We start from the raw sequence: 72,089 nt of genomic DNA, 5'->3' as shown, positions 1-72,089 counted from the left end.
AATGAGTCCATACAACTTGCCAAGAAATACTCCTACTTTATCCAGTATATCAACACACGGCAAACATGACTTTTAAACAATTAATAATCGATCAATTTCTTTAGAACAACAATTCACGACCCATTAATGACGTTCAAAAATCAAGTGAAGTCAGTGGTTTCACGAATCCAAAAGAAGATCGGAATTCTCAAAGTTTTTGCTAGATCTCCAATATCTTATATTCCTCATTTTGAGTTATTATACAAACAATATATACTGCCTACAATTGAACACGCATGTGCTTCGTGGATCAGGACACTGTCAATATCCGCACAAAACAAAGTGGAAGTCGTACAGAATCATTGCTTACGGATTTTACTGAAACGTGATAAAATGACGCCGACTTCGGAATTGAGAAATATACTCAACGATTTTCAAAGTACTAATCGACAAACATGATCCTAAGTCCAGAATAAAAAAGTTCTTTTAGTATGACACCATCATTTAAAAAATTTGGCATCTTCTTATTTTCCGTCACTTGAATATCCATTCGATAAAACCAGATCAATCTCTTTTTTTCTTATTTAAGATCTATCGACAGAAGCTCGTATTTGGATAGTCTTCCGTTCATTTTAGTGATGACATAACCTAATGTGTACCAAAAAATAAAAAAGAAATTGCAATAACAATTGCAATGGCGACAAAAAAATATCGCTGATATTTGCGAAAAAACTCCAATATGTCTGTGCCTATAACTCTCTTTAACAAAAAGTAGAAATCTACCAGAGCTCTTCCTTTCTCGCAAGTAGCGCAAAAATCTGTTATCTTCAGATTGTTAAAAAAACTCTATTTTGTTAAGGTTTTTAAAAAAAAATTTATGGAAGGAAAACCTTTATGTCTGTTGACATTTTCCCGTAACCATATCATTTTGATCATTCATCGCAAAAACCATTAACAACAACATTTAAATTTAAAGGGAGCTCTGCTCTTATAGATAAGAATGCCACAGATGGTTCTTCTTGAGAAGATTTCTCTAAACTCAAACATAGCATCAAACAAGCAGCCTCTGCTCGTCTTGGAGGTACAGCGTTTGGACTTCTTGCCCCTTCGAAATCTTTCGTCTTTGAGGTATAAGCGGTCATCAATAACAATAAATTTGGTAGATTTTTAGTTAATTTATATTTTATCTGCATTGAGGATGTCTTTACAGGTTCTCCGTTTAAGATACTCACTATAAATTGATATTCTGCGATATTTTTCACAAAACCTATCATTATATATAAAGAAAAACATTTTAGAAGGACATGTTGAAAATTTAGAAATAAGAAGAAAAAGGGGACATTTGGAGGCTCGGTTTGGTTCGAAGCTGCCCAATTCTCAATCTGTCTAGCGTCAATGGGACGAAATGTCTTGTAAGACAATTTTCAAAAGTCTCCTTCCTGTCTCCAATCAACACCATGTCGCTTGAATCTGTGCAGGTCGCTTTGAAGGCAGCGGTGTCTGGTTAAAGGCTCTCCCTCTCCCTTCCATCGGAAACCTGGTGGACAAGGAATGCCTGAGAATCGCAATCTCCCTCCATGTCGGGCTGAAAATTTGCCAATCGGAGTGCCGGTCGTGCTCCCCGTCACAGTGAACTTAACTCGATCATACAGAGAGCCCTCGCTTCAGCTGGCGTCCCGTCAATCCTCGAACCTGTTGGACTGGATAGAAAGGACGGCAAACGCCCAGACGGCATGTCCACCTTCTCATACGAGCAGGGGAAATCCCTTATTTGGGATTCTACAATTTTGTCGAACGGCATGCACGCTTTTTCGTATACGAAGAGTGCCGGCAGAATTCTTTGCCGCACTCAACTCAATGACGTTGTCAAGAGGGCTCTAGAGTCGGCTAGTTTCCCTTCTACTCTAGATCCTGTCGGCCATTTTCGGAACGACGATAAGCGTCCCGACAGGATGGCGACCTTTCTTTTCAAGGAAGGCAACTCCCTGGTTTGGGATCAAAAGTATCTTAGTCAATTTGATCAAACACATCGAAACTAACTTCAGACGCGAGGAACATAATAAATCACTTCTAAACTAATCTAAAAATGCGTCTTTATTTTCACCAAAAAACGCGAGATCCCCACTTATGTAGAAACAATCGAGCTAAATTTTTTAGGACAACAGCCCCCATGATGGCCGACTATATTAATTTGTTCGATCTCATTTACATCCTTTTTCCATCCCATACTAAGGAACCATGTAACGTGTACTTAAAATGTGAGATCTACTATGAAAATGAAAAAAATTAATTAATAATTAAAAAATGGTCAAATATCACATAGAAAAGCTGATGACATTCCTTCGGGTTGTCTGGATCAACTAATTAATTTATTTAATTAACTGTTTGTGATTTGCGGTTAAATAAAAAACGCCATTAAATAGAGTGTGTAATTAACAGATTTTGAAAAACACTTAAACACCTATAAGTAAATTAGAACAATTATTAACACAATTACAAACCAATTGGCAGCGCGTTTAAAAGAATACACAAAGAAATATTAACTATTCATTGAAGTTGTCTTCGTTCTTTCGGTGCTCCCTTAATGATGCTCTTGTGGTGTTTCTGACATCCCCATGAAGTTCGGTGAGGGAGTGACCCGTCTCTCTTAATGGAAAACAGCCAGGGTCTATAAGGTGTATAGTTTCAATCTAAAAAATTGCAAACCAATCCATGATTACATGTGTCGAGCAATCGAGCAGTTTAAATTTGGCCCTGGCTTGATTCCAGAGTGTTTATGTGATGGGGTTGGGCTATTTATTTTTCCCAGGCAGTATTGCGCTTGATGGGTTGTGTTGGAGTGAGTCTGGTTTACAATTAGTTGTCCTGAACGAGTATACGAAATGGTCAGTTTTCCTTGCAGTCTAAGTTCGCACCGACTTTTCTTATTGTGCTTATTCTACTGCAGGGGTGGCCAACCTTTTTCACCGGCGAGCTACTTTTCATTTTGCGATTTTTTGGAGATCGAATTATATATTTTAATATCAAAAATTTTATTTTACAATTAAAAATTAATGCGATTTTTGGCATTGTAATTCACTTGCGATTATTTCAAATTCTGGCTCGTTAAGCTTATTGCTATTCTCATGCAATCCCCAAGATGGTCATCCGTTAAACGTGTCCTGTATTGAGATTTTATCATTTTCATACTTGAAAATGATGTTTCGGATAAATATGTGCTTCCAAAGCATGAAAGAATTCGTTGATACGAATCAATCAAAATTGGATATTTTTCCTGAGACATAATTTCCACATGTTGACATTTGAATGTAATTTTAAAGTGATGTCATTTTTTAGATTTATAATTTCTATTTGACTTTTTCTTCGATCAACGTCAAAAATCTTGCTAAATTCTTCTGAAATATTTTCGATGTCTACATCCATGAACGGAGAAACAAAGAAACTGCATAATATAGTAATTTTCTTGAAATCGCTAAATCTGTTATTAAACTCGTTCATTATTTTTTCTAGTACCATAGCAAATTCATTGACATAATGATTTTTATTCACAAGTTGTTTTGTGAATTCATCTTCAATGTTAGGAAAATGGGTAAAATTTTCTTTTCTGATTTGAGATATCCATAATTCCAACTTCATTATGAAAGCATTTATTGAACTGATCATATCGATAATATCTATTCTTTCCCTGTAATTCTAAATTGAGTTCATTCAGTTTGCTGGTAATATCGGTTAAAAATGCCAAGTTTATTAGCCAATCAGGATTTTCAAGAAAATGCCAATTCTTGTTGTTTTCTTTAGAAAATTCTTTAATGTATGATAATAATTCTCTGAAACGACTGAGAATTAATCCCTTGCTTAACCATCTTATGTCACAATGTAAAGGTAGATCGCCATAGATTGCATCGACTTGTTCTAGAAAAAGTCGAAATAATCTTCTTTGTAGGGGCTTGGCTCGGATGGAATTAATATTTTAACTGTTGTCTCCATAACATAGTTGAAATTTAACATTTTCCCACATAATGCATGTTGGTGAATGATGCAATGATATGATAAAAATTTCGGAAAATGTTCATCTTTCCGACAAAATGCAATAAATCCATTTTGATTCCCAATCATTGCAGGGGCTCCATCTGTTGTTATGGATACAAGTTTCTTCATTAACGGTAATAATTCGAATGATAACAAAAACGTTTTGAAAGAATTATAAATATTTTCACCAGTTGTTCTTTCTTTCATAGGTATAATAGCAAATAACTCTTCCTTGACAGTTAGATCATGGAAGATTAAACGGGAAAATACACATAGTTGGGCGATATCAATAGCATCGTTTGATTCGTCAAACTGTAGAGAAAAACACGAACATGCGTAAAGATCCTTTTTTAACTGCGAAAGAAGATTTTCAGAAATGCTTTCAGCCCTTCTGACAATTGACTGTTTTGAGAGCTGAAGCTCTTTGATGCAATTTGAAATTTCCTGTTTATTTTTCATACCATCAAATAGTGAATCGGCAGCTTCCAAAAAACAAGATTTTAAAATTCCCCATCAGTGAAAGGTTTTTTGTGTTTTACGAGGAGACGAGTCACTCGCAATGATGCAATTGTTGCAGATCTGGACGAATTAATAAACTTTTTCAAAATTGTATGTTGTGAAAAAAAAAGATTTTTTTAATTGTTCAACTTTCTCTTCCCGTAATAAGGAATTTAAAGGAAAGTGTTTGTTGAACTCGGGATGTAAAGAATTAAAATGCCGACAAAGATTTCCCCTTTTTGGTAATGAAATGATTTTATTGCATAGCATACATGTGCATTTTTCCATGTGCATCGTAAAAATATAGTCTTTTTCCCATTTGGCATTAAATTTATATGATTTGGACTTTTTGTTACACCTCATAACAAGACACGTGAAAAATACTTTAATATTGATAAATATTTTTTTTATAATAATTTAATACAAAAAAAATAATTAGCAATTTATATATCGAGCGATCGACCACGAAACATGCCGCGATCGACCGGTTGGCCACCCCTGTTCTACTGGATTCGAACCGTAATTCCCAGTTGCCCATTGTAATCACGGTAAGCTATCCTCGCCGTCAAAAATTAAAATTTATTTAATTTTTATTTAATTATTTCAATATTTTATTATCTTAAATAGTTATTTTTTCATGCTTATATTTTTTTGTTAAAATTATTTGTTGTTTTTTTATTTACTGTTGATGCATATAGATCTCCTTCATTTTTTCAAATGAAGATCAAAAATGTGCTATATTATTGACAGCTATTGAGGCCATCAAGTTGATGGTTAGTACTGCTGTTACAATCGAATCTATCTCCATTCAAATGGATAATCTAAGGTCTATTTGGTGGATTTGCATAAATTCATTGATTACTCAGTTATAATTGTTTATTTGATTGCCCGATTGTTAAAAAATATGCATTTTTAGATGACTTTGATTCGAGTTAGGATTTATTTTATATCAGTAAGGTTATTTGTAGTAATTATGCCATACAGAATAGCATGCTTTTTAGTATTATGTCTGATACTCACAAATAAATTTAAAGAACTTAAAGTAAGTATTAATTTATTAATCTTCTTTTTCTGGTGGATATATCCTCTATTCGCACAGTGATTCAGGTAGGCAGCTCGCCTCTTTCCTCTCTAGGTCCTAGCAGGTACTGACGATCTACGCTTATTTGGTGATAAAGTTCTTTTATTCTTTTGTCTAGTTTAAGGGTTCTTTTCCACGGTTTAACTCTGTTTTTATAAGAGACACTTATCTTACGGGTTTTATTTATAGTAAGTGATTTAATTTATGTGTGCTTTCTCTCGATAAATCAAAAATTATTAAAATTAATTAAAGTATTAGAGTTATTTAAATTCAATTCGAATATAATTCAAAAAGTTTAGAATGTAAAAATGTTAAAATCTCATTTTCCGGCTAAGTTTTTTCGTTCTTTTCGATTTTGCTTTTTAAATCTACAAAAAATAATTATTTATAATTTATAAAAATGTTTTGTTTAAATATTTTACTTTTCATAAGTAAATTCATAGGATTCTCTTCATTAGTTTTTTTCGGTGTACTTTCTATTCGATTTTTAATATTTTTCCAAGGCTATTAAAGTCAACTAAAATAATAAACTACCTCCTTGATGCATCGATTAATATTTAATTCGTGTTTTGCTTTTGCTATCTAATGATTTATATATAAGTCGGAATAACCTTATACATTCTAATGAAATTGTCCAAATTCGAAAAAATGGAAATCAATTCCGTCTTATTAGGAGATTCTCCAAAATATGAAATTTGTTTCTTTGACATTTCCTAAATTGGATTCATTTAACAAATACAAACATTTAGCTCGGAAACCTTTTCTTTTAAAGATTTAATTTCGTTGTCGTATTTTTTTATGAATTTATTTAAGTTATCTGAAGCTGACTTTGCGTTTATAGAACTTTGATTTTTTATGATATTGTACGATTTTTCAAGTTCTCCGAATCTAAATGAAATATCTTCAGTTGACGCTAAAGTAAAATAGTAATCACTACAGCCAGTATTTATGATTTCTGTCAAGTCTGGAAAATCTTCATAGAAAGAATATGCGTGATTAAACGATTTGTGAACAATTTTCACTAAATAGTCCAAAAGAGAATCTTGCCGATCAAAAGATTTTATTGTGTACAGCTAAATTTAAAATATATAAATTAAAACCTTGTCCAAAGATTTCATACGAAATCCAGATTGAAATGACTTTTTTCCAAAATTCATGAAATTTCCGATACACAATATAATCTGAATTGAATTAAAAATTATTACTTTCATAATTTCTGCTAAATTATGTGATTTTCCAATTTGATTCATATTCTTTTTCATGCTGGAGATGCTCTGAAAAGATATAATTATGTTGCTTTACTTTCAATAAAGTTTTAGAACTATCTTCAAAACTAGACATAAAAAGTATAGATTTTATTTTTATCTCCAAATTGTTTACTTGAACAAACTAGAAAATATTTTATTACATAAATTAAAAAAACCTTAATAAAAAACTTTTCCTGATCAGAAAGTTTAGAAATAGTAGAAGGATTTTCGATATAGGATTCGAATAAAGATTTCTTAAAATAAAAACAGAATCTAACCTCTTCATCAGTTGGTATGAGTTGGGGTATGACCTCAAGGTGATCCATTTTGATGTAATTCCAATCAAAACTTTAATTAAAATAATCAGAGTACTTATTAATTGCTCTAAAGTCTTCCTCCAACTGATTCGAAAGTGACCTTTTGGCAATTTCTTTAAAAATAGACAAAATTTTACCAACCAATGTTTCGAAGTCTATCTTTCGGAAGTATGTTACTTTTTACGATATTTTGATCCTTCTTTGATTCTGTCTTGATTTCACCAGCCTCTTGGGCATAAAACAAATCGGTAAGGCAATTCAAATCTATTTTCTACAAAGATATAATTTACAATCCAAAATTACTTTATAAAATGAACTTTCATCGATTTTTCCAAATATTGTAACAACATTCTCTTCATTAGTAATATCATCCCAATGAAGTGGTTTCATTGATTTTGATGGTTTCGGTACTTTATCATTAATTATTATTTCTTTAGGAGTTTGAATTATTTTTAATGGATCTGGTGGCAAAGGGACTCCAGGGACACAACTCATTTTTGGAGGAGGTGGAGGAATAGGTGTTGTTCCATTTTCGTTAGAAGAATCTGGAAGTTTTGGTTGAAGTGGTGGGGGAGGAGGTGGAACAGGAGAATCTGAAGCCTTAGAAGAATCTGGCGCCTTTACAACAAACGGGGGTGGAGGAGGTGGAACAAAGGCGTCGTTCTTTGAGTCAAAAGAAATGATTGATTTCATCATTGATGAGCATGTTGATAAAGTATTCATATAATCACTAGCACGTGAACTTTTTTCTGAAGATGGGGCAGGGGGAGGTATTTTTTTACTGAAGATAATATTTGACATTTTTTCAGCGTTTGATGCTAAATTATTATATTTTAGGCGTTCAATACCAAAAGCAGGTCTGTGCTCTTGTTGACGTTGTTCTACTTGGTGTGATCTGCGGAGAGTTCCAGACTGAAAATGTTTTGATTTTATTGTTGTGTTTTGTAAACTTTGATTTGAAGGTAATATTTTTGGCTGTTTTGAATGTCTATTCAAAATTTGATCTACGCAAAGTTAAATATAAATCAATTATAACCTTTAAGTTCGTCAATTACTATTAAACACTAAAATAAAATTCATATGTATTTACTTTCAAATATTCTCTTTCAATGTTAGATATTTGTTCTTTTTGATTACTGACTTTCACTTGGTTTTTCGCAATGTATTCCCTTCTTTTATTATATTTAATGACATATGTCCTGAGACTACTTCCTGATGAAGCAGCCATACTCTAAATTATATTTAAAAACAGCTTTTATACGTTTATTTGTTTTTCAAATTCATTTATCCTTGTATAATATTGAATTTTGATTCTAGTAGAAAATAAAGCCTGCTCGTTCAGTATTAAATCTGCAAATTTGATTAATCCTTTCTAAATGAAGTTTATTTTTAACATCACATACAATATGATCAATTTCACCATGTTTTAAAACGTGACATATCACATCAAATCGAAATGAATCCAAATCAGCCTATATATTTAAATTAATTATTTTTAACTTCGTATAATTTAATGATTGTTGATGTTACAAAATGCGTTGCTTTCTGTTTTTTGCAAAGTGTTGTCAATATTTGTACCATAGATGCTGTTATCCTAGAACTTTAAAAAATAATCATATAAACCTTATGTTTCCTACCATCGTAAACTTAATGAAATTTTCAATTAAATTTGGCACATCTAAGATTTCCAACACATTTGACTAATAAAAATATCTATTTAAAAATTACAGTTTTATTAAATATCTCTTCTAGTGAATCTACGAGAATGCATATGCAATCAACGATTTTTTGATTTTTTGAATTTAAATTGGTGTTCAGAATATTAATATTTTTTTCCAGTAGATACTTTTGTGATTTGTTTGTTTGAGAAGCTTTTCTAATTTTAAGTAAATATTTATAGATACAATTGACTAATTAGAAAAACGAGAGTTTGTAATAATAATTCGAATCCGTTAGCCTCTGAAAATTCCTGGACCAATCTAAACATTTTAAGATCATTAGATTATATTATACGTTTCAATTTTGTTTCCAATAAGTTGTTTAAATGCCATTAAGTTGTTGTATAGTTTATCAAACGCAGATTTCTATTATTTAATTTTATCTGTGCCAATACTTTTTTAATCAAAATTGGTGAAATTTCGTCAATTATAAGGCCAAGTGGAATCTTAAATGAAAATTCCTTCTAATAAATAATAATTTAAAATCATTTACAAACCCGAATATTTGTATGTCTTTGCTCGATATAAGAAGAAACATTGCTTATTATTGTTGAGTCAAATGTCTAATAGAGTAAAATAAAGTCATATTTAAATTACTGATAGGTTTTTATTCAAGGAATTCGACAAATTTAATGAATTTAGAGAGATTCCACTCTTCAAAGAATTTCCTATAGAAGACATGTGTAAATCCGTTGTATCTGGTAATTTAAATCTTAAAGTTGCGCATTAAATTTTTCTATAAAAGACGACATTTTAAAATTTGAGTTTTTCGCTAATTTTAAACACTACTAGTCTTTTGACACACAATCTAGCATGATTAAGTATCTTCGTGCAGACATTGTTACAAATTCTCATCTAAAAAAATTGCATTTAGAATTAGACTAAAGTTGCTATTAGATATAGGAACTGTATTAAAAACTGAGGAAGTAGTTAACGGAAGTATTATAAGTCATAGTCGGATAAATGGACACCTGATTTAAAAATATAAACAAAATATATAAATAGTAATTTTATGTCACCGGTTTGTGAGAGGACCCGATTTTGAAAAGACCACCCAAAAAATTGCATAAATCATTTTATTTTATCTAGAAAATAGTTATAAAAGAAATTAGACCATGTTTAAATAATTTCTTCCTTATACAATGACAAATTTTTAAATAACTAATTTCATTTGATTTGTGGCTAAAATATTTAAAAAAACATTCGATTTTTTATTTAATGATTTTAAATCAAAATATGTTTAACGAAAAAAGAAAATAATTATATAGAGTCTCGCAGACTTGAAGGTCAGTCCGACGACGACGCGCTGCAAATCGAGAGGCAGTTCTTGCGGAGAATTGAAACCGAGACGCGCTGAAAAAGCAAGCTCGTCGCACTTCCGGTCATTAGTCTTCAATGCGATTTTTTCGCCCACCAGCCGTAAAAACTTCTCAGCCTCCTTACCGACCATGCCAGTGGTCTCGAAGGAGACGGGCACAAACTTATAAACCTCCGAAAGCTAAGCGTATTTAAACAGTTTCTTTTCCTCCGCAAGCGCGCAAGCATAGCCGGGCGAGCATGCCGTCCTGGACAAAAACGTCTCCGACAGAGAATCCACACAGGTCACGCCCCAAACGAGAGACCTATTTCACCTGAATAAGACGTTTTCCATCACCTCGTAAGAGACCAACCGGTTCCAGGATAGACAGGAATCCCGCGGAATCAAATGCCCTCTTAATCATCTCATTAAGTAGAGGACAAAGCGTGTAATCCGTTCGAAGGGATCATAAAACGACATCGGCAACGGTTCGGTTGGCATATATCAAGTCCAAGTCGAATACACACTCCGATGCGAACAGCCTCGTCTTCTAAAAGTAGACTGTTGGACGCCAACGGGAGAGCGTACTAGAATCTACATTTTTTTTCCTAGAATCGCCTTGATAAGTATCATAAATTGAATTGTGAAGATTATAATGTCTTTGACAGAGAAGGTTTTTGACGATTTTATCGTTGCATGACATATTAAGCAATGTACTTTTATATTCTTTTGAATCATAAAAAACTTTCCTCCCATTCCCACAAAAACTTTCTTTTTTATGTATTAATTCTATTTAAAACAGAAAGAAAATGAGTAAGCTATATAGCAGAGACAAAGACGCAGTGTGCGTTGCCGCAATCAACAACCCGATCTCATTAATGAACAAATGAGTGTCGTTTTCCGCGGCTCCAGGGCAATTGGCAAAACACGATAGCAGTCCGCTAAGGTTAAATGCTTTTCCAATTTTATCTTTTCGGCGTAGTTTGCAGCCGAACGAGGGTTCGCAGCGGAGGAGACGATCCTCAACTTTGAAAATGTAACGACAACAGTTACATCCCACACATGGGCTCTCGCGGACGAGTAATTAATTGGTTAAATCTAAAAATTATTAAATTACTAATTACCTCTCCACTTGGCGTGGTCTTCCACAGAAAATATTTTTAAAAAGACTAAATATTTCTTTTACAGGCTCCTAACAATGAAGCAGAGTCAATACATGCACAATGATCGGAGTCATAATTTCACTGAAAGCAGAGAAGGCGTTAATCCTCACGTGCAATTAAGAAATTTCAAAGAATGTGCTTACAAGTCTTAGTAGTGTTGTAGTCAAATGACTAGACAATGAGTATATAAGGCACGTTTGGAGTATTTCTTCACCCAGTTGAATGATCTAATGATTTCTTGATTCATCGGTTGAAGCACAGTAGTCGTGTTTTTTGGCAAATATAAAACTTCTATCATACTTAATTCGTTTGTTATTTTATGAGAAGGACAATGGTCTACAACCAAAAGTATCTTCCTTTGTTTTTGTTTGAGAGTTTTATTCTAATTATACAAGCATTCATTAAATATTTCTACGTTCATCCAACCCTTTGAAGAATTGTGGTATTGTAAATACTTATCAAGAGGACTGGCTGTACACACGTTTCCGGATCCAGATGGAACCTGGTTAAGCTTTTGAGGATTCTAACGCCCCTCTTCCTCTGTTTAGCTACGTGGTCGGCGTACGAACCACGGCAGTTGACTATTACTCCAAGGTAGTGTAGATTCAAACTCTTGGAGAGATCCATATCATAACCACTCATAGGATAGGAACATTTAGCTGCACAACGTGTTCCTCTTCGCATCCATGAAATGGTGCTCTTCTCGGGTACTATGGTCAAGCTTTTCTCAGCAGTCCACTTCTTTAAATCGACAATGTACGACTTCAGTCGTCTCCAAGACTGTGATATCCTTTTCGAGGTATCCATAATTAGGATATCATCAGCGTATTCACAATAATCTCAAAAGGCTTTGTATGAATCTATTTCATTTTCAACGACATGATAATGCAAGCCAGGATTCAGTTCTCTTTTTGCAAATAAAACTAAATACAGAAATCGCCTGAATCCTAGACATGACAAAATGAAAAAATTTGACAAAATCATTAAAAATAAACATGAACAAAGAAGGCATTAATTGTTTACTTTTGTTCTTGTGTTACTGTATACTTTTGTTAATTTAAAATTTGTTGAGTTTATTGTTAAATTTTTTATTTTCTCTAAAGGCTGCGGGCTTTCCGTCAACACTTGAGCCTGTCGGATTGGACCGTGGAGACGGCAAGTGTCTCGTCTACGTGAATCGATTCATTCTCTCCATCGACAATCATGTCATCTGCCACTTCCCCCGGGTCCGCTGCAGAAAAGGCTGATACGGCCAAAACAAAAAAATACCAAGAACTCGGACGCCGCTTTATATTTGCACCAATCGCACTGGAGACATCGAGGGTCATCGGGCATCTAACCTCGGCCTTTATCAGCGACATCGGGAGAAAATTGGCCCATAGGACGAAAGAGCCACGCGAGGTTTCGTGGCTATTGCAGAGGATATTCATCGCCATTCTCCGTGGCAACACACATGCGGTACTTACCGCAGGAGGGCGCGTGCTTTGGCCCCTTCGGTGATTTCCTTTTGTTCATTTCTAACTTAATTTGTTTCATTAACAACAGAAAAAAAACTTTCTGTTTGTTTCGATTAATAAACTTCTGGTACGCATTAAAAATGCATTCAATAGCCTGAGGAGAGATGTGATTTTCGAAGCCTGCTTAGAAAGAACCCCCAATATTATCATCTTGGTTCACTTGGCATATGGATCAAACAGCTCTCTTCTTTTTGGAGATGAAATCATTAAATTGTGCACAAGAGTTCAGCAGGGCGACCTTATCGGTCCACTGCTGTTCGCCTTTGGTATTGACTCTGCCGTTGCAAAGCCGATTTGACTTTTAACCTGTGGTATCTCGATGATGCAATCATCGGGGGATCCGCTGATACTGTGATTGAGGATATTTCCGACATAATTCCCACCCTTCGTGAAATCGGACTAAAAGTAAACGTCAGCATGTGTGAGCATATAAATATCTCTTGTTTGCCCGAAAATTCGGTTTCGCACTAAACAAACTGAAACTTTGCCTCTGGGGCGGACAACCACACCCATTGAAGATGTTCTATTCCTCCCCACGCCCATGGGCCAAATCCAACTCAAGAGGTCGCTATCTGAGAAATCCAATTAGGTCACTGATTTTACAAATAAACTCATGCTGCTTGATACTCACTACGGATTTTTCATGCTCAGAGTAAGCCTTATACTGGCAAGAATTCTATACTTTCTGCGAATATCAAACTGCTCAATACAATTTGAAATGCTTTAATCGCTCGATACTTCTTCGAAGTTTGCCGCTGAAAAAATTCTAAACATGTGCTTTGATGACGCTGGATGGACTTTTTGCAAGTTAGCTCTACGCCTTGGTGGAGTTGGACTACGTTCGCCACTGGACATAGCTCTCCCTGTCTTTCTCTCCTCACGCGTCAGTTCCCACGTTCTCATCACCCAAAACCTACGTTACTCTTGCGGATTGGAAGAGGACTGGGTTTTTTCTAGAGCTTGTGAACTTTGAAAGGGATCTGGATTGGCCATTCCATCTAAAATTTCAAGCCAATGTGAATTGGATGATATCTCCGGCAAAGCTAAAATGGAGGCAATCAGACCTACATTGGATCAGCACCGCCTCGCTTGTTTTGGTGCTGCTGCTAGACCTGAAAGTGGTGCGTGGGTTAATGCCCTTCCTACCTCCCAGTCTGGAACTTTTCTTGATAATGATTGTGTGAGGATTGGTGTAGCAATGCGCTTGAGACTTTAGAGACCGTTATAGTTGTCAGCTCAATCACTGGGTCATTATCAATTAGCGAGTAGGCTTGAGATGTACAGTTAGTTAAAAAGATTGATTTTCTGAAAAGGGTTAAAAGGCCGCCGCCATTTACAGAGTTTGGTCTGTCTCGCCGGATCTGGCAGACGATTTTTAGATAAGAGCTTTGTTTCTTGCACCAAGACAATGTCCACATCATACTTATCCATGAAGGAACAGAGTTCAGTAGTCTTGTGAGTGATTTAATTTAGGTTTTCTAGCAAGATGAGGTTTTTTACTCCAGAAGCATGATTTTATTCGATGTCGTAGGGAAGGAAAAAGGCGAGTTCGGTTTACGAAAGAAAAATTCATGGGAGCAAAGAAATCGGGACTGTTCTAATACCCCCGAAATCACGGAAGATATCCGATCTGACAGAGGGGATTGTGGGTCTTTTGGTAGTTAATCTGACGAAAATTTAACATTTACCATAATGAGAAGGTTACCAAAATCAATAAATTAATAAACATACGACAGTGTTTGTTCCCAGGGAGAGTTAATCCGACGAAAATCTAACATTTGCCACTATGAGGTGTCCAAAATCGATACAGCCTGTAATTGCTTAAATGTCGTGTTCGGATGTTTACGGTATTTACGACTTGTATGATCATACATTTTTCTCCTCATTCTTTTTATAAGAATTATTACATTGGTTATAGAAATAAACTATTATAATTTTAAATTTAAACTTAAAATATAGATTTAATATTTTTTTATATACATAAAAATCAGAAATTTAATGTTTTCTATTCAATTTTCTTAACATTTCCCCAAGTCGCAAGAATGTTAATGTCGCAGCAGTTTTATAGGTGATTGCATTAATTTTATTCTGATAATTTTTTCCTGCCTCAATTTTTAAACTGATTATGTCATTGAAATCAGCAATAAATTGTTTTTCCAGCTCTTAAATATAAATGAAAAATTTTTCTATAAATTGAACTAATTTTGTAATTTTTAAATGATCTATGCTGTAAAAAAACTAGGTGCACTTTTATACTTTTGGAAAAACTTAAATAAAAACAGCTATGTTACAGAAAATAAAATTTTATTACGAATAAACAAGTGTCCCAGGACTAATTTGACCCACTGTATATTTGTTTTATAGTTATTAATTTACTAATTAAATCTTTCAAATCAACATATATATTCAAAAATTTCGATTATATATGTTACATGTGTTTGATCCATTAATTGTTAAACAAGAATTTTCAGAATCATTTTGTGATCCGTTAGAAATTGAATCATAAAATTTAGATTTTGCGTCTTTTCTGTTTACGTTCGTTTTGTTTGTTTGGTACTCAATCATTTCGGTTTCTTCGTGCATTCGCAAATGTTTTCGGAGAGAACTTGGATGAGTATAACTTTTCTTGCATTCTTTATATTTGCAAAAATATGGTCTGTCGGTTGTGTGAACATGTGAATGTTTTTTCCTGTCTGAACTGTTTGCAAAACGTCGATTACACCCATCAAATGTACAAATAAAAGGTTTTTCTCCTAAATCAATATTGAAAAAAAATTCACCTGTATGAGTTCGCTGATGGATTTTTAAATTTTCAGACCGAGCGAAAAACTTTCCACAACTATTACAAACAAACGGTTTCTCGCCGGTGTGAACCCGAATATGGTTAACGAGCTTGTATTTGGCTTTAAATGGTTTGCATGTTCGAGTACAGTCAAGCCACATACAACAATGCTCTGTTCTATCTGAACCACCAACATGATCTGCGGTAATATGATGAACAAAATCATTAAGTGATATAAAAATTTTCCCGCAAATATTTTTGGAATAAATATTTTCATCATGTTCTGTTTGCCACTTACAAACATATTGATTTGAATTCATTACAAATTGATTTGAAAATGTAGGATTTGTGTAATTTTGATAGTTTATATTTCTATCATAATTTGTGTTTAAATATGTTGGGGTTAAATTAGTGCAACCCGCTGGTTCAATATACTGATATGGATGCTGTTGGAATGTATTTTCGATAAATGAGCACGAAGATACATAAGGTTGATATGAGTGCATATGCTCATAGTCATACTTAGCATGAAAGTCGGGAATAAGATAATGGTCTCTAGAGAGACCATATGGTTCAATAAAATGTTGTTTGTGTATATAAGGAACTATATTTTCGTTACCATTCACTTCGTAAAAATCATGTATTTTCGAGTTTGAAAAATCAGATTTTTCCATATTTCCTGAATTCTATAGTCATTAGCCAAATTAAAAAAATAAAAACTAAATCAAGATTGCCCTTTTCCGGTTATAGGAAACGCACTCAATAATCAGTATACTACTTTAGGTAATTTTAATGCGGCTAGTCTTTATCTTTTTAGGTGTTCTTCAAATTATTGGTACTTTAAAATCATAAAAAGTCTATATCAAACGACGCGACATTATAAACACACACTCTACTTAACTATGAAAATACTTATAAGTCTTAAAAGTCATATTTGCAGAGCAAAAAGATAATATCGCCTAATTTTTAATAAAATAGAATCTAGCTGTGCATAAACTAATGAATCGTTATATAAACATTGATGCAAACCCCTGCTGCTCTGCCAAATCATATTTACACTAACTTATTTCGAATGAGAACTTAAACGGGAAATCAGCAAGGTACATAAAAACAATTGAATCTTACTGTGCAATGATTAAATCTAGAAATAGTGCAGATTAACGTTAAAAATTATGTATTATATCTTTGCGGAGTTAGCGCGACGTCTGGGAAAAGTATAATTTTTTATCTTAAATCTAGAATATTTTAGATATTATAGTTTTTATCAAAAAAGTTTCTCATTAATACTAGCTATCATTGAGTTTGATGTTTTTTAAATATACTTTTGTACATCAAATCAATATAAAATAGATTTAATTTAAATACCTGCATATTTTTGTTCTCATGGGAGATATAATATAGTCTGGGAAGAATTTGAATCTTTAATTTTAATAAAAAATCAAGTTTAACCTAAAATATAACTATTGTGGTATTCTTTACAATGATATTCGTTCGATCTACATTTATCTAATGATATCAGCTCATTGTTTTTAACAAAATTATCTAAGAAAACAATGAACTCATCCGTAATTTAAACAAGTTGACATAATTATAAAATCAGTTCAATAAGAACAATAGAAATAATTTTTTCTTCATAATTTGAAATCCATTTCATTTTCTGGTGCTTTAATATAGCTTTTTAAATAGCAAATCGAATGACTTTCTTACTTATCTGGACTACTGTCAAATAGACATGACATTAAAATTATGATTAAAGGTTTCCGCTCAATTATTGAAAACAGGAAATCTACAAATTAAAAAAAGACATTACCGGATGTAGTTTTATTGAGAACAGCACGTGATTTATAAATCATTTTAAGATCTTGAAAAATATTATCATGAAAAAATTCTATTTTTTTCATAAGGAAAATTAATTAGAAATCTTATAGGAACAAACATGTATTTTGATAAATAGAAACAAGTTTTCATTAACCACAACTTTCTTTATAATTCTTATAAACTGTCGTAGTTGTATTCTTTAAATTTAATTTAATTTTATGATTAATTAAACACATTTTATTTTTTTGAGACATGTCAGGTTTATTATTGAAACAAATCTATTGTTTTTGACTAGAGATTTTATTGAATTAATTTATTCATTTTCGAAGTGGAAATTAAATAAGTGTCAAGAAGGTTGTTCCACTAAAATATTCATAATTTTTAATACATTTAAATTGTTTATTAAACATAATTGATACTTTTCAGGTGAATTTTGTTTTAATGTAAATACTTGAGATTGCTATCAAAATTGGAACCATGCTGAGCAAATTGCTATACTTGTATAATATATAATTATTTCTATGTACTTGTTCCATGTCAATCGAAAACATTTAATATACTTTTTAATTATTTATTTTTTCAAAATAACACGAAATGCCTATTTCACGATCCCCTATAATGGAAACACTCAAGAAACTTCCCATTAACTACCAAAAAGTCATTTACAATGAAATTAACTAAAGTAGTTCACAGCTATTACTTTCAACGAGTTTTTCATTATTTAATTCTACGTCTAGATGTGAAATACTAAAAATCGAAATATTTTCTTATTGTTAAAATATGAAACAAATAACAATATACAGTAAACTTTTTTGAAGGTTTTTGATTTAAATTTAAAACAGAAGAAGAAAAAAGGTCATACTGCTCCAGCGGATAGAATTGCTTAGCTGTTCTCTTAATGACCGACATTGAAAGAAGCTAAAACCAAGACTATCGGCTGGACAATAAAGTCTTTGTTAAGTTTTTGGTATTTAATTAGTTATGCCTTTTCGTATGCTTTTGCTGCTGACCCCGAATCAGAGACCGAGTTAACGAGATTAGACTGCGAAAAAGTGTCGGTATATGCACAGTCCCATGCTAGACATTTATCCTTCAAGAAAGGGAAAAAAGTTACTCCATCTGGGCGTTTTCCATCTTTGAAAAAGTCCAGTTGAGCTGGAATGCCCTTCGGTTACCAATTTTTTACGAAATTTTCTGATTTTATTAGAAATTTGCCAATTCCGAAATTTGCTATTATTTGTTAGTCTTTAAGAAAATTACTATAAATTAAAACAACAAAACTATTTTTTAGTACTATGCCTTCTTGCGATTCTAGTGGTCAATGCTGGACTCAGTATTTAACTAAAAGTGTAAATATTGCGTTATAAGGATGACAACAACTTATAATCAAAGAATTCCCAATAAAATTTTTTTGTTTAAATTGAACATTTGCAGTTATCGTCATTTTAAAGAGTTTTGAATCAATTCTGGAACAATTCAAAGAGCTAAAGTTTCAAAAACTTTTATAGGTTTTACTCAAATTTATGAAAAGGCGTGGATTTCGGGTGAGAAAATTATATGCACAAATCGAGGGATTCAAGACATACTTCATTTTTTAGTTTAAATAAATAAAATGAAGAGTAAAAACATAAACGTCATTTTTATTAACTACAGAAAATTTTAAAGCAACGAGGTTTCTGATACTTTCCAATAATAAAGGGTATTTGTTTGTCTGCTTCACTCATATTCTTGCAAAGAAACGCAGTAAATGCTAAAATGTGCACATTAATCCATTCTGAACAAGCTATCTTTTGATGAGCTGGGTCACTTGATATAGAAATAAATTTAATTAGACACTGAGACGTGGTTTGGAATCCTCATAATCATAAAAGATTTCACCAGCTATCTAAAATAAAATCATATTGATTTTTTTAAATATCTTTTTTGAAATCTAATGAGTGTAATAGAACCAAACTCAAAAAATCCGTAGATAACAAAAAAGAAAAAAGGTAACACGGCAGAGCCAAGTTTTTGCAGAAGCGGACAGACACGGACCAGATTGCCACCCATGAATTTGGTGTTTAAGATTAATCAGATCAAATCCATTATTGTATCATCGATGGCTAAAGGACGATCGCCGGTTCGATAGCACGGTTAATGACAAAATATATAAACTAGTCTGAAAATTGGTAACAAGTTATTCAGGAAAAAAAGCGTGGTTAGAAAAACCAAACATGCAAATTCGCCTGCAAATGTACTGATTTTTTCTGAAGAGTTTCCAGGATGATAATTTTTTGGAATGAGCTAATCGGATGCTCGAGCAAGTTATTTATCCCATTAACCACCTTAGGCGGGATCCAAATGCTTATGGCCTCATATTATTGAAACTTAATCGGGGTTCTTTTGAAAGCAGTAGTTTCAAGCGAAAGCAAATCCCGAAGTGCCCTAAAACCTTTGATAATGTTCGAAGCAAAAATCCAAAGCGCAGATGAAACGTCTGTCGATTAAATATAGATTATGGGCATATTTCCAGGAGTTTAGTTTGGACAGCCGGCTACATTTTTTTTTTTAGAAATTAACTACAATATTTAGAAATTGAAACTAACTACAATGATCCTTTATCTCTTGAACCATTGATTTATGCGAAGTATACTGATGCATCAGTTATCAGGTTTGAATTAGCTTTTGACAAACAAGTTTGAAATAAAATAAACATGCAGTACACGCACGGACTTTTTTATGCATTTTCGCATTAACAAACAAAAAAATGAGAGACACTGAAATTGAAAAAAACTGAGTTTATACGATTTTTTTAAAGGAAATTAATTTATTTATAAAGAAAGGACAAGAGAAAAATCGTCATTGGCAGATAGCCAGAGTATTGCCTCTGACTATGCTATAGATATTCGTTCGATTAAATACCGGTACTCACACGGGTCGCCGGTAACCCAAAAAGGTAACATTTGCCACCATATGAAAATAACCAACATAGACAAATAAAATTGTACGACACTGTTTGTTCCCAGGCGGTCACCCAGCCAAGTACTAGAACAGCCTGTAATCGCTTAACTGCCGTGTTCGGATGGGAACGGGTATTTACGACTAAGTATGATCGTACTCCAAAAAGTCTATATGAGTAGAATAAAAATTTATGAGAAACTGAGAGGGCGATATTATAACAGAAGAATGGACAAAAGAATAATTAAATTTAGATAAACTAATTAATTTTGTTATATAATATAGATTTTTTTTCATTCAAACAACAATGAACTATTGTAGCCCCTGGCTGATTTTGTCTACATTTCTTGAGAACTTACAACGAGGCCAGAATACTGGGCTTAAAACGATAACCGGATGTTTAAGATCTTCCCTATTGATCACTTCTATTTGGAAACAAAAATCCTGCCATTTGCTGACAATTTTGAAATGCGCGGGCTCAAATTTTTGGATGACTCATAGCCTGTTTACCACCCGGCACACAATCTTCGCAAATCCGCAAACAAAAGAAAAATACGTGCTACCTGTGTTGATCTGGAAAGAACTCTGGCGAAAATCATCTTGGAAAACAGAGAAAAAAATATCGCCATTAATACACGACTTTATTTCTATGAGGACCACCCGGAGACTCTTACTGAACAAAATACCTCAAGTACCACCCCGGAAATCGATGAATCATTATTGCCAAGAAAGAAACATGTGATTCTCCAAGACTTTGCGGAGATCAATCCTGCCTTTGACGGTATTACATGAGAAAAAACCAGAAAGAAGTCCCTGACAACGTGTGTAACTTTAATACGATCTCCGTCCATCACTTGTTCTGTCGAATTTCTTGAAGTAGTCTTAACTGTTTTCTGTGGAAAGAGTTGAGCTGTTTTGGTTCTTTAGCTGCTAGATCCCATGTCTCCGCGTTGTAGAATAGGATTGTTTTGACAAAGGAGTTTTACAGTCGAATTCGAAGGTGGGTTCCCATGTACTTGCGTCTCATCCAGATCTTCCACATTATTTTGAAAGAGGAAACAGCCGGGACTTTCATTCAAATAACGTCCTCTGAGTTCCCAAAGAGAAATCAAACTTTCTTGCATATTATCTACTTGTCATATAGTAGTTCTTTTTGTTTTGTCTTGGTTTATTACCAAAGACCAGTCCTTTGACAAATGAGGGTTTCCAAGAAGTGACTACTCTTTGGACATATTTTAAGAGCCTCGCAAATGACGCCAGCCAATCAGGCCATGGAATTTTACTTGTGCTTATAACATATCGTAGCCGACAAAGAATAACATTGACGACCTCGCTTGACCATGAACTCAAGTTGATTGGAAGAAAACTGAAATCGGTAGATGATCTGAGAAATCTTGCACGAAACAGGGGAGGCTAAAAACGACTAACAGAACGTATTAAAACGTATCTCGAATCGTATGGCAAAAGTGGTATCTTTATAACTTCTTAATTTCGGAAGAATTTCATTAATAATAATATTTCGCGAGAATTTCATTTGAAAGCTCGTGCTATAACATAAATATATATTAGAGCAAAAGAACCATTATTCAAATTTAATGAAATATGTCAAATAAATCATTTAAACGTTCTGACGGGATGATTACGTTCCTTTCAGATAATTCTTCTCGCGGTAGCGCTCCTATTATTAGAGATTATAATTTTTTTCCAATTTTTGTTAAAGAGAAAAGAAGTAAGTTATATGTCAGCGGTAAGGACGCAGTGTGCGTTGCCGCGAACGATGGCCAGGCAGATGCACTGGCGGAACCAGTAGCTCTCTTTCGGATCCTTACGCCTCCTTCGACAACGCCATCTCGTTAAGGAACAAATGAGTGTCCTTTCCCGCAGCTTCAGCGGTCTCCAGGACAATTGGTAAAAAACTGTAGCGTTCCACCAGGGCTGAATAGTTTTCCAATTTTATCTTTTCGACGTGGTTTGCTGCCGGACGAGGGTTCGCAGCGGAAGAGACCTACTTTGAAAACGTATCAACAACAGTTACATCTTACAGGAGGGCTCTCCCGTACGAATAAGAGAATATTATCATCCCGTCGGGCCTTTGACGTCCCCTCGATCGAGTCCGACCGGTTCGAGGAGGCACAAATGGCTCGCTGACTTGAGATCGACCTTTACGAGTTTGTTGAGGGCCTTGTGTCTGTGTACTCTGCCTGCACTCATTTTGCAAGACAGTGGGTGCAGTGCCTTTTTTTAGCACAAACGTCCAAGCCGAGTCGGTGAGAAACTCCAATCCGCATGGAAACATCATCTAACCACGTCCCAATACTAAAGAGAGAAAAGCACTCAACCAGCTGCCTAGTGAGGGACTGATGCTGCACGGAAGCAAGCCAGGCGGTGTTGGTCATAGTTTAGAGAAAGCTCAGACACACAGGCTCGGCATGAGATAAGTTCCAGGCACGTTAGAAGGAGAAATCTCCAAACCTCTCAGAAAAGCAGCGATCCCAGGTAACAAGCCCATCCGACAAAGCACCGTCCAAGCAAGATCCGAAAGGTTTGTGTAGGGTCTCCGAGGCCAGGTTGTTGCAATACGAAAGGGAAGATATATATGCCAGGAGTGCAAAATCGAATGCAATACGAATTCCTGCACCTCCGAAACTCAGCGGGAGCGAGCATTAGGTCCATACCGATCATCGAGGACGGATTTATTGGCTTTTTTCAGAATGACGTCAAATACATGGAGTAGATCCATTTACAAGAAACAAGAATTGCTTTTGAGAGTGAAAATAAGTTTCCGCAGATGGATGATGTTCCTCAGGAGGAAAAAGGCACTGTGTGAGTCCGGGATAGAATGATTGATTGAAAATCTTTGAAAGTATTTGGTTTTGGCACATAACATGCATAGGAGCTTTGGGTCGAGAGGGAGCCGCCGAGAAAAGTGACGGCATTGATTGGAGTAACGTTGGCGCCAGGCAAGGTTGCTCTGAGGCGAGACACAGCGGATTAAAAGTCTGCCTCAGAACAGGAGACATTAATGACCTCGGTCTTTGTTGCGTGACCGAGAGGCCAAAGGCAGCCAGAACTGGAACGATCTGTTTAACATCCTAATGTGGCATCATCCAGACAACACAGATTGAAAGAAGACAGCAAGTCGAGCTAACTCATCAATTGTTATCGTAAAAAGAAGTGGAAGGGTCACCGCCAGTCTGAAGACGGATGATCTCATTAGCTTTTTAAGTTTATCAATTGAAAATGTAAGAATATTATTCGTCCGTGTCTAGTTCGCTGTGTGAGAGGTTGATGCGATCAAGAAAGAGTTAGTACGTACTCAAGGGATATCCACTCAAAAAATCATCTTGATCCGCGGGCGTCATCTGTGAATGTAGAAAACCGAGGCCCGATCTTCTGAACAAAGCTGATTGTCTTTTTTTTCTGGATTCTCTCGAAAATCCTTCGAAGTGAACTCATTCCTCTTAACACACAGTATTGACATTGCACTGTTCCAAGAGACGAGGCTCTCTCCATGTAAACCAACTCCAAAATTCAAAAACTACTCAATAATCCGAGCTGACCGCCATAATGGATCAAGTGGTGGTGGACTAATGACTCTCATCTACAAATCTATCCCATTCACTGACTCTTCCTATTCTACTCGCCAACTGATATCACACGACCCTCATATCGAGCTTTTTCCGAAAAACTATCATCAATTACAACCGGACAAATTGGGCCGCCTATCGTCAAGATACAGAAGCCGCCTTCGAAAGCTTCTCTGTAGAAGGCCATAACTCACTTGACTCCGCTATTCGATTCTTCACATCGACACTATTGGCGGCTGATAATAAGTATGTGCCAAAAGGATTCCACAAAAATGCTAAACCATTCTTCAACAGAGAAATAGTAGATCTCATACAAAAAAGACGCTTAATGAAAAAGAACAACCGCACAAACGTGCATGAATTGTCTGTCCTCAACGAGAAAATCAATCAGTTGATCGCAAAGGTTAAGAGAAATAAATGGTCAGAATTTATCTCCTCTCTCGATTACAGAACCAAGCTCTCGCATTTCTGGAGAGCTCTGAAAGGAATCCATACATCACAATTAGCCGAAACAACCTCACACGCCTCTGGCCTTAACAAAAAAGGGCAAACAAAATCTTTCAGAGAACAAGCAAATACTCTCACTATGCGAAGATCAGTCACACGAAGATGGATAAAGACAACCGTTGCCGAAAACTTAAACTCGACAAAAACTTCCCCTCTCCAGAAATCACAATATCGATTTCTGAAATAAGCCAACTCATCAAAAACGCTAAGAATTCTCACGCTTGTGGACCCGACGGTCTTTGCATATACCATCTGAAAAATCTTGGCCAAAATGGGTTGATTGCACTATCGGATATATTCAAAACATCGCTAAACTCAGGTCTAATACCTATGGTCTGGAAGAAATTTCTCGTTATTTTTCGTATTTTTTGAATTAATTTGTTTTCTAGACGGTCTTGGAATGTATACCCAATGTTTCTGAAAGATTTCATACAAAAAATCTTATCAAATTTTATACTTCCGCGACAATTATCGATATATTTGAGTTTTTGTTATATTTTTAGACCGTTATTCTCTTATGTGTGCATAATGGAGGAATCTATCAATTTGCGATAGATTCCTTCTCAATTGTAGAGTGTACATGCCGCGTAACGACAATTGGGTCGGGCGGAATAGAGGCGCGTACTTGGATCAATATGCAGTATTTTCTTTAATAATCATTGCCAGTTATCGTGGAATTCATACAACACAGAGTGAGGCTATTGAGTTAGCCCACAATTCCATTAAATATGCAGCACTGACTGATAGATTTACTGGAGGATTTTCAATAGTATATTTGCATATATAATACTTTAGTTTATACAATCTCGATTCTTGGAATAAATTCTGTCGGCCTTTTTCAGCTTTTTTAATGCGTATCGATTCTAATCTTCATTATTTTATTACTTCGTTATTTAATTTTTCTATGTGTGCATAATGCAGGAATCTATACATCTGCAATAGATTCCTTCTCCATTGAAGACTGTACATGTCGCGTTACGACAATCGGGTCAGGCGGAATAAGGGCGCATAATTGGATATATATGCAGTATTTTCTTTTATAAGGATTGCCAGTTATCATGGAATTTATACAACACAGAGTGAGGCCATTAGCCCACAATGGGATTAAAGAAACAGCACAGACTGACCGATTTACGGGAGGATTTTCCCATATTATATCTGCATATATAATACTTTATTTTATACCATATCTCTCCATGGGATAATCAATCAACTAAATTTCAAAAAAGATTTAAAAAAGGCAGATTAAACAAATAAAATAAAAAAATTTCAAAAAAGTGAAGGAAGCAGATTAGAGGAATAAAATCAAAAATATGTCAAAAATGATGAAATTTCAGATAAATTAATCATTAAAAGAAACTGCATCACGAAATATTCCTTCTGAATCCAATTAAACAAAAAAATTAATACAAAGTGGAATAAAAACAAGCACCACTAAATAAAAATAACAAGTGTGCGAGTTTGCCATGCTTTTATTAAAAATTTATGTAATTAAACAAACTTTTGTTAAAAATAAAATTTATTTATATTAAAAAAGACAAACTAAAAGTTTATCACGGGGGCACAATTGAATCCTAAAAAAATTTGTCCTGAAATCAATTTACCCTTTCCTCACTTTCTCAAAGTCACAACATGGTTTCCGACCACAGCACTCAACAACAACACATCTATCTACCCTAACGAGATTCATTGCAGACGGATTTAACAACTACTCTCCTCCCCAACGAACAATTCTGGCATCGATTGATATCAGCAAAGCGTTTGACCGGACTTCGCGTCATGTCCTAAGCTCAAAAATCTGCTCTTCTCCTATCCCTCATCGTCTGAAAATATGGCTGTGTAGTTTCTTATCTGGTAGACTGGCTCAGACCAAATTCGGGTCAAAAAACTCCAAGATCATTAATACAGCGACTAACTCACTCCAAACTCAACTTGACTCCCTAACCAAATGGCTAACATCTAACCATATGACTCCTTCGGCATTCAAATCATCTATCACTGTTTTTACCTCTGATAAACGACAATTCAACTTAAACCCAGCCCTCTATGTGGCCGGTGAAAGAATTCCTGTTGTAAAAAACCTACAAATCCTTGGTATCGTATTCGATCAATGCCTTTCTTTTACGCAACATGTAAAGTTCATTTCCACCAAAGTCAAACGCAAGCTGAACGCATTATGTGCCTTATCAGGACAATCTTATGGCCAAGCCACAGAATGCCTCGCACTGGTCTACAGACAATTTGTCAGATCATCAATGAACTATGGTAGTCCGGCTTGGTCATGGAACCTTTCTCTATCAAATCGCCAAAAACTACAAAGAATCCAAAACTCAGGCCTCCGCACAATAACTGGCTGCCTAGCCTCCACTCCCATCGATCATCTCCATTGGGAATCTTGTATCCTTCCGTTCGAAGACCATTTGGAGATGAGAGGACTTCAATTCCTCTACGAAATACAAGAAATATCTCATCCATGCCACAAAATCTCTATCTCAGAAAACAAAAGACATATTATGTGACATGGTTTGCGTGATACCTATGGGCCGCGTGATATCTGACGTGACCTTGAAGCCTAACTTAATGTCAATATTGTAATTAATATTAAACTTCAAAGAATAAAAACTTGTTAATTATTTTTTAAGTCTGGACATTGGCACAATCGAAATTTCGCTCATCGAATTTTTTATCTATTAAATTTAAATGTTTAAACTACCTCAACGCGATTGTTTGATAAAATACTGATAATTTCTGCAGATGGATAATATGGAGATTCAAACTTATCCAGTCGCAACGAAGGATTTGTTCCAAAGTCTTTTTTAACTCGAACCTAAACACTAATTTTTATGCATACTTTATCACCAACACTAAATTCATACTTACTATTGTGAACATTCATTTTTCTGTTCATCGCTTTGTAATAATTAGAATTAGGATCAATGGGGTTGATTTCGAACTGAAATCTTTTCGGACTTGTAAACGAATAATTACAATCATCTACATATAGAAATTCAAATTACATGAATTTTCAATTGGACTCGGACAATTGTTTGCATCATCGACTTGATCAGGACTCAACAAATCATTACTTGAATTATCTAAGGAATAATTTTATAATTACAACCATAAAATATTGTATTTATTCCACTTATTCCCCGGTATCTTTCAAAAGGGCTCTCATTAGAAGATGAGTGGACAGAAATGTTATAACTGTACACTGCATTTTCTAATTTTTCCAGCCACTTTTTATTATCATTGTCGATCATTTTTGCCATTTTTCTTGTAATTGACTGGTTGAAGCGTTCGACAATCCCTTGTGAGCGGGGATTGTTTGGCCTTGCGTGAATTCGTTTGAATTCCTCACATAGATTGGTCATTTCACGATTCTTGAATTCAGTCCCATTATCGGACTGAAGAAATTGACACGGACCATTTAAGAAAAATAATGATCTGAGGTTTTCACAAACTTCATTTGAGGACTTAGTGTAGAGCGGCCTCGCAAATGCAAATCTATAAAAATTGTTAAAAAAACTAACCTGCTATATACGTCAATGACCGTTAAAATCCATTTAAAATTTTTATTTATAGTAGAAAAACTTTTCAGATCTATAAGATCTATCTGAAATCTTTCATTTGGGCAAGATGCAAAGACATGGTTATTTATATCTCCAATCTAGGATTTAAAAAAGTTAAAACTTTTAAAGGTCGCGCAAATTTACAAATTTCACAGTTTCGAATGACTTTTCGAATAATCTCATTTTTAACTGTGAAATATCGTTGTCGACATTCATATTCAATTTTGTTAACTCCTCCATGCGAGAAGTCATGCAAACTTTTAGCAACGATCTCCATTTCGGGTTCATTGTCTAGACAAATCACTAGCTTGTGATCTGAATTCGCACATTTAAGATACAATCTATACATTTACAATTTGTATGATACCTTTCATTAATTACAGTAAAATTTTCAATTTTAACTAGTCTATATTTTTTTTGCTTTCTAAGATGTTCAGGAAATTTATCCTGTAAAGCATCTTTTAAAATTTGATATTCCAAACTATTCTTTACATAACCTTTGTACGAGGACATTGCTGCAAAATATACTTGCACGCTAGAAATAACTCAAGAAATTTAGGTTTTCCACCAAAAAAAATAATTTCTGATAATTAAATTCCTACAAATATAATTTTTTGTCAAAATTAGAGAGTCTTTAGCTAATTCCCCTCCCTGCTTGAACCCTCTGGGATCGATCGGGGGGACGGAAAAAGGCCTGACGGGATAACCGTGTTTCCTTTCAACAGGGGGAAGCCTCTCACCTGGGATGCCACGTGTGTGGACTCTTTCTCGCCTCAGAACCTGCTGATGTCGGCCTCCGCTCCTGGATCTATTGTCACAACCGCGGAATGCAAAAAGATGCGGAAGTACTCCTCACTTACGGAGAAGTTCCAATTCCTTCCATTCGCGGTTGAGACTTCCGGTTCCTTGGGCAGTAAGGCAATCAGCTTCGTTCAGGAGATCGGGTCCCGCATGTCTGCCATCACAGGCGACGCCCGCGAATCGAGATGGTTTTTTGAGCGGATATCCCTTGCGATAGTACGCTCTAACTCTTTCTCGATCGCGTCGGCTTCCCGCCCTTGAAGCTTTTAATTAATTAACTTGTAGTTATTGGTTGGTTTGTCAAAAAAAAAAAATTTAATAAATTATTAAATGATAAGAATGAGTTGCGGTCTAATTAAAAGATTTATAATTTAATCCCATCAATAATTAAAAATAATTAATTAAAACTGTATATATTAAATGTCTGACCTAATTTCTGTAGAATTTTGTCGCATGGTATTGGTGTTATCTAATGTCGCACTTCAGGGCTTATGTCAAGGATATTAATGAATACGACAACATTAAAAAGATATTATGTGGAATTCAAATTGAGGATACCAATACTCAGAGGAATCGCAGATTGCGAAAAAAATCCTCACATTTTTTCGTGAGGAACAATAAGTTCTACGTTTAATTCTAATTTAATTTAGACTGTTTCTGAAAGGAAATATTGAAAAATTGGTTATTCCTCTCGACTGTGAGTCAGAGATGGAAGCCCACGCCAGGTCCCTGCATGTGATCTCGCATAAAGGGATAAACAAAATAGAATTTCTCTGCCGTCAAAACTACTTTATTATAAAAAGTAGCGTTATAAGAAAAGTTATTAATGAATGTGAGATATGTAAGTTTTCCCTCCCTCTTAAAGTTGTCCTTTTTAAATAACGTCTTAGACTGTTGACGAGAATAATCATGTTTTTGCCACCGTTCCAAATGAGCGTTTTCAGATTGATCTGATAGATTTGAAAAAGTTTCAAAGTGTCAACCAAGGATATAAATGGATCTTATCCGTGATTGATATTTATAGTCGGTATTAATTTATGTATAACCAAATTAGTTTCGCTTTTGCAAGGCCATTGCTTAATAAGTTGGCAATTGAAGTATGCCACAATTTGGAGGATCTTTTCTACGTACATGGGCCATGTAAAATTCTACAGTCGGACAACGGGACAGAATTTAAAAATGCAGAAATTCAAAGTTTATGTCAAAGGTTCAGAATACTTCACATTCATGGAAGACCAAACAATCCTAGATCTCAGGTTATTCTAAGGTTCAGAATACTTCACATTCATGGAAGACCAAACAATCCTAGATCTCAGGTTATTCTACCAATTAATTTTTAGGGTATAGTGGAACGTTTTAATCAAACGATAACAAGATCAATCGCCAAACTTATTGAAGAAAATGGGAATCATAATGAATGGATGTCGATTCTACAGTATGCAGTTTACTGCTACAATACGACAATGCATTCGTTCCCATGAATAGAAGAATGGGTGTCCATTGTTCGAAATATAGTTATGCTATTGGAGATCAAGTTAAAATTAATGTGAATTTAGTTTAGGTACGATTTGCTAAAGATCACGGAACGAATCCATCTTTGGAGTCTTGGGCTACGGAGAAAGCCCTCTCCTTAGCACGAGACAAGTCCACCATCACGTGGGTTTCTAAAACTCTGAAAGGAAGAGAACCACTTCTGGAGACAATGGGACTAAGAATCTCTGACGACCTACGCTACCTTGGGGTAACGATCGGGGCTGACGGATCGTTCCTTAAGTTCGTGGAATCTAGAAGAAGGAAATGTTCCGGGATCCTGAGAAGCCTTATACGCTTCCATCTCTCCCCAGACACCTTTCTCTTCATCTATAAGGCGACTGTAGAACCAGTCCTTATCTATGGACATGAAGGTTGGTACCCTACAGACGAGAGAAATCGCATAATCACCAAACTGGAGAAAACAAGGCGCTTTGCGATTAAACTGGCGTATAAGCTACGGCTTGATCAGGATCTCCCCAGAGAGCTAGACGAACAAACTCAAAAAATTCGGCAAGTCCTCTGCTCATTGCAAAGGGCATGAGAAGTGAAAAGGAAAGCAAGGAGGAGGCTTTCGGTGTCTCGATTTTAATAAAACCTTTTCATATAACTCTTCTCTTTCGGTTGCTAAGTCAATAAAATCTGTTCGTTCGTTCGGTATTTGTCAATTTATAAATTTTTTATTGACAAAATCACCTGAGAAATTACCATAGCAACACGTAAAAGCTTCAAGTCACCCATAGGTATCGTTCGTCCCATGTGACACGGTCTAATTAAAAGATTTATATTTTAATCCCATCAATGTCATAATTGCACATTTCAAGGTCACGTTAGGTATCACGCGGCCCATAGGTATCGCGCAGCCCATGTCACATATTATCACTACTCTAGCCGATCAATGCAGACCTCTCTCAAAAATACTCTTAACGAACAATGGGAAAACTAAGAAGAAATTAATTCACGATTACATCTCAACTCGTGCTATCAGGATGCTTAAAAATAACAAACTCCTCCGCCACCAGTCCATCCTTCAGAGCAATCACTCGACAGGTACTTCCGTGTCCAGCTTGCACGACTTCGCTCGGAACATCACTCTTTTTCGAAACACTCCGCACCCTCGCCCCTGAAGACCTTTTTTCCTGTCCTGGACCGCCTCACCAGTCGCCACCTATTGGGATTCGGGATCTCTGGGAGCGCCCGATCGCCGCTGTCCGCTACCTGATTGCAGCCGGCTTCCTACATGCTAGAGAAGCCGGGGTAACTAACTAACTAACTTTTTTTTGTTTCGCATATTATTATAATTAAAATCCAAATCAAGATATAAATTAATTAAACTTCTAGTCGCTCCATCCTCTATTTGCAAAGTGATTCAGATAGGCAAGCCCGCCTCTTTCCCTTCGAGGTACTGACAGGCAGGGGCGATGTTAAAGACATACTCATTTGGTGATAAATTTCTCTTATTCGCTTGTCCAGTTCGAACGTTCTTTCCCATGGTTCAACCCTGTTTCTAAAAGAAAGGACAAAATCAAACTTTTAATATATATATGCCTAGAAATAAAAAAAAAGAAAATGTAATACAGTACGACCCCGTTTGGGGCAGACCCCATGGGTGGGGCACCCTCGGGTTTTGGGGCACCCCCGCTTTTAGGGGCAGTTTTTGAAAACAGTAAATTTTTCATTCTATTATTTATTTTTGATGACCCCGGTTTGGGCATTATTTAATTTATTTAATTACAAAATGTTAGTTTATTTATAATTATTAATTAATACTATTATTTCACGTGTTTATTTTGACTTTAGTATGGTTCGTAAAAAGAATTCAAAGATTAATTATGAAACAAAAATTAAAATCGCTAAAAGATATAAAACATGGTCAATTTTCAGAAAGAGATCTGCTAAAAAGTATAAAACGAGCAAAGGTATCTTTTTTAACTAATTATTAATTACAGGTACTATTTCTCGCATAAACAAAATTTGTTTATTATTTTGACGCGGGATTAACTGAATCCGATAGAATCAAGGAATCACATGATCCAAATAATGAATTAGATAGATTAGTTTTTGAAACTTTTCTACGTCTGAGAGATGAATTTCTTCCAATTTCTGGAACTATCTTAAAACTGATTGCAAATTAACCCAAAAGATAAATTATGAATCATTTAAGGCATCAAATGGATGGCTAGACCGGTTCAAGAAAAGACACGAGTTGCTATTTAAAACTATAAGTGGAGAAAAGAATTCATCTGACCTTTCTACGGTTTCCAATTTTTTTGCTGATTATGACAACTGTTTGGAAACTGTAGGAAGTGAAAATATTTTTAACTGTGATGAAACAGCTTTATATACATAAAGCGAACGCCGTCGAAATCTTTGTTCAATTTAATGACAAATGCAATGGAATTAAAATGAGCAAAGAGAAAGTTACCCTTCTCCTTTGTTGTAATGCACTTGGTGAAAAGTTAAAACCTCTATTAATTGGAAAATTCAAATCTCCTAGGTGTTTAAAAAATTTTAACGCTGAGGATCACGGAGTACTATATGCTGCATCAAAAAATCGTGGATGACTAGTGATATTTTTGGGAAATGGTTATGGAAAGTAAATCAAGATATGATCAATGAAAAGAGAAAAATTGTCTTAATACTGGATAATGCGAGCTGTCACAGAAATACAGAATATTCCAATGTTTATTTACTTTTTCTTCCCAAAAATACGACCGCTTTAATTCAACCCCTAGATATGGGAATAATAAAATCCTTCAAGTCCCTCTATTTCAATAAACTGATTGATTTTACTCTATTTGAAAGTCCTTAGATATTTGAAAAAGAACAGCTTTCTGATTTGAATTTGAATAATGTCAATCTTAGACAAGTCATTACAGTTGTCGGGGAGGCATGGAAAATGATGTCAGAGACAACGATAATTAATTGCTGGCAGAAAATAAATGAAAACAAATCAAAAATTTCGGATAATGTACAGTTGACGAAGAATTAATAGATGACGTGATTTCAGATGTTATTTCAATGGATTCGACAGATATTATTGAGGACAAATTACTTATGATGGATATGAATCTAAAAAATCATCAATTAAAGAAATCATAAACATCGTGAATTCTCTAGAAGATAATATTTTCAGTACATGTCCACAATTTTTGAAAATCTACTACGAATTTAGAAAAAACCTATCAGGAGAACTGAAAAAAAACCAATTCGGTGAAGAAAATTACTGATTACTTTTAATAGTATTTTTTGTTGGATTATTAAAATTTTTAATTTTATTAAGAAGGACTATGTTAGAATTTTTATTAATATTAAATAATTTAATTTATAGTCTAAAATGCATAAAAATCTATTGAGGAGAAAATAAAAGCAAAAAATCTTTACCCTCGCATTTTGGGGCACCCCCGCTTTTTGGGGCACTATGATAAAAATGCTGCCCCAAACGGGGTCGTACTGTAATATGCGACATTTTTAATCAACATGGACTGAATCTTGATTCAAATCTAACTCAAAAACTACCAAAATGTCTTATTTGGCAGGAAACTTTAAATCAAAACAAAAAATCAAATTTGAAGGCATGTTAGCACAAAGCACGCAAATTTTTCAAAAAAATATTCAATTGGTGACTCATGGAAAAAAGCTGTAGAAAAACTTGCTAAAAATATTCAGATTGAAAATTCAGCTTTTAAATATTAGCACCGTTCTACAAAATAATTTTATACTAAAAAAACCCTCGAGGATGAAATTTTCAAAACTTTGAATTCTCTTCCAGATTTTTTTACGAATTAAAAAAATTGCATTTGTATTTTGACAATATTTGGGTTCACTTATATGTTTGAACAAAATTATTCACACATGAATTATAACAAATCGAAATTAAGAAACAAAGTTACAGACTCGAAACTAGAATTAAACTTCGGATTAAAATAGATCCCGAAATTGGACAACTCTTCTAAAAGATGAGGAATCACATTTCTTATTAATTTTATTTTTTAATGAATTCTTAATTATTTTTGATTATAAGAGGTAAAAAGTGGCTTTTAAATTTGTCGAAATTTTCAAAAATGTCGATAATTGGCTCTTCTCCAAAAGTATTTGTTGACCCCTGATCTGGACGTTCCTGGTTGAAATGCCATCTTCTTCGACTCTTATTTGCGACGATGATATCCAAGACTTCAGTAATCCGGGCTCCGCTAGTGCTCAGGCCGAAGAGTCAAAAAGGACGAAATACCTGTATATTTCGGACGCTTTTAAGTTTGCCCTTCTTGCCTTTGAAACCTTTAAAATCGTCGGCAAAGCTGCGGCTCAAATCCTCACTGACATTGGTAAGAAAATCTCCACGAAAACAACCAACCGGAGAAGAACGAATCTTCGTTGCTGTGTCAGGAGAAATTGCCATTTGATAAGCAGTGCGGCGTCATTGAGCTAATCTTTAGGCTGACTATCTTTTCATCTACTTACCCTAGCTAGCATCTAACTTTGTTCATGTTCTGTTATTTAGACGTTTTTATTTTCTGAATCCAGATAAATCTTGAGAAAAATTAAATATAAATATTTTATCTAAAACGTTTATCCAAACCGTGACAATCAAAAAAACTTTAGAGACCATAATTGTTGAACACAGATATCAAATAAAGCTCGGCAAATCATCGATTAAGTTTTTTTGATTGTTATTATGTTATAAAGTCTTTTATTAATAAAAAGAAAGTAATTAACTAAGTAATTTTTCTAACCAAATCCAAAGCCTTCGAAGTGAGCAGAGGATGGCACTCCACGCACCTCCTCCCCTTCTTCCCTTCTTCTCTGGCACTGTAGACCCCCGAAAAGGTGCAGTCCACTTCCACTGTTTGCAAACGGTCTATGCCCACCTCCACAATAACAATCTCCCCGGTGACCTTATCGTTGACCACAATATCGGGATTTAAAAGTAAATATACTTTTGACAACTTTTTAACTTGATTAGACTTTCGTAAAATTCATTTTGGTTTCTCTCCTAATTAAAATTCTTTATTTTTTCATTGAAGTTGTCATAACTCTTCATTTTAATAAAACTTTGAGAGAATGATGCAAAGGAAAGATATCACAAGCAACTTACACTAAAAATTAGATAATACAGTTAGACCCCGCCCCAAGCCAGACCCCGTTTTTGGGGTACTTTCACTTTGTGAGGAGTTGTTGGGCACCCTCGCATTTTAGTCCATGCCAGTAATAAATTCTATTTTTCATAATTCCTAACAAATTTATAAATTTCAAATTGGGCAAAAATTAAGTATAATTTTATTATTTTTTGAATTTTAAATCACTTTTATGATATTATTTTTATTCCCACGTTAATTTATTTCAAATGGGTGGTTGATCGTTTAAAAGGAGGCATGAACTTTTATTCAAAACTCTTTATGGAGTGGCAAATTTTTCCGACAGGTTATTTTTGCCTTTGTTTTTGACCAGTATGATTATTATCGCGAAAATTATGGACCTACGAACATGCTTAATTGTGACGAAACTGAATTATATTTTAAACTTCTTTAATCGAAATCATTGTTAGTTTCAGTGATTCATGCCGTAGAATCAGGAAAGTGAATAAAAAAGTGACTGTTTTATTTTGTTGGAATTTCGTGAGTGATAAAATGTTTGCTTTATTAATTGGGAAATATAAAGCTCAGAGGTGTCTGAAAATTTTCTATCCAGAAGATAATGAAGTTATTTGTGCATCTTCAAAAAAATTATTATTAGATTCCGCCTCCCGGCTCCTGTGTTAAAGAATTTATAGTGAATTTGTCTGAACTTGAAAATGTGGAAAATTTGTTAGTTTCTGGAGATTTTAATGCCAAAAACCTCTCATGGTATTTAAACAACCTCCGGATAAGATGGAGAACCTAATAAACGTCTCAAGGAAGAAAAATTCAATCTATTAGTATTTATTTATCACGACTGGCATTTCTTGCTCATTGGTCTGTTAATTTAGACTTGGGGAGCGATCACAGTCCTATTCTTATAAAAATCAATTGTTCCCCATTAACCAGTTCAAAACATGCTGTATTTTATGATTACGCTATTGCCTACTGAACAGGATATAAAAAATATGTTGATTCATCACTATGGGGTTTTCTTTTCAGAATTTCTTTTCCTCGATATTTCAGTGAATTACTATAACAAAGTTATCATCAAGGGGGAGATCTAGTAGTCAAAAAAGGAGTCCTGAAACTCAGAAAAGAAAATACGATGCTAAAACAGTTAAACTAATAAAACTAATAAAAGACACATACATGGTCTAAATAGCATATAATCAATACGTGGAAGCTACGATCGACTATGTGTACGGTATCTGGGAAACAAACTTAACTGCAAACAATCAATCAAAAATTGACAAAATCTGGCCGAAGGCGGGAAGCCTGTTAAATATATATTTCTATAAAGAGATTAACCTAGAATAACATCATAAAGTCATCTGATGCAATCTAAATACGAGAGTTTTGTTCTAGAAATCCCCTTCTGCGATATGGAAAAAGAAGTACTGAGTATGAGACTGAGTGAGAATTAATAATTGCTCTTACAATTATGGCCATCACATTTTTCACAATTGTATACTCTAACTGTACTTTAACTAAAAACCGATTAATTATGAAAATTAAGTTTTAAATAAATTGAGTTTGATTTGCAGAAGGATCATTCACAACAAAAACATTTATTAGTTCAATTCACAGCAAATCACAGTAGCTCACAAACAAATCAATAAATTATAATTAGATAAATCAAAAATTGATTAAATTAGTATGCCAGATTTATCAAATCCGTAAACTTTATTTATTAAATAAAACACCAAAACCAGTCAAACCAAAAGATGGTTAAAGTTTAAACGGAGAAGTGGGAGTTAGGAAGTTCAACGAATCCGAATAAAAGCCAAGGAATGCCTTCCGTTTAGGAGAACTGTCATCACTTTCGAAATTACTAAAAGCTCCACTGTCATAACTATATATGGATTCCTTCAATTTTTGAGGACTGTGATAATTATATGAAGGAATCTTGTTTGAAGAAGATATCCAGGCATAGTTATGTTCTTTCAATATATCAGAAGCCCCGTACGAATTATGAATTGAACTTTTTAGTTCAGGTTTATAATCCATTAAAGATCCATCGTTTCCATCAAAAAGAGTCACATGAGAGTTTTCTCTCTTCACCGATGACGACTGTAGCGAATTTTCATTTGAAAATCCATTTCCATTTTTTATTAAAGAAAATGAAAGCAGAATAATCAAAAGCGTATAACAAATACGACTCAGAAACGGACCATTTATTCTATTTTTATATTCTTCAGTCAAGTTTACAAATATTTCTCTAAAAGTTAATAATAAAACAAAAATAATTGTCATTAAAATATAATTATTGACACTTACTGTTTTTGTCCATTGATTTGGTGCAATTTTTTAATCATTAAATCGTTTTGTTTTCGAAGTAGTTCATTTTCATGTTCGACCTCAATTTGTTTTTCTCTTTCAATGTCTGCCAAATCTTTTAAATGCATAATTTCATTTTCCAATTCAAAAACTTTTACTTCAAGAGACAAATGTTTCATTTTCCGGGAATCGCGGCTCCTTTTTGCGGATTTCTGTCAAAGTTATCTTCTTTGAGAAAAACCCGATTTCTAATCCTTCGGTTAATCTGTGCAATCAATTTCGCGGTTTCCCGTTTTAATGGAAGAATTAATTCATCCTCCGGGATTTTCATCACTTTAAATATTTCTTGTTGCTCAGCTGTGAGTTGAAAGTATTTAGAGGTGTCTTTTTTAATGTGCGGATCCAATTCTTGGCCAATATTTGCAGATTCAACATCTGTTTCCTTGAAATCGCAGTTGAAATTGTTTAGTAACTGGTTGTCGAGTGTATCTACACATAATTTAATTTAATGTCTTGAACCTGGTATTATATTATATAATTCGTTCTCATAATTGTCAAAAATTGGAGAATATGTTGATATTTCAGGATAATCAAAATCATTTAAATTTTCATTTTTGTCTAAAAAGTACATCTTGATATATTCCTTATAATCAACACACGTAATAATTAATAAAACTAAATTCAAACTGAATAAATTTAATTATTTATTTACAATTATAAAAATAAATATTAATTTTACTAAAATGAATTTTAATCTTGTAAATTCAAAAAAAAACTCTGATCACATATACATTCAGGCGTGTCCCATATATTGAAATTAGAGTATCTAGGAAACCTCGGAAAGCTTTTTTTATTATCAGTAATCTTTTAAGATTAATAATTTAAAAAAAATGGTAATAAGAGCAATCCAGATGTAGACACACTTTGATCCATCTGGATACGTTTTCAATAGACTTGTCTGAGATTAGCCAAAGTGATAACATATAGCCACCTTCTACTTTTAATTGTAATCTAAAGCTCCTTCAAAACCTTGGATGCACATAATGTCTTGTTCCTAAAAATATTTTTGTACTTTTTAAAAAAAACTGGGTCAAATGTATTGCATTTATTGTATTCCAAAACCATCGGGTTGGAGAGACAAGAAATTTCACAACCTAGGGTCAAAAATCGTTTTTTTCCTTGGAGGTAGGTTATTACTTTTTATTTGAAGTTCTTAAAAGTCATATAGATAAGTTAAGTTATCCATTGTAGAAGAAACGACTACATTTATCCAGTCGATTATGCTAAAGAGGACGCTAGAAACTATGATCAATAAACACAGATATGGAATGATGGTAGACGACGAAGAGTACGCCTCTGTCGCAAATCAACTTGCGGAGCTGGCATGCCGCGAAGCCACTCACCTGGACAAAAACCTCAAAACAGAAATGGAAAAGAAGTTTGTTGCAAACTTTTTTTCCAAGCCAAAAAGTGAAATCACTGACAATAGCGACTGCTAATTACATAATTTCGTTGACTATAATTAAGAGATTCTAATTGAATATTTCTTACTTTTATTTCATATGAGAAATACATTTAAGTACATATTTAATTTGTCCAGTAAATCTTTTTTTTATCATATAAATTTTCTTTTTTGTCAGTAACTCTAATCACATTTGTATATTTCCGGTTGAAAAGTAATATGTTGTTGTTTGTTTAGAATATTGTTGAGGTTTTAACTCTATGATCACTTGATTTATTTTGTGTGTTTCGAAAAATTTACGTCATCAACTTTTCTGGATCAGAAGCGTTGCAATCAAAGTCATACTATAAATAAATATGGAACCATTTTAATAATTGTGAGAATATCTAGCAAGGTTCGATAAAAATCTTGTAAAGTAAAATACGTTGAATCTCCAATATTTTATAGCTGATAATGCATAAATACATTATTATTTGGATGTAAAGAAAATTATCAGTTTTAATATTAATTTGATTTTTCTTCCCCCCTATTTGCTCTTTCTCATTGCAACAATTCTAATTTTGATCGCTACAAACCGAAATAAATCAAGAAACCATATAATAATAAGTTTGTATAAAAAATATGTATTCAAGTAATTGTTTTGTCCTGAAAAGATTTTAATAATTTAACCCAAAAATATTTTAGGAAAATTTTCAAATAAATGGAAAAATGGGGATAGGGAACCTCTTTCCGGAGTGCCCATATTGGTGCTAAATCTCATTGAATTGTTTGTTTCAATTCTCACGGATATGTCAGTTTCAGAAAGCAATATACTTATTAGTCTCAGGCAGAACTTGTCAAGCAGTTTCTTTGAATATTCCTGCGTGTTTCTCTGTAAATGCTGCCAAATGCCTTTGTAAGATCGATTTCTACAATGTGGAATACTTTTGAGTATTTTTGGAATATTGAAGTAAGTCATTTGTGATTCCATACGACATCTGAGGTAGGCTTTCCATTTCTGAACCCACTTTTACTTTTGGAGGGATATTTTCCCATTGGCTCTCATATATGGTTAAACACTATTCTCGTAGTTGACAGTAGGATAATCAGAATTAGTCCATCCTGTGATTTTTTTCAAAGTTTGTGTCGGGGAGTTATTTATATGAAATAACCAATGAAAGGATTCATCAATATCGACGTTGGGATCATTTAAACACTTGAAGAAAATTTCATACAATAGTTTTTTCCGAAATCCGTATTCATTCACGGTATCCTTCGTTGCCTTATCGAACTTCGAATTCACATTTTTTAGGTTCATTTGAAACGTTCTGTTAAGCCCACTAGGAAAAAACATGCATGTCACAACACCGAACGCAGATTCCCAATTACTTAATACAAAATTCAAAGCGCATATTATCTGAATAATTTATAAGAGAAGTTTTTATTTTTATTATTTTTGTTTGTACAGACAATTACGTAATCTTAAATTGATAAGTAAAATTTATAAATGTCAACATAAAATATTTTATTTTCATATGTTAGTTGTACTTTTTGATTAGTTTTTATTCAATTTTTTGTATTTAGACCTTCATCCGAATCTACAGAATGTTCAAATCTTAGGTTAACCAGATAGCATCGACTGGAGAAGTAAAAATGATTTTGACTGTGTTGGAGGTTTGTCTTTACTGTTACCAGAAAACACTCGAGGATAATCTTTATAGCTTGTAGGTACAATTCCATATGACTCGTCTTTTATATCAATCATGTTCCTATAACTTTTCTACATTTTATTTAGCCTTTTTAATAAAAAATTTAATTCATTTCCTGCTCGCAAAATTTCTGCTTTGGTTGCTGACAAGCTTGCGTTTATTGCATGATATTGTCCTATCGCTACAACAATATCTCCCAATTCTAGGCCCGCTCTATCGGCCAAACTTCTCGGAACAATCTAAATTATTTATCATAAATATTATTACCTTAATTATATAAATTGGTTTATTAAATTCTCTACCTCCAGCAATTGTGAATCCCCAAATGAAACTAGTAGTTTTGCGCTTCATAGTAATTTTAACAAAATCTTCATTTTGTAATATTTTTTGTAAATATTTTGCTTCCATGTTAATAGTCCCGAAACACCATACTTATATACACAATAATCTAATTTATCAATATTTTATATGCGTAAACTGTCAAATAAACTTCGTATTAATCATAAATTAGAATCTTGTTGAAATCATGAATTTCAACATATGCCTGTAAATTAATTATTAGAATTGGTACTTTTCTAAATTGGTACTTTTCTATTTCATGAATCACGAAAATAGGCACTAAATTAATTAATGAAAATGTATTTGAATATTAGAGGAAAAATTAAAAAAATGTTAAGCATTGCATGTCTTATACATAGATTATAGATTTACAATTTGTGATAAAATATTTTACTATTTATTAAAAGAATTCCTTTGGTCCTGGATTCGATTCCCAGGAGCTGCCTTTGCCGAAAGCTTTATTTGGGTTACAGCGTTATGACATCTCATCACATACGGATTCCAAACATCTATGAACTTTTGGATGGGACGCCACGAGTTTCCCAGCGTCGTTACAGCCCCACAACAACCAAAAAAACTGATGAGATAAAGACTCAATAATTCTGGATTAAGTAGAATAATTAACTTTCTTGTTCCCTCTTTAAAGTTCCCTTTGGACGGCTAGCGCAAGCGATACCTCAGTAATTTACGGGCCTCTGGTTTTTCAGTGCGCTAATTATTGTCAGAAAGAATTTGATTGTCGATAACTTAAATTTTTGAAGAGTTCTACTTAAAATGAAAAAAACAATATTCAAAATTTTTGAGATATTAAATCGATTTCTAAGTGATTCTTCATTTCATTTTGTTCATCTTGATTTTTTTATATAAAATCTGTTCAAACCACTTGGAAAATGTATGTTTTTTTAATTTTTGTGATTCATTTTAAAAGAAATAATGTTTCGATATTTTGACGGGTAAAGATATCATTTGCTAAACATTATACTCACGGTAAGATTTTGGGGAGGAAGTGTTCTAGCCTGGGGTTGTATTTCATCTTAAAGAGTAGGTCGGCTGTTTTTATTGATGAAATTATGACGGCTACACATTATGTGCAAATCTTAGCACAAAATTTAAATCAGTCCGCGGAAGAAATGTGTTTAACTGACTTTAAATTTATGCACGATAACCACCCAAAACATACAGCTCGAGTCAAAATTAAATTTCTAGAAGAAAAAAAAATAAAACAATCAAATAACCTCCACAAAGTTCAGATCTCAATCTAATCGACCATTTGTGAGCCTATATAAAGTTTTGATTACGTGAAATGGGAAGGTTGGATAAGGACTGTTAAATCACGAAATTATGAAAAATTTGGAATAATCTCCCCCTGAACTAATAAAAAATATCCTGTGAGATTCCATAGAAGAGTTCTAAAAGTCTAGGGGGCAAAAGGAAAACACAGAATGTACAGTGCTCGTCAAAAAAAATTGCTCAGCCATTTTTTCATGCTTTTATTGACAAATTAATAAAAAATTTAATCTTACGCTTCATTTTTTATTCTAATTCTTAAATATAATAATTTATTAATGCGATTTTATTTCAATATAAGGAATTTAAAGCATAAAAATTTAAATCTCGTGACAAAAAACATTGCTCACTTTTCTTGTTATTGCATATGCCACGTTCTCCCAAGAAACAGTTAACTGAATTTAAAAAAGGGATGATTATTGCGTACTTTAAAGAGAGTAAATCAATCAGAGAAATCTCAAAAATACTTAATTTGCCGTATTCCACAATTTCATTTAATATTCGAAAATTTCGAGAATTTGGAACACTGCATCGGAGACCGGGATATTCTCAGATGAGTCAATGTTCGATGTTTTTAACAACAGAAAACATCAGCTTGTTTACAGAAAAAATAAAACGGAGTTAAAAAATGCACATTTGCTGCCGACTGTTAAGTTCGGATTAGGGAGAGTTATGATTTGGGGCTGTATATCGTATAGTGGTGTAGGCAATTTGGTTTTATCGTAGAAACTATGAACTCTGGATATTATATAACTTTACTGTCTAATAATCTGGACCAATCAGTTGAAAAAATGGGCTTATCCTCGTTTATTTTTCAACAAGATAATGCTTCATGCCATACATCTCGTATGGTTAAGGCATATTTCGAGACCAAAAATATATTATTCTTGATTGGCCATCGCAATCACCGGATCTTAACCCAATAGAGCATGTATGGTGCTTTATGAAAAGAGAATTAGCTAAAAATCCCTCGAAAAGTAAAAAGGATCTAAAGACAAATATTATGAAAATTTGGCAGTCAATTCCTAAAAGTTTTTTACAAAACTTAGTAAATTCAATGAGAAAAAGGAGTTATTCTTTATATTTAGCAAGGGGAGGACATATTCATTACTGATAATGAGATTTCCAAATTTGTGCTAATGTTTTTTGTCTTGCAATTTTTGTTTTGTTAAGTTTGTAAATAAAAAAGAAAAATTTTATTATAAAAATTAAGGTATAATATTTTTAAACCAATGTTTAATAAAAATTAATTATGTAAATTCTATCTTAATTATTTAAGAATCCAGATCGTCAGTGATTTCTCTTCTTTGCTTGGAAGAAGAGTTTGCAACAAAATTCTCATCATTTTCCATTTCTGCGTCAAAGTAATTGTTCAACTGAGTGTTCTCACGACATGCCAGCTCCGCAAGTTGATTGGCGGCAGAGGCGTACTCCTCGTTGTCTACCTTCATCCCATGTCTGTGTTCAATAAGCATACTCTCTAGAGTCCTCTTCAGCACAACCGACTGGATGTATGTCCTCGTTCCTTCTTCAATGGATAATTTGTCCATATGACTTTTAAAGAACTTTGAGACAACTCCATCCCATGTCAAGACAATTGAATAATCTTCACTTTTGCTTCATAGAGAACCGACAGTTCGTTTGCAAGCAGGTCGTATTTGTGAAATTTCTCCACTTCAACTTGCTTTAAACGGTCTTGCGAGGTAACTCCCACTTCGATTAAATGAATTTCTCTTTTCCTCTTGTCATAAACGAAGATATCAGGTTTATTGAATTGAACCTTTGTTTCAGTCATAATTGAAGTGTCAACTCTGATTTCGACATTTTGGGTCGACATTGTTGACACGACTGAATGTCCTTTCAATTTCCTGCTTCGTTTTATTCCATACATTCGACACAAGTGGAGATGAATACACTTTACCACTTCGTTGTGTCTTCGGAGATAATCACTGTTTAGCATCCTACCACACACCGCGTGGCTAGATGGTCAACAGTCTGCCTGCTTTTTTTGCAGTGGACGCATAGTGATCCCGTGTATGCAAAGAACAAATTCCTATCTTGCAAAAGACAGTACAATGCTTCGCTTCGTGGACCATTGTTCCCTTTCGATAGCCATTGCGAAGAAGTAGATATGTCGACATCTGATTCCTCCATACATTTGAACATCACCGAGTGTAGTGATTTACTGTTAATTCGGTTAAGCAAGAGTTTCCTTTGTGCGTCCTTCAGTAACTCAATGGTCAGATTTTCCCTGCCGACAGCTGCATATTTGGAGACAAGAAATTCTGCGATTGTGGCTAAGTGCCATTTTTTTCCTTTTATTACTCGCAGAATACCCGACCTCCGCAGACAGGTAGTCGACTGTTTTTCCAAACTTTTAAGAAACTGGAAGAGCATTAATTCGCTTTTGAAAGAAATTGAGGCAAGTCCCCTTCAAGGGTCTTGCGGTCCAAATACAACCTTCCTTATTTGCAGGCTGGAGGTGTAACTTGAGAGTCGTAAGTAATCGGCGTATTTGTTGGTCAATATCATCAAATTCGTAAGGTTCAATATTGATTAGCCCAATATAATAATTATATAGGGATAATGCATATCATTGATTCCACGAAACAAATTTACAGAATTCAGGTTTGTTTTTGACAACATAGTTATCCTCTTCTTGACATTCTCCAATATGGAGTCCATAACTTATTCTTGAGAACATTACTTCCGCCATCTTCAAGTACACCCAAGTAGCGATATCCGTTGATTCCATCGACAGTATCACAGCATGATAAAGATTCCACATTAGATGCTGATTTTTCGGAATTCATCTCTAGGCCGACACTTTCAAAAAATCCATTAACAGCCTCCATCATTTTGACTAACACATCTTATTTGAGGGCAACTATTTTCAGATCGTCAATAAAGAAGAAATGATTGGTGGAGTATGTCAACATATTGGGATCTTCCCGACTAATTTCGAGTTTGGGAAACATGGAGTTAAGCATCCTGCTTAGGGGATCCATCGCCATAACGAATAGCAGCGGGGACAATGAATCTCCTTGGAGTATTCCGCGGCTTAACTTTACTTTCCCAATTCTTTTCCCATCGATATGTAAGTTTACTGTCCACTTCTTGACTATGTTCTTTACAAAATAAAATACTACTTAAAGATGTTTACAAAAAAAATAAATCAGAATAATGCTATATAAAGACATAAACATTGGTGAGCAATTTTTTTTGACGACCACTGTATTAAAATCAATCAGGATTGTTAAAAATAATGCTTTTTTGATTTAAACAGGATTTTTTTGATTTAAATCAGATTTTTATGAAATAAATTTTTATTCAAAAACAAAATAAATACAAATAAAAACAATAAAAATCGTATTTATTTAAAAGCTTGTAAATAAAGACAAGTTTTGCAGCTTTTTCAATTCCAAACCTATTTATTCTTTTCCACCTGTTAAAGCGGCTGCTCCAAGAATTTTTTGAAGAGTGTAACTGTTTCAGAAAGCAACTGGTAAGAATTCGACTTCCACCAGGCTATAGATGATACGTTACTCAATAAGTTTAAGGCAAACATTTATTGCTTAAATGGTCCAGCTCTTGTTCTGAAATTAATCAGAGTATGAAGAACATATTCATTATGTTCAGCACAATACTCCAAAACGAAGTCAATCCTTACAGTTGAAAGATATTTTCCACAACATGACTAATCTACGTAGAATCATTTTGCATTTTCTATAAAGCGACAGCAATTGGTTTAATCAGCCCCAAATATTCTTCAACACGACGTTTCAGGCAAATATTTTGGAAGCAATATCTGTATCAATATCGGATTTGTGTTCTTCACAAATTCTCAAAAATGTAGATAAATAAAAAAACAATTAAGATTTCTCAAAAGAAAATATAAATTAATTAAGGTTGCTTAAGAGCAGAAAGGATAGCGTGGCTATTACCCCTGACAACGGTTGTTGAAAGGCGTTGAAACAGCCATTCGGTCTCCCTTCTATCTTTCGTCTGAACCGAGATCAGGGATCCAAGTTTCCTAATGAAAGAGATTGATTCCGGACCGAAGACTCCAGATGACTCCACAATAATCGGTTCCACTATGAACCACAATAATCGGTAGATAAATTATCCAGATAAGATTCAAAACAATCTGATAAAGTGTTGATCAATCGGAAGAATAAGTTTTTTTCCTCAAGCAGATTTGTATTATGCTGCTGGAAAATAAACATTTCGAAAGTATTTATTCATTTTTAAGATGGTTTCTTTAACGTCAGCTACTTATACATTTTTGCGAAAATATTGAGATAATGTGCCGAGAAACCATATGTAATAATTTCACTGTCATCTTGCATCATTATCCGCCTCATTTCAGCCATGTTGGCAGCATTTTCCGTCACAAGACTCCAGATTTTACATCCAAACCGTTGTTTGGCAAACTTTCAGAATCTAATGCAGCAGATTGAAGATACTCCGCAGTGTTTCTATGTCTATAGGTGTTCATAGTGTCAATTAGATAGCTTTCTCCATTAGATGTTACAACCGAAACACAAATAACAGGTTCATTATAAATGTTACTCCACCCATCTAGCATCATAGACACTGTTTTGTCCTGGAATCTTTGTCGACAGTCCTCATGTAGTTGGTCGTACACCCAATCGAGCAATAAACTACCAATTTGATGACGAGAAGGTAAACAAATTGAACAAATTCGAGATTTTACAGAGCAGCAAAAGAAGTGTTAGTGGAATATACGCATCTAGCGAGTTGCATATCTATCAATTTTTATTGATAACGTCATCGTAGTAACGAAATTGAGTAATTAAACCACTTTCAACTTTCGACCGATTTACAGGAATATCAAAATTAGTTCGGCACAACAAATAATGCTCCCTCATCCAAGATACAGGGTCTTGTACCTTTTCCCGCAATTACGGCATCTGGCTCGACTGCAAGTCTTTCCAGAAATAATATGTTTATCAAAGTGAAGTCACAAAAAATCACGCTTTCTACCAAACATTTAAACAATTTGAATAATTTTCTAATGATTTAAATCAAACAACCTTGATTAAAATACTTGCTGTCACGTTTTTTTGAACAAAGATTTTTTGGGTTGCTACTTTGGGAATTTGGCCGACTGTGACAAAAAATCAAAGTTAAATTGTGTAGATAAAAGGATTTTAATTTTAGTCTTTTTTGACAATTTTTAAAAAAAAGCTACAAAAATTTGAATAATCATACATTTTCAAATGGTTACGTTTTTTATGAACAGAAGTTTTTAATAGAGCCTCGGAGACTGGCTGTTTATATCTGCACGTCCAAAAATGGAGAGACGTCAAATCATTTCATTACAATTCCTGCTAGTAACTTCAATATGGTGGCTGGGAAGTTAGGCTCCGAGCAGAGTACTGGTCATGGAGGAGACTTTTGGCCTTCCAATCCATTGCTCTATGGAGGGTCTTATCTTAATCTTTTCAGAAAAAGTGACTGCCGCCTCTTTCCGGTGAAAACTCGACTCTTCCCGGGACCGATTGAGTATTCAAACAGTGCGGGATTATTTTTGATTGTCTTTTCCAACATGGAAGTAGAGGCATACAAGTACAGGGATTTTATACTCGGGGTGTCGAAACATGTTGAATGTTCTCACATACAACCCAGACTGAGTGAGACCTGACAATTGGAGAAACAGTCAGAGACATGAAAGTAGTTAAAAATTTTGTCTCGTCTAATGAAAATATATTTATTATACGTTAGCCATATAATATAATTAATACAGGGGACCATACATTCTATTCATTGACTTTAAACGGGAAAATAATATTCATGACCAAACTCCGAGACCATGTCTCTTGCTTCCTTGTCTACACGTGGAGTAAGGATTCAAGTTAATCGCAGTGCCCGAGTAGAAGCCGGGGATTCTTAAGGGGATGGCTCAGTTCTCCATTCGAGCTTACAAGGGAAGGGAGGTTTTTTGGTCATGTTAAGGCGATTTTTCCGCCATTTAACTGGTTACAGGCACTTTCGAGTAGTTTCCCTTATTAACTGGTTGTAGAAACAGCCAGTCTCCGAGGCTTTTTTATGAAGTTTTTAATGTTCTTAGCACCGTATAGCAAATAAGGCACTATGCCTTTCCCTTACAATCGACCAAAAAAATTTTTCTTCCCAATCTTTTGAAATACACGATTTTCTTGAGTGATGTTTCGATTTCGTTTAATACAACGAGACATACGAAGAATAAAAAATGCCACACTAAAATAGTTTATTTAAAGTTTATTTTAACCTTAAGAATAAATAATTAAATTTTAACATTATTAAAAAATTAAAAGTTAGTTACTCTAGAGGGGCCGCAAAAAAATCCTGCGGACCGCATTTGAGAACCGCTGCTATAGACACTTTATAGAAAATTATTTCTGAAAGTTAAGAATTTTATCGTCTCTGCTATGATAATTCTAAAATATTATATGCGACCTGAACAAGATTGATTAAATAAATTTATATGATTAAGTTATGTGCCTTGATCCGGGTGATTTCAGCCTAAAACACATGTTCTATAAGCCGTACGGTTTTTTCCCTATATGTCAGGTTAAATCTGCTTCAAAAGATGAAATCCTAAGAAAAGATACTTTTTTATTTAAATTAGGATTTGAGAACAATATTTTCTTAGACCATGAATTTTTTTAGAAAATTGTTTCTTAATTATAGTAGATAGCTCAGAATATCCTCATAAAAATGTTGTTCTATTTTTATTTTTGCCTTAATGTTTTTTATGCAAAGTAAGTAAAAACCAAAAAGTACAATCCTTCAGAACAATTGTAAATGAATCCTTTTGCCGGCTGCGTCACATAATTATTATTCACGGCATTTAAATCAAAAATAATTAATTTATGTATCGATTGATTTGCGTCATTAATACATTTTGCAACGAGTACAAAATTGATGACATCAATTGAATTTGGGTTTGTTTGAGTCAAAATAGTTATTATAATCAAGGATCTTGAATTTCAATATTTTGATTTCATCACCTTTTCGTTTTTTGAAAATTTGGCAAGGAAGCATTACAGACGAGTACGTGGTTTTGCGGTTTTATCGTCTAATTTGACAATCATTACGGTGCTTAAAGCTTATCGAAGAATTGCGGCTTAGAGTGTGTAATGGATATTGCTGCTCAACAACGCGCTCTTTTTAATTTGGATCCAATTATTAAAAAATTAAATTCTTACACTGAAGTGAGAATAGAGATTAAAAATTGTTTTTAGATGAAATATATTGGGCCTAAGGATTCTACAATTGGCGAAAAAAGAAATAATTTTTTTAAAGACTGTCAAGCTGGGAACGTTTCATTGGTCGTGTGGTTTATATTTATATTTTTATTACAATTGTTAAAATTTTTAAGGTATTTACAGGTCAAGGGATAACAATAACGTTTCTGGAAGATCAAAAAAATACAAATCCTTACTTTATAAAATTTGCTCATTTTGATCAGCTAACAAACAAAGTTAGCTCTAAATATTAATTTTTTAGATGAATTTGAAAGCACGTTGTATTTTTAATGGTGTTAGCGTCATATGTTTTGCAAGCATTGATGTTGATAATCTTACTGGTACTGGAATAATAGAATTTGATCCAATTTACGACCATTCTTGTTATAATAATAAATTACTGTAAAGTCAGAAAATATTTAGTTTTATATTTATTCAAGTCTTTTTTTAATTCTAAAAATTAATTCATTATTTTAAGATTTTGATTTAAAAAAATGACGAATGAATTTAAATCATCAACTAAGAAAATACGTGAGTTAGGATTCATAATTAATTTTAATTCAACATATTTCCCAAACAAAAAAAGCAAGACGATTGAAGGGACATTCTGTTCAGTCAACACTTTCGACGGGAAAAGTTGAAATCAGGGTTGATTCAACAATCCTCACCGAAACAAAAGTAGAATACAACAAGCCAGATATCTTTGTCGACGACAAAGTCAGAAACGAAATAAATCTAATTGAAGTGGGTATTACTTCACAGGATCGCCTCAAGCAAGTGGAGGTTGAAAAGTGTCACAAGTATGACCTATTGGCAAGTGAGCTTTCGCTTCTGTATAGCTGTCAAGTAAAAATAATTCCTGTGGTTATGACATGGGATGGAGTTGTCTCGAAATGCTTCAAAAATTATATGAAGAAACTATCTATTGAAGCAGGAATGAGGACATACATCCAATCCGTTGTACTGAAAAGAACGCTCGAGAGTATGATGATCGAACACAAGCACGGAATGAAGGTATCTGGTGAAGAATACGCTTCTGCTTCCAACCGGTATGTGGAGATGGCATGCAAAAATGAAGACGACCCAATGAATGCTAAAGAAGATGCAATGGTTGAATCAGATGTGGTAGTGGGGAGTAAGAGGCAGCTGGAAGTAGACTCTTCTTCCAAGAGAAGGAGAGTGGATATCAGCGAGCTGGAGTGAGATCTGCTTAGTTTCTGATTAACTATTAATTTATTATTGGTTCATAAAAATGATTTTCAGCTTTCCCAAACAAACCGAGACACTTAAAGACAGTGCTCAGTTCCGTCGACATATACATGAATTTTGAGCCTGTCTTGAGGAAGATTCTATTAAGTAAAATATTTCAAACATGGTTTCTAGGCAAATTCAAACAATGGATCACAAATTTCTCAAGTGGACGAAGAGGTAGGGTGTGCCTTGGAGAATTGAAGTCAATGTTACGTCTTCTGTCCAACAGAGTACTTGATGGTTTTCTCTTATCTCTTGTTTTGTTTAATCTCTTCATGGAAGACCTCCTGTCACTTTTGGACGATAATGATGTTTTACTGTCTTAAACGGATGATATTGTATTGGTTTCACGGTATCGGAATGCCACTAAAAAGATATAATTTATCCTGGATCTGCTCAATGCCTGGTTAATGGATAACCGACTCGTCGTGAATGCTGAGTAGAAACTGAACAATGTCGTCATACCTTTCAACAGAAGTTAGATCAAAAATCATCTTAGAAATGACTCTTGATATGCATCTCTGCTTTTTTTCACGTGTAGATAACATAATTTCGAAATGCGAAATGAAAATGAATGTGTTAAAAAGCTTGTTGGAAATATGGTAAAGTGGTTCTCACCCGGTCTTGGCGAACATATCATCAATACATCGAATTAAGCTTTTTCTACGCTTATGTATCTTGGACAAACAGGAGAAAAATGAAGGAGGCTGTATTAAGAATGTGGAGATTAACTGAACGTTGGTCGCAAGGAAAAAAACGTTCCGGGCCGGCTCCACTGAAGGATCTGATTAATTTGAACTCCAGAATTCCGGTTTATGTAGTTGCAAAACTGACTACCCACCCGGTCCGGTTTTGTTTGGAACGGAACAAATAAAGTCATATGATCTCGACACGTTTCAAGAGAGCCCTCATCTTTGCCAGATTTTACTTTTGTGAGCCTGTGCAACTTCGTCTTCGACATGTGGCCCTCGTCTCCGTGATTGCATTATATTCTTGCCATATGAGAGCATGAGGGCTACCAAGTTCGTAGGACCTGAGCACTTCATTCTAGTCCAGTGCTCCGTTAGTGTAAAGGCTCTCTCAGATTTTCCTTGATCTTCATTTTGTTGGTCTAGGGCAGGGGTTCTCAACCTTTTTTTACTCGTCGACCCCTTGATTTTTTTGACCCCCATAATATTTAATCGACACCCTTAAAAAATTTTATATACAACAGACAATATTAAGGCAATACTAGTAATTCTATATACAACAGCTTCCACAAAAAAGGATTCATCATCCAAGATGGAATTTATAATTCAAGAATATTTTGGAATTGGATAATCAAATCTTTTTCTATATTGAATAAACGTTGCAAAATACAGTATTATGCACATAATTTGACCGGGAAGGTATCTATATTAGGTATCTGTTGTTGTCTATTGGAAAACACGACATAAACTATCTATATCCCTAACTAGGTTTAAAAATGCGGAAGTATGCTTCACTGTGAACATTTATAAAGTCATAACGAGATGTTGAGGTTTATCAATTATTTGCTGTGTTACAAGGGGTATTTAAGGTAGGTTGATGTAGAGTAATCCTACTGGTCTTATATTATGTAAACTTTAACAATTCAATTCCTATCCGAACATTTAGTCAGCGTGATTCATTAATCTACACTTTCTCTTTGATATTTAAAGCATCAAAAGAGAAAAAAGAGGAAATGAATGTATTTAGAGTAGGAAAGAGACGGAAAAGAATTTGGGAAGTCGAATTTAGATAAGAAATATGTAGTTTAAAATAAATGTCACAGTCGGTTTATGAAACACGCCGTTAATAAAACGCCAACATCAAATTAGAAAAAAAATTGATTTTGTCAATAAAAAATTTATAAATTGACAAATACCTGAAAAGACAAGACAAGACAAGTTTTATTTCCCAACAAACCCATAAATTAAAGTTAGGGAGAAAGCCAAGAGCAGAACAAGAAACTATAAAATTTATAATTGATATTTTAGAAAAATGAGAAAAAATCTAAATGCTTCATAATGTATTAAAATGTCAAAACAAGAATCTTCTGAAGGAGCAAGCCTGTCTGCACAGTTCATTTGTGATTAGAAGACCTAAGTTTAGAGATTGAAACGAGAAATAGCAATGAGATCTGTCAAATTATTACCCCCCTCACAACCTAAACCAAATTAGCGTTCAGTATTTATTGATTTTACTTTTTCTATTAAGGTCTACTTATAAATTATTTTATGGGATTCAATGGAAAACTTAAGTTATTTCAATTTTAATTTTAAATCATGTTAAAATTTTAAAGATTTGCAAAGTTGCGTTTCATCGTTTTCGTTTTCGACAATTTCTAGTAGTGACTTTTTAATTTCTTTCAATTTTACACCAATTTCATTTTTAGTGAGATGAACAAACTTTTGTTCATTTGAAGATAATTCAAGATCTTCATTATCGAAATTACTTTCTTCGCTAATTGCATTTTCTTCTAAAAAATTTATAGAAATGAATTCTTAAATTTGAATAGATCATAAATATTTGTTTTAATTATTAATCAAAATTTTCATCTGTAGACTGTTCTCGAAAATTTATTTTTAGTTTGTGGTTCCCAGACATATTTGCATACAACATCACAGATTCTTAAACATTTTTATTAGTTTTCATCTCCCCATGTAATTTTCTCGAACGGAATTCATGTCTTTTTTATTTTAAACAAGAATCGAGTAGTTTTTAAATTTATCGAGAGAGATCTCGATAAAAAATTTCTGCTTTGTTGAAAAGGCATCATTTAGTAATGCACCTTAAAACTTTAAAAATATTAAAACTACCTTTCAATTCCATCTTATCAATCACTAGACAAGCTTTTCATCAAGTTCCGGATATTTCAGCTGTTTTAAAGTTTTTGTAAAGGAATTGACACTTTTATATTGTGCAAAAATCCTTTACCGAATCTTCGAAATATTGTTAATTGTCCTTTTCGAAATCTTTACTTTAAACAAATGAAAAAATCTGTCAGGAATTCTCTGACAAAATAGCAGTTTATTTTCATAACGCAAAAAATTAATTTTTTCTACATTGTAAGTCGAGCGTAATTTTTGAACGGTTATATGATAGTAAAAATAAGAGAAGTTATAAAAGAAGGAATTGTATATTATTCTAAATCAGAACAATTCAAAAATTATAATTTATTAAGAATTTGAAAGTTTTTAATAATGTATTTTTAAAGTATAATTAATTTAGTTGATCATGTGTGAGATTCCCTCTGATGATTGGAAGCCTGCAAATGTTGCATTTGAAACCAGGTATCAGTACAAAATCTTTAAAATCTAGTTTGGGGAAAATTACATTCGAATTATATTGGGACTATGCAAAAAATACATGCAGAAATTTTGCTCAATTAAGTAAGATTGGGTACTACAATGGAGTAACCTTCCATCGAGTCGTCAATAACTTCATAATCCAAGGAGGCGACCCAACAGGCACAGGTCGAGGTGGGCAGTCAATATATGGGAAAAATTTTGACGATGAAATTACTGGTAGCTTGAAGCATACTGGAGCAGGGATCTTATCAATGGCAAATTCCGGTAAAGATTCAAATGGATCTCAGTTTTTTATAACTTTGTGTCCCTGCCAACAACTTGACATGAAACATACTATTTTCGGACGTGTGGATAGTGGAATGAGTGTTATTAGGCGTATTGGAATGGTCGACACCGACCATAATGACAAGCCTATCGATCCAATTATTATCCATAAAGCGTATGAGTTTTAATTTGTTCCATTTTTAAAATTTTTGGCAATATTTTTAACTAGATAGTCTAGAAATCAAATTTTACATTTCTGTATTACAGGGTCGTATTGGCCACCGGGTGGATGTGTGCGGGAAGTTTCTCTAGGCTTGTGTCTAATAAACTATTCTTAATAGGATTCTTGTTTGCTACTGACCGATTTATTGTTCTCTGTGTACTTTAAAAGAAAAAAGACCGTAGACCGTCCAGAGGCATCAATAAGCTAGTTTTTTGAAACGAGTAGTTTGGGCGTCTGATTAGATACTCACTGCTTTAAAATTTTGCTCAATTAAGCGCTTGTTATTTTACTTTTTAAAATTCCTGTTTTACAAATAGTGAATTTAGGGCTCTTTTTGAAGACGTAAAAAGTTTTATGTAAAATGATTTCTTAAAAATAACTTCTGTTTTTATTTTAGAACAGTTTTTACATTGTGCCATTTGGCTCTGTTAATGATTTTTTTAAGTTCTTTGGGATTTTACATTCAGTTCAAATTTTATTATTGATAAACTTCTGAGGAGATAGTGCTGATCGACGATGTTTTTGAGCTTTTTAAAAATAATTGACTATAATTTATTGAATTTAGCGAAATACAATAAGCGCACCGCGAAATCAGAGGCCCGTAGGTTACTGAGGTTTCGCTTGCGGCGGCTACACGAAGAGAACTTTTAATGAGAGAACTAAAAAGTTAATTATTCTAACTAATAGGAAGTATTGAGTCCTGTTCTCATCAGTTTTCTTTAGTTGCTGGCGGCTGTTACAACGCTAGGAAGCTCGTGATGTCCCATCCGAAGGTCCATACATGTTTGGCGTCCGAATATGATGAGATGTCATGACGGCATCCCCCGTCAAACCCAATCAGAGCTTCCGGCACAAGCAGCTTCTAGGAATTAATTCGAGACCAAGGAGATTAATAGCAGATAGTAAACTACTCAATCAGTGAAATGAGTTCATTCACTCTGCAATCTGGCCTTCGACTGGACTCAGGCATCTGTGCGCTGGGGCGGCTTTGGCATAAAATCCTATTTCGATCTGGTCCTTCCGGCATTCCTATCCGTTTACACTGCTTCTCGTTCTTTCTTAGACATCGTTTTCAGAAATCTTCCCGAACGGAAATTGTCTCAAGATTACTCGGCTGCTTATGGTCGGTTGAAAGCCTGGTTTGGTTCGCTCTGCTTCCTTGACGGATATCAAGGATATGACACAATTCCAGAAAGTCATCTTGGCTCTTGAAACGTCTGTCAATCGCTATGATTCTTGGGAATGACTTTGCTATTCACGAGGCAGGACGAGCGTCTCGTGAGCTATTAACTAATCAAATTATTCATGAATAACTTTGAAATTCAAGCAAAGTACTCTTCGAATCCCAGCTTTCTATTCTAATGAATTTTTAAATTTCCAATCTTTTTTGTTTCATTTTGCATGGATAGTTTTTTCCTTCTTTTAGGTTGTTAAATCAATCCTTTCCTAATCTAATAAAATATCAGTTGACTCTTGTAACCGGGACCTTTGTTTTTTGCCGAAACCTGGACAATCTCTATTCACAACGGTTAATAGATATGAGGGCACTTAAATTGCTATTCAATGAACACATTTTAAATATTCGTACGTATTTCTTGAAGGAATTTCCATCACCTTTCACCGACGAGCGAAATAAATATCTTGAAAGAATTTCTGATGAGAAATTTACCTCCACTAAAGGGAATGTAGTCATCTCATCTGAGCATTTTAAAACTAGAAAGTCCGTACTTCGGGGCTACTAACTAACAAAATTTTGATAGTATCTTTTAATAATTGTACCTTACTTTGAAACCCAGAGACTACTAACAACGGCTAAAAAAATAGATTAATTTGGATCCTGAGACTATCTCCTAATTAAAAAAAAATATTCTCAACTCTTAATAGGGTTCAAGTGAGAATAAGAGTTAGTTTAAGCATTTAAGTCATTCTAAATTTTTGAGGTTTGTTTATCAGGGGTAATTTTTTCTGTTTTTCAAGGAAAATTTACATTTAGAAAACGTTCACTGTCTGTCACAATTGTTGTTTAAATGAACGGAATGAATAATATATTCCTGATTAATTTAGCACATAAGCATAACTTCAAACATGAAGCAATTAACTGTGCAAAACAGATTAGAAATTGTCGCCTAGAAATATAATTAAGGCCATCAAACAATGTAGCACACAAGCGAAACCTTAAAAATAAGGCAATTTAGATGTGCAAATAGTTTAACAACAAAGAACTAAAAGCTGAACATGCTTTTTAATTGTATAAATAAATTTTTTAAATATTAATAATGTAACATAAAAATTTTAAATAGCATTTTATTGATTTTTAGAATGATAATAGATTTGAATGTTAAAACTCAAAAAAGATCCAACATAAATTCAACGTGAAATAACATTTTCATAAAAAGTATTAAAAGTATAAAAATAAAATAATTTCAAATGTTTCGTGAACTTTTTAGATATTTCCTACAATCAAGGTTTTAACTTAAACAGTTAAATTTAATGTTTAATTGTATTGTCCAATAATTTTATTGAAAGCGTAAAGGCTCAAACATTCTCTATGGGGTTAAAATCTGGGTTTTGTAGCTATTCGATATTATTTATTTAAAAAACGCTTTGCTATTGCCGAAGTATGTTTCGGATAATTGTCTTGTTAGTAAATATGATCTTTAAGTTCGATTTTGTTTAGAAATGAGATAAGTTTATTCATTAGTATGTTAACATACAAAGCTCAATCCATCTTCTCTTTTATTTAAACCAAATTACTGAATCCATTTGAGACCATATTCTATGTTAGGTATGTCATCAATCGTCGAAGTTTGTTTTGTTTTGTAAGAAGTGGCCTTTTCGTGGGCGAATAAGCATTCAGACCAATTTTTTTCATTGTATTTCTTATAGTTTGAGCTGTTACTGATTTTCCTGTTTTTTGTAAAAGTTTTGGCATATTTAACACAGTTGAAATAGACATTTACTTTTCGAGCCTCATTCATTTGAAATATTTCTTGACGATTAAGCAACGATGATTGACAAGACCCGGGTTTTCTGGTCGTCGTGCAGTTTATTTATTTAACCCCATTCCTCCCCCTTAAATTGAAAGGAATGCGGCAAGATGAAAATCGACAGACCTCTTAGGGTCACACCATAAATTAAGGATGGAGTTAATTTTATAAGATCTTCTTATGACGGTGAGATTTTCGCAATCCAGAACGACGTGCGTTACTATGTGTCGTCCGTCATGGCAGATTGGACAGGACAGGTCGACGTCCTTATCCAGTTTGTTTTGATAGTCGAGGAGTAAAGGGTGATGCCCACAGCGAAATCTTGCGAGTTCGACCAGATCTTTGCGGCTGAGATCCTTTTCAGCTGAGTTTATTTTTGGGGGTGATTGTTAAGGATATTGTTTGCGGTTAATGCGTTCAAGGAGGATTTAGTTATTAGTTCTTTTATTTCCGATAGTTTTTTGTTGAGGAATGAGCTTAGGATAAGACAGTACTGGAGTGCTGATGTGTTTTTGATGCAGTGAAATGAGTTCATTCACTCTGCAATCTGGCCATGGTTTTTATCATACTCGCGGAGGCGAAGAATTGGGTTTCATAGATGTCGAAGTGGTCTGCAAGTTTGATCATGTTAGTTTCCTGATGCATATGGTCGGTCGGAGTAGACTTCATACAATCCGTAATGATTTTGAGTGCTTGGTTTTGGATTAATTGTAACTTTTGAAGGAGATTTTTGACAGCAGAGGCGCCCATGATGGACTTGCGTAGAACAATGTTGAAAGAATTTATTGTTTGTATACGAGTATTAAGCCTTCATTGTTTTGTCCAAAGTCTGTTGCGGTGAGTGAGCGGTGGGCATTCATTTTGCATTTGAATTTCAATGTGTTGGTAAAATGATAAAGAGGTATCGTACGTTATCCCGAGTATTTTGACTGTTTTAGTGTGGGGAATTTGAATATTGTTAATTCTGATTGTCGGAGTGAAATTGTGTTCTCGTGTATTACTTGTTAGAAGAGTTGCTGATGATTTGGCTGGTGATATGGATAGCCCTTCTAGAGTGATCCAGTTATACAGGGTATCAACGAATGGTTGAACTTGGCGACATGTTGCCGTTGGATTTGTGTTTGATGACGTGATTTTAATATCATCTGCGTATAGGAACAGAGATACATTTTCGGGTGGTGTAGAAATGTCACTTAGGTAAGTGTTAAAAAGTGTGGGGGATAGGACTGAGCCCTGAGGTATTCCATTGGGGAGGATGCATGTATTTGAGCGTTTTTATGAGTTTGACATAACCTTGTCTCCCAATGAGGTAATTGGATATTTATCGTTTTGAGTTATTATCGATATTTGTGTTGATGATTTTGTTTATTAGTGAGAGTCGCGGAATGGAGTCAAAAGCTTTGCTTAGATCCAGAGTGATTAATATTGTCCGAAGGGGAGAGTTTTTTCTTGAATCCGTTCGATATTGTTTGTGGCATATTTGTGAGTAGAGTTGTTGAATGATATTGTCTGAAGCCATGTTGGAAGTTTATGAGATATTCTGTTTAAAATTAGACGTTCCACTATTTTTGAGGAGGTGCACAGAAGTGTGATTGGTCTGTATGATGATGGGTCGACAGCTGGTTTATGTGGTTTTAATTTCGTGAAAATTTTCTCAATTTTCCATATTTGTTGGATGGTGTTGTTAAAAGATTCATTTAGTATCGATGTGAGATATTTTAATCCATGATCACCCAGACCTTTAAGATGAAACTGCTAATGTTGTCGGGTCCAGTTGCATGGGATTGTTTGAGGTTGGCAAATAAGTTTTTTACTTCTTGGGTGAACGGATTGGAATTGTGATCAAGGGGGTATACTCGTGATTTGTGTGAGTGGCAGTCTGATGTTCTTGAAGTTTTTCATTAACAGATTGGCATTTTCTTTGTCAGTGGGTAGACCATTTTTGAATTTTATAGACTCATGGGTTCTCAATTGTTGGAGTTAACATCCCGTACTTTTGAAGAGCTTTGAGCCAGTCTCCGCTGTTTGGCTGGCATGTAAAGAGGCCAGCTGAAGTTGATCCAGTTTAGAACGAATTGACTGCAAATTTTTTTTGCAGTGAATGTCATCCCAGCTTCTTTGGACTGAGGGGAGTCTCTGGAAAACCGAGGCCAACTGTGTTCCAAATACAGCAACCAGAAGAGTATTCTGGGAGCTCATTGAGTTCGAGAAAGGGATAATGAGCAGAGCAAACAGAAATCCTGGAAGCTGATGTGGAAGATAGATAGCAAGGCAAAGCCAGGTCGGCACAAGAGCGAATCCAGATTCTCCCAAATCTCGTTGGGAGCCTGGCCCCGGAAAAACCGTCAGTTTATGTAATATATGAAGGACTGATGTATAATATCATCAATTCTGAAAAAGAAATCACCAGCAGTAAAACATGAAGACAGAAAACATTTTTTAATTTTCTTGGCGGGAAGGTTTTAAGATTTTTGGGTGGAAGAACTTCGTCATTTTTGATTTGTTCCCCATTGTTGGCTATTTAAGGGAGAAATGATTTTTCACAATTTAATCTGTATTTTGCTAATTTGAAATTGGTTAATTGGATTGAGCAAAATTCGATTTCTATTAGTCTTTAATTCAATTTAAGAACACATTCATTTGATTTTAAATCATTTTTATCTGATGATTCGCGAAAGCTGTTAAAGATTTAATTTAAGAACATAGAAATACGCTTGCCTTATTGAAATGATTGGAATAAATAAAAACAGAATTATTGAAATGATTGGAAGAGTCGACCAGTGCGGAAAATTAAATTCGAGTGATTATTTGATAAAAATTTTTTATTTAATTTGACATCTTTATTAATTGATACTTCAAAAAAGAATTTTACTTGTATTTTATTTGATGGATTTTAGAAATTAAGTATACGATCACTGTTTTATGTAGTTTGATGAAATTTTAAAGGTATATGAATTTAGAGGAAAACAAATTGAAAATATCGCCATATATATTCTGTTGGTCGTTTTTGAAAAATTATTTTTGTTGAAATTGTATTTTTAAAAATATTTGTAAACCGTAGAAGAAATGAAGGTTCTAGTCAATTTTAAATTGTCAAACAATTATATTTGATTTTAAATCATTTTTATCTGATGATTCGCGAAAGCAAAGATTGCCAGACGAAACAAGTTCCGGGGTCATCGGCCCAAAATCGCTTTCTTTCCTTCGTCGGCTGGGGTCGAAGATTGCCAGACGAAACAAGGATCCCAACGAGACTCGTCATCTTTTCCAAAGAGTCTCGTTGGCGAAAATTATATTTGTTTTTTTTGTTTTTTGTTTTTTTTTTAACTGAATAATTTAATTTTATTTAATTATTATATTTGTGTCAATTTGGTAGAACTAATAAAAATTAATATTTTTAAATTAATAAAAAAATAATTTATTCGGAAATAATTGACCTGTTGATGTTCGCGGATCAATTGCCACAACTGCCGAGTGTAAAAAATGCGAAAGTGGAAAAGTACCAATTCCTCCCATTCGCAATTGAGACGTTTGGTACTTTGGGTGGAAAGGCAATCGGTTTGTTCAGGAGATCGGGTCTCGTATGTCGACACTCACAGGTGACGCCCGCGAATTGAGATGGTTTTCTGAGCGGATACCCCTCGCGATAGTACGCTCGACCTCTTTCTCTATCGCGTCAGCCTCTCGCCCAGTAAAGATTCAGGCCTTTTAATTCATTAAATTAATTAATTAATCTACAAAACAGGGGACGAATTTAAAGAAAAATTTAATTTACTTTATTTAAAAAAATAAAATCAAAATTTTATTAAATAAAAGCAAGATAGTGGAAATTAGCATTTTTATTTCCTATTATTGATTTTATAATATTTTAAGAATATAAAGGAACAAAAGTGGTGGAAATAGTTTTTATTATATGGATTTTCTAGATCAGGTCCATATATTTCTAATAATGCATTTATTAATTGGTCCAGCAATTAATACTTGTTTTCCCCCTATAATGGACATGTCTGAAACAACATATATGCTGAATTATTTGAAATACGTCATAGAATGTCCTATAGAAATGAATCCAGTTGATGGATACACGTATTTTTATCTAAACTTAAATATAGCTGGGCTAAAGCGGGCATCCCCATTAACTTTACTGGAAATCTTCCTTATCATCAAGATGGCAGAAAATTGATATTTAACGAAAACTTTAAAGTCGCAGGAGTGTTCAGCTGTACTGCTGAAAATGAATGTGGCAGAGAAACATCTCTTCCAATAAAAGTTGAACCATTAATAAAAGAAAATAGTAATGTTTAAGCATGCTTTTTCTAGTCTACGACCTTCAAGATCGTTATTTTACTGTACTTAGGACTGAAGGCGTTAGTACAAAATGCTTGTGGTATAAAACATGTCCAGAAAAAGAAGAAAATACATTGATAATTTTTGAGTCGATAAACGACAGATTGATCGTTGAGAATAACGATTTATACATAAAATACTTCCACAGAGATGACTCATCTTGTTTCTATGTCTGCCAGGGAGATTATGAAGAAAAAAAGTTTTCTTTTGTTCAAGAAATAACAGGTTTTTTTGTTCTTTGACAAAAAGGCCTTAACCTATTCCTGGTTCATACTTTTCCTAGAGGTCAAAACATAACAATCGAGCTTAATTCCGTTGAGAAAATTCATCCTTGTTTATTTTTTGGAAAGTTTATTCATAAATATTAATTTTAGTCTGTATGACTCAATTTTATATTACAAAGAAGATATATTAGTAGACATTGACGGAATGAATTTGAATGCAAATGAAGAGCTGATGAATACAGAATTTTCCTGTGTTCCTTCATTCTACGGAGAAGAAATTTTTAATAAAAGAGAATATTTCACAATTTCAATTTATGGTTAAATTTTATTAAAAAATTTTAGAATCACCTCTAATTTCCGATTCCTTAAAATCGGTAAATGTAACAGAAAAGGATAACGCCACTTTTTTTTGTTTTTTAAAAGCAGGATATCCAAAACCTACAATAACCTGGTATTTGGATTCAGTAGAATATGGTATTATTATTTGCTGATACTAGTTTCAGGAACAAACATTCTTGACTTTAATTCAACTTTATCAACAGATAAAACCACATTGAAAGTTATCAATCCAACTCGGTCTATGAGTGTTAAATGCCTCGTTTCCAATGCTTTTGCAAAATCTGCAAAAACAGTTTATCTTAAGATCATTAAAGAACCAATAATAAATATGCCTTATTCGTACCGAATTGATATGATTACGTCAAATATATATAAAATTACTTGTGATGGAACAGTTGACCCGGTGCGAAAAATAAAAATAAATTGGTTGCTCAATGGAAAGCAAATGAAACACATAAAAAATGATTTCCTCTATTATATCATAGCTGCCGAAAATAGGAGTAGTTTCATATTTAACCTAACATCCTACAATAAACCAATAATTGATTCTCCATCGATTATTCTCACGTGTATCATATCAGATGGATTTCTGGAAAAAAATCATTCAGTTACAGTTTCTCTTCTTTTTGGTAAGATTGATTAATTGATATGAACATAGAGAGAAAAAAAATCCCGGTGTCTCATGTGAACATTTTGTTGATTGTTCTGTCGGCAATTATTTTTATTGAAATCTTTTTATTAAAAAAATTTGTATATCGTCAAAAAATTACAGGTTTTATTTTATAAATATACATAATTTTAGGCAAAAATTCCAAGTATAGTTTAATGTATTTTTATTTTCAGACCCTTGACAGACTTTATTCGCAAGAATCAAAACCGATTAAAAGGATATTGTTACGTCAAATCAAATATGAATCGAAGCAAAGGTCCACTAACATTACAAGAGATCTATGAGTACTACTGAATATACAATTTTTAAATAAATTAAAAAAACTTAAAAAGAATAGTTATTTAGAATGCGATAATTTTCCTGTCAAAGACAAGATGATTCATAAACTTTTCCCGAAGTCATTATGAAGGCCATGGTGGAACCCCTTAAAATTTCTAAGGTTTAACACAATCCTGACAAAAGAGATTTCGTGGGTATCTTGGGCTGTACATCTTTCTCACATATTGGAGTTTTCTAAACATTAACAATCGGAGTACGTATAATACGAAATGACAGGCTAAATAAGTTTCACTCACAACACTGTTTATGTAGCAAACAGATTCAGAAATAACAACTCAAATAAAATAAACATTTCTTTAATAATTTTAATTCAACTTTCTTTCTATAAAAGACAATCATCCTCTCAAGGGTTTTCTTTATAGTAGATTGTATGCCTCTGTTCGCTCACTGAGTTGAGAAAATGCATATTGTATAAATTTCTGCGATTAAATCAAATTCTTTTTGCCGTAGATTTATGCAGCGTGGAGTCTGTTCCATTTTCCTTGTTTAACTCTGTTCATTAAAGCAGAGCTTCATTGTTTTCAGAGAAAAATTCCACAAACTCTCCAAGCTTAGTATTTAAACATTTTATCATTAGTTCATAGAGAGACCCCATACATGTTATAGGCCGTAACTCTTTTGGGGACACCATTGCTTGAGATGATTTCTTGGACTACCTTAGTTCACACCGGGTTTTCACACTTTGGAATAAAATGTGTCACCCCTGTTTAGAAACAATCTCCTGGAGTAGTTTTCCTTCTATGACATTAATTATTTGTCCGAAAATTGACTCATGAAGTAATGTGAACTTCAGAAAGAAATTATACACACCATCGGAGCCTGGGTTCTTCCACTTAGCAAATATTTGACGATCTCCTGAAATAAACTTTTCAAAACGTAGACTGTTACGTCCTCTATTCCAATCATCCTGTTTTCAATCTCCATATTCTGAACACTCAACTGTTTTTTTCGCCACATATTCTGCCAATATGTTCCAAACTCTTCACTATCCACTTGAATAAAATTTTTAGTCTCGCCTCCCTTCAATCATTTGTAAAAAGCTTTCCGATTAAGCTCAAATGTTTGATTATCTAGTCAGAATCCTTTCCTTTCTCGTGCGTAGATAACCTCTTTTTATTCAACATGGGTTTTTCATTAATTAAGGAAGTTATTATTTGCTTTTTCTTTTCTTTTATATCCAACAAGAAATAATGCATTCAAACAAGTGGCTTTTTTTCAGCCGTGAGAGATTTTACAAAGAACTTCGATATGGCCCAACCTTGCTCTCCACTGCTCAATTTTTCCTTCATATCAATACTCCAATTAGACTTTTCAGAATTTTTCATACTCAATATTTAGCACACTTTTCCAGCATAGACTATTGTCGAAATCTGCACCAATCAGTTAGATAGATTCTTGTTGATATACGCAGCTACCATATAATTAAGACACTCCAATAAGGAGAGGCTTAATTTGGAATGAGGAATCTTTTTCTACACGGCCCAAGCATAACAACAATTATTATCAAAAAGAAATTTTATTTTAAAAATCTGCGAATAACAGAATTGAGCAAATAATAGAATATTTTTATGTAAATCAACAAAATGTTCTGAAAATAAAGGAATGGCAACTAACAGAGTTAGCAAATCTCTCTCCTTTTAGAAAAAAAAGTTTTCTACTAATTTCTCCTCTCCTCGTTCTCTATCTCTCCGCTGAACAAAGTTGTTACAGTAAATATTTTCCAATGAATTACGTGATGGCTGATGTGGGGTTGAATTTTGCTGTGAATAAACAAGAAACTTTGATGCTTACGGACAACTACAATGAAGAACAATGCATGTTGTTAAGTGAAACTATCATTCCGAACATCATTCCAAAAAGAGAGAACACGATATGCTCTTCCTGCGAACTGAGCAACAAACGCCGGTTTGGCATGAACTGTTCATCTTGCGGTGAATTTTTCCATCTTTCATGTGTTAAAATCACCAACAAAGCAGCAAAGACGCTATACAAATGGGACTGTCGTCGATGCATGAGTTCTTGTACAAACCGAATTTCAATCCTCCTGAAATAAATATGCGCCTAACCCGCCTGATCTTCCCTCAAATACAGATCTCATCCTTCTACACCTATCGGAGCTACGGAAGCCCAGGAAGATTCCTCTAAGGATTCCGAAATCCGCCCGTATTTCTGCTGCTTCATGTCTTAGCCAGCTAATTGATAATGCTCTCTCCACTAACAGCTTGGCCTCTTTGGTTCAATTGCTGAGCTTTGCACCTCTTGCTCTTGGAGTACAATTCAAAAACGCTACGCAGAATGAGTCCATATCCTGTATTATCAAGAGAAATATAAAATCAATTGACGACAAAGTACACCACACAAAGCTGAATGAAAGACGAAATATAACTCTAAACCAGGATAGCATAAGAGACAGAGTGAATAGGAAACTCATTGAGGGTGATATCCGTGCTGCTTTGCGCGTCGTGAGCAACGACGATACGGTTTTAGTCCCGACTCCTTCAGTGATCGAACATCTGATACGTAAACACCCTTACCCACCTACGGACTACCAAGAATTCACTATGCCGGAAAATTTGCTCAGCATTATCATCACCGAACAGGAGGTGATTTCCGGAATCGTGTCGTTTGCTCCAAGCAGCAGTGGAGGCTTGGAGGGCCTGCGACCGGGACATGTCAAAGATTTTACTGCGAGATCAGTTCATAGTTCAAATTTGGTTAAATCCATTACGTCGCTGATTTCTAAAATTGTCAATGGAAAGATCCCTTCTTATGCAAGGGAACTACTATTCTTTGCGCACCTATTGGCCTTTAAAAAGAATGACGGGGGAGTAAGACCGATCGCAGTTATTAATTACTTCAGAAGACTTGCGGCAAAGATTGTCGCTAAAAGAGTCTGTCCGCGGATAAGCGGAGAACTTTCGCCAGTTCAATTGGGAGTCGGTATTACAAATGGATGTGAGGCCTCTGTGCATGCGACAAGATGCTACTTTGGCTGTAGTGCGAAAACCCCCCGCATGGGGCTCAAAATAGACATATCTAATGCTTTCAACACACTGCGACGAGATCGACTTATGATCGTGCTGGAAGAGAGTTCCGGAGATAATTCAGATAGTGAACCTCTCTTATGGGAAAGAATCGTCTCTAGTCTTCGGTAACGAAATTATCAAGTCACGAACTGGAGTACAGCAAGGAGATCCACTAGGACCTTTACTGTTTTCGTTGGCCATCGATGATGTTGCACGTTCAACTGGAACTGAACTCAATCTCTGGTATCTCGACGATGCCACTATCGGTGGAACTTGGGAATCTGTTTACGAAGGAATTTCGCAAATTGCTCCTGCTTTAAAAAACCTCGGTTTGGAAATTAATACAAACAAATCGGAATTGATCAATATTACGTACTCCAATGACGAATTCATGCGAATTACTCAACAGTTCAACCATTTGCTTAAAGGGATTTCTACCACGGCTCGGGACGAGGTATATTTCCTCGGTGGTCCACTTGGTGACGCAGAATTGCGTAAACACCTTCGGAAGAAAGCAGAAAACCTATCACTATTTACACAACAAATATCCCTCCTTGATGCGCATACTGCGTTTTTTTTCATGAGAGCGAGTATCTGCATGCGAAGACTTCTTTATGCTCTAAGGAGCTGCCCTTGCTATGCACAACGAGACAGCCTTTTATTACTTGATCAGACACTGAAAGACACGGCCGAAACTATTTTAAACGTTCGTTTTGATGATCTGGAATGGATTCAGTGTAAACTGCCAACGAAATCAGGTCCGCATTGGAAGTAGCAGCACCAGCTTATCTCTCGTCGCTCTCAAGCAGCTGGGATCTGGTCCAGGAAATTCTACGTAACCCTTCTGAATTTTCCTTGGAGCCGGAGTTCGCTAGAGCTTGTGAACGGTGGAGTGGAACTTGGTTGATGATTCCGGCGGAGACATTCAAACAGACTAACTGGGATTCGATTTTATGCAACGACATCGTCCAAAAATACAAACAGAGGGGCAATCAGCATCGACTCACATGTCTCTTGTCCGGAGCACGCCATCATAGTGGCGCGTGGCTTGATGCTCTCCCGTGTCCTGCCCTTGGCAATCTATTGGACAATAATTCTATGAGAATCGGTGTAGCACTTCGTCTGGGACTGGATATTTGCCAAGTTCACGGCTGTCGTTGCGGAGGCCTTGTTGATGCCAAAGGACTGCACCCTCTATCCTGCGGAAGAAGTGCAGGTCGAACCCCTCGACATGCCGCATTGAATGATGTGATACGACGTGCCCTAGAGGCAGCAGGATTCCCAGCAAGACTGGAACCTGCGGGTCTTAACCGTAATGATGGGAGAAGGCCAGATGGAGTGACTCTTTTCCCCTACTCTGGGGGAAAACCACTAGTTTGGGACTCGACATGCGTGGACACTTTTACTTTAAAGAACATCACATTTCCTTTTCGTTCGTCCCTGGATCGGCCGCTAACTTTGCTGAAAAAGCAAAATTGCCAAATATTCCACAATCGGGGATTCGTACCGCTTTGTTCCTGTGGCAGTCGAGACTTCGGTGTCACAGGAACTGTAACTGAGTCATTCCTTAAAGAAATCGGACGAAAAATTGCTCATATAAAAAACGATTAGAGGGAACAACATGGCTTCGACAAAGAATAGGTTTGGCCGTTGTTCGCGGCAATGCCTATTCGATTATGTCGTCAGCCGCGGAAAACTAGCCTGTCTTATAATTAACTCGTTTCTGAAATAAATGTATAGATTGTTAAAAAAACAAAATGTTCTGAAAATAAAGGAATGGCAACTAACAGAGTTAGCAAATAGGAAAATATTTACTGTAACAACTTTGTTCGGCGGAGAGATAGAGAACGAGAAGAGTGAGAAATTAGTAGAAAACTTTTTTTCTAAAAGGAGAGAGATCTCCAACAATTAGGAGTCAAAATTTTACTTAATAATGTAACCTTAGATAAATTTTGTTTTGGTTATAAATATTACAAAGAAATCTTAATATTCTTATCATCTGAACATGGTAATTATTTTAAAACTTTATCTTAAAAAATACTTGTTTATATCAAGGATTTTCAACAACTGCCCACCACAATTTAGGTGCGGTCCGTTTGAAATTATAAAAATATACACACTACGAAGTTAAAGACCCACTCTGTTCAGTAGATAGTCTCTGATGAGGTGGTCGAAATACGGGTGGACACGATGATCAAGACAGATACCAAAGTCAATAATAATAAACCGGACATTTTTATCTACGACAAGATTCAGAACATCCTTAACTCATCAAAGTTGGAATTACTTCTCAAAAATCTTTAAATCATGTAGAAGTCGAGAAATTACATAAATATGATCTCTTGGCAAGTAAATTAAAGTTAATCCACAATGCAAGTGGACGTCGTACACAGTGATTCTCACAAAGGATGGAATAATATCCAAATTTTACAAATACTACTAAAATTCTCTAAAAATTGAAGATTCGACTCTTGTCTATGTCCGGATGATTGTAATTTAAAAGACATTAGAGAGCATGCGTCCGGAACACAAACTTTCAGCTACGGCAGCAAATCACGTAACAAGTATTGCAATGGATGTTAAAGCAATAAATTAACGACTGAATGAGAAAGTAGTCATCACAAGACATCAGTAAACCTGCTAGGTCGCACGGACGCTATATCCTGACCCATTAGTCTTGCAGGAGGAAGCGGATCGGAAGCGAAGAGGGGGAAGCTGGGATCAGTATTATCTGGATAAGATATTTTTCCACTTTAATTAATAGAACAGAATTATTTATTTTCTATATAACAAACTCGTCTTAAAAAAGGAAGAGAATAAAAAAGGAGAAAAACCAAACGAAACCAAGAAAACGAAAGAACCAAGTTTGTTTGCTGATTGAAGTCTAATCTAATGAGACAACATATTTCCTTTGACAAAATAATGACCCCTTGTACCACTATTTATTCAATTCTTGAGTATTTGGCACTTTCATAGACATGTAAAAATAATGACCCTTTATACCACTATTTATTCAATTCTTGAGTATTTGGCACTTTCATAGACATGTAAAAATTGAAATGATTTCAATCAATGTTGCTGATATTATAACCAAGAAATACATCCTCAATAAGAACTGTTTCCGTTCGTAGTTTCATCTTTGTGCAAGATGGTCACTCCCCACATCATTTTCAAAATAAAAACGATCACACAAACAGACATTTGCAACAATAAACAATCCTAATCGATTAACATTTTGCTGCTGAAAGTGGTTATGCACTTCAGACGTTGAAATTTGAAAATTTGTCAATCTTAAATAAACAAATTACATCCTGATTTGACCTTTGTAACCAAATGCCGTTAAGCATTTAAGTCTCCCGCAAGAATTGGATTTTCATTTCCTTCCATAAAATTTCTGAAAATCGACGTGACCTTTTGGAGTATACAGTCTGTTCAAAAAAAACTAGACCACTTGAAAAGTTTTTTTTTAATTTTTGTAACTTATTTTCGGAAGTTTTCAAGAAATACTAAATTAAAAATTTTTCTATTTATGGGATTCATTATTTATCATTTCATGATCGGCTATATTCCTAAAGTAACCAAATATTATTTAAAAAATCAAATAAATAATCAATGGGTGCTAATTCATCTGTTCAATTATTCTTAAGTTCCAATATCAATAGACTTTTTGTAAAATACTGATGTTCCTGTGTCACCGTTAGTATCAGAATACCAAAGGATATTAATTGAGCTGTATCCAGGACTAGTGATACTTTCAAACTTCTTATTTTCTTCTCGTTAATGATAAAGACACCCATCTTAACTGTGTTGATAAGAGCTATCAGCTTTGCTGCCCGCTTTCGAAAAGAGCGGGAATTAACCAGGGTAATCCTGGTTACATTTAATTTATTTGGTCGTTGCTTCCCTCTTTTAAGATAGCCACCAGACCAAGTAAAAACTTGGCACCCTTTTAAGTTCTGGTCACGTTTTTTAGACCTTACAAGCTCATTGATTAATTTAGCTCGAGGTCGACCCGTCATTCACCCAGCTTCAGAAGTCGACAAAGTCTGCACATCAGAGTGAGATATAGTCGTCTTTTCCGTCTGTATTCCAACTTCAACTGTTTTTCTAACTCTTGGAACTTTTCATTCTTATATTTACTGAAGAATGCTGTTCTTCATAATTTAAAATTTGTTCTAAACTTACAGTGACCAGTGATACAGTTTCTCGGTCAATCGAGAGGATATCTGACGGCCTGTAATCCTAACTACTCACTTAATTTAATTTTTGTACAGTTTTTTATTTTTTTGACACCAATGTTTATTTTGGGTGTCATGCCTGACTTTAAAATTTACGAAGAATTTCTCACTTTACATAATTTTCATAGTTCTAATCAAGGAGCTGGAATATTCCGTTAATTCTGCGATTTCCTTGAAAAGGCACATTTAGATCTCTCAAAAAAATTTTCAATTAGACGACTTGCTGTGTTATTTGAGTAAAGTGAACTACTGGATTTTAGTCGAATTCTACAATAGAAATATTCAAACTTGGTCGTTAATGCTCAAAAAATGCATCAGTCTTTAGAACAGCGTATGTATGTGAAGCACTTTCAGCAAATTTACTCGAATAAAAACGAATTGTCGAAATTGCTTGACGAATACCTAACTCAACGTTTATGTACATCGTCTTAGGGATTTACTCCCCGTTTTGAAAAATAATAGACGCGAAACAGAATCAAGTTCTAAATTGGGTTTCTGCTAAAGATGGAAAGCTTCTATTTTAAGATATTTAAAATCAAAATGACTAAAACTAGATAAATTGCCGCATACCTTTCTATGGACCAAAATGGAAATAGATTTAATTTTTGTCGAATATGGAAATAAATACATTTAAATTAAAAAATAAAGGAAAATCGCAGTAATTCCATCAAAATGCTATTGAATATCCTGATATTTTTGTTTCATACTGCGACTGCTTTTTTTCCTCCAACTATGCATATGTCTGACACAACTTACTATCTGAATCAGTTAAGCTACGTTATACAATGTCCCATAAAAGCTAATCCAGGCGATGAATACAAGTACATGATAATTACATAATATATTTATAGATGGTTTAAAGGAGGAGTTCCCATTGATTTTACACAGAATTTACCTTATAGAAGTAATGGTCGAAATCTCATATTCAACAAGATTTACTCTATATCAGAGATTTTTAGTTGCGCTGTTGAAAACAAACATGGTCGAGAAATATCTCTTCCATTCAAAGTGGAGCCTCTAATTAAAAACACGGGTATTTATTAAATTCAAAATAATTTTAGTCTTTT

The 72,089-nt window shown here is 34.2% G+C and overlaps 4 protein-coding genes, 1 long non-coding RNA gene and 1 other non-coding gene across 6 annotated transcripts; 2 read left to right on the top strand and 4 right to left on the bottom strand.

Moving 5' to 3' along the window:
• Positions 1 to 3,234: 3,234 nt before the first annotated feature.
• On the bottom strand, positions 3,235 to 3,642 carry LOC115227900. Its single transcript, XM_029798607.1, has one exon. It carries the CDS (start codon positions 3,640 to 3,642, stop codon positions 3,235 to 3,237), a length of 408 nt encoding a protein of 135 aa, XP_029654467.1.
• An 11,610-nt stretch (positions 3,643 to 15,252) lies between these two features.
• LOC115227918 (zinc finger protein ZIC 4-like) lies at positions 15,253 to 16,302 on the bottom strand. The gene has a single exon (XM_029798623.1). The coding sequence runs from the start codon at positions 16,300 to 16,302 to the stop codon at positions 15,253 to 15,255; it is 1,050 nt and encodes a 349-aa protein (XP_029654483.1).
• Positions 16,303 to 20,426: 4,124 nt separating this feature from the next.
• LOC115227946 lies at positions 20,427 to 20,545 on the bottom strand. Its single transcript, XR_003883177.1, has one exon. It is a non-coding gene; the product is annotated as a 5S ribosomal RNA (ribosomal RNA).
• Positions 20,546 to 37,179: 16,634 nt separating this feature from the next.
• On the bottom strand, positions 37,180 to 37,972 carry LOC115227889. Its single transcript, XM_029798597.1, has 2 exons — positions 37,775 to 37,972; positions 37,180 to 37,715 (listed from the first exon to the last, which is right to left on the bottom strand). The coding sequence occupies exons 1-2, from the start codon at positions 37,951 to 37,953 to the stop codon at positions 37,226 to 37,228; spliced, it is 669 nt and encodes a 222-aa protein (XP_029654457.1). The 5' UTR covers positions 37,954 to 37,972; the 3' UTR covers positions 37,180 to 37,225.
• Positions 37,973 to 49,697: 11,725 nt separating this feature from the next.
• Positions 49,698 to 50,039, top strand: LOC115227938. Its single transcript, XR_003883173.1, has 3 exons — positions 49,698 to 49,770; positions 49,801 to 49,887; positions 49,938 to 50,039. It is a non-coding gene; the product is annotated as an uncharacterized LOC115227938 (long non-coding RNA).
• A 4,289-nt stretch (positions 50,040 to 54,328) lies between these two features.
• LOC115227899 (peptidyl-prolyl cis-trans isomerase ppi1-like) lies at positions 54,329 to 54,817 on the top strand. Its single transcript, XM_029798606.1, has one exon. The coding sequence runs from the start codon at positions 54,329 to 54,331 to the stop codon at positions 54,815 to 54,817; it is 489 nt and encodes a 162-aa protein (XP_029654466.1).
• Positions 54,818 to 72,089: the final 17,272 nt, after the last annotated feature.

Source organism: Octopus sinensis, unplaced genomic scaffold (assembly GCF_006345805.1).
Source record: "Octopus sinensis unplaced genomic scaffold, ASM634580v1 Contig08735, whole genome shotgun sequence".
NCBI classification, from domain to species: domain Eukaryota; kingdom Metazoa; phylum Mollusca; class Cephalopoda; order Octopoda; family Octopodidae; genus Octopus; species Octopus sinensis.
Note: the sequence above shows the minus strand (reverse complement) of the source record. Positions and strands in the feature narration are given on the sequence as shown.

Coding starts and splice junctions, on each gene's coding strand:
- LOC115227900 (XM_029798607.1), bottom strand. CDS start 3,642: ATGATCAGTTCAATAAATGCTTTCATAATGAAGTTGGAATTATGGATA.
- LOC115227918 (XM_029798623.1), bottom strand. CDS start 16,302: ATGGAAAAATCTGATTTTTCAAACTCGAAAATACATGATTTTTACGAA.
- LOC115227889 (XM_029798597.1), bottom strand. CDS start 37,953: ATGAAACATTTGTCTCTTGAAGTAAAAGTTTTTGAATTGGAAAATGAA. Junction 37,716..37,774: donor CAAATCAATGGACAAAAACA/GTAAGTGTCAAT, acceptor ATTAACTTTTAG/AGAAATATTTGTAAACTTGA.
- LOC115227899 (XM_029798606.1), top strand. CDS start 54,329: ATGTTGCATTTGAAACCAGGTATCAGTACAAAATCTTTAAAATCTAGT.